At 44.3% G+C, this 70,448-nt stretch overlaps 5 protein-coding genes across 27 annotated transcripts in view; 1 reads left to right on the top strand and 4 right to left on the bottom strand.

Moving 5' to 3' along the window:
- The window catches only part of LOC109868415 (enolase-phosphatase E1), a 14,302-nt gene extending 12,212 nt beyond the window's left edge, over positions 1–2,090 (top strand). Inside the window, exon 6 of one of the 2 annotated variants that reach the window (XM_020457964.2) lies at positions 757–2,090. In XM_020457964.2, coding sequence (XP_020313553.1) covers positions 757–896 — 140 coding nt within the window. In that variant the 3' untranslated portion in view covers positions 897–2,090. The other variant, XM_020457963.2, reaches the window with a different exon arrangement.
- The window catches only part of LOC109868416 (transmembrane protein 150C), a 24,697-nt gene extending 18,819 nt beyond the window's left edge, over positions 1–5,878 (bottom strand). For 3 of the 10 annotated variants that reach the window (XR_004205033.1, XM_031803098.1, XM_031803097.1), the window contains exons 1-7: positions 3,669–5,868; positions 3,503–3,556; positions 3,385–3,417; positions 3,209–3,276; positions 2,767–2,894; positions 2,339–2,516; positions 1,862–2,090 (exon numbers count right to left, since the gene is read on the bottom strand). Coding sequence is in view for 9 of the 10 variants with exons in the window: in XM_031803098.1 (XP_031658958.1) it covers positions 1,882–2,090; positions 2,339–2,516; positions 2,767–2,894; positions 3,209–3,276; positions 3,385–3,417; positions 3,503–3,556; positions 3,669–3,742 (744 nt within the window). In the remaining variant the exon portion in view is untranslated. Of the gene's footprint in view, positions 2,091–2,338; positions 2,517–2,766; positions 2,895–3,208; positions 3,277–3,384; positions 3,418–3,502; positions 3,557–3,668 lie in introns of all 10 variants that reach the window. The other 7 variants (XM_031803101.1, XM_031803102.1, XM_031803099.1 and 4 more) reach the window with 7 other exon arrangements.
- Positions 5,879–12,995: 7,117 nt separating this feature from the next.
- LOC109868414 (stearoyl-CoA desaturase 5) lies at positions 12,996–22,648 on the bottom strand. The gene is made up of 5 exons (XM_020457961.2): positions 22,104–22,648; positions 20,589–20,719; positions 18,506–18,711; positions 18,016–18,248; positions 12,996–17,785 (listed from the first exon to the last, which is right to left on the bottom strand). The coding sequence occupies exons 1-5, from the start codon at positions 22,348–22,350 to the stop codon at positions 17,562–17,564; spliced, it is 1,041 nt and encodes a 346-aa protein (XP_020313550.1). The 5' UTR covers positions 22,351–22,648; the 3' UTR covers positions 12,996–17,561.
- A 246-nt stretch (positions 22,649–22,894) lies between these two features.
- Positions 22,895–49,084, bottom strand: LOC109868413 (protein transport protein Sec31A). Of its 12 annotated transcripts, none has more exons than XM_020457956.2 (30): positions 48,762–49,084; positions 47,993–48,072; positions 46,738–46,861; positions 45,859–46,057; positions 45,485–45,580; positions 45,151–45,291; positions 43,580–43,722; positions 43,117–43,216; positions 42,829–42,990; positions 42,447–42,599; positions 41,980–42,210; positions 41,615–41,689; positions 41,471–41,512; positions 40,430–40,900; positions 39,779–40,330; positions 39,219–39,297; positions 38,924–39,102; positions 38,520–38,646; positions 37,927–38,072; positions 37,670–37,843; positions 37,334–37,552; positions 34,012–34,113; positions 32,106–32,211; positions 31,072–31,371; positions 30,278–30,319; positions 29,250–29,308; positions 24,950–25,171; positions 24,631–24,750; positions 24,382–24,453; positions 22,895–24,270 (listed from the first exon to the last, which is right to left on the bottom strand). In XM_020457956.2, the coding sequence occupies exons 2-30, from the start codon at positions 48,069–48,071 to the stop codon at positions 24,091–24,093; spliced, it is 4,695 nt and encodes a 1,564-aa protein (XP_020313545.1). In that variant the 5' UTR covers position 48,072; positions 48,762–49,084; the 3' UTR covers positions 22,895–24,090. The 12 variants fall into 12 exon arrangements, with proteins under 12 accessions (XP_020313545.1, XP_031659048.1, XP_031659053.1 ...); XM_031803188.1 differs by lacking the exon at positions 48,762–49,084 and adding an exon at positions 48,371–48,754; XM_031803193.1 differs by lacking the exon at positions 48,762–49,084 and adding an exon at positions 48,371–48,754 and having other exon boundaries at positions 40,835–40,900.
- A 401-nt stretch (positions 49,085–49,485) lies between these two features.
- On the bottom strand, positions 49,486–66,235 carry lin54 (lin-54 DREAM MuvB core complex component). 2 transcript variants are annotated; one of them, XM_031803199.1, is made up of 17 exons: positions 66,001–66,235; positions 62,997–63,779; positions 62,211–62,322; positions 61,875–61,987; positions 61,616–61,744; positions 60,738–60,930; positions 60,519–60,592; positions 60,000–60,188; positions 59,824–59,915; positions 59,060–59,131; positions 58,805–58,907; positions 58,457–58,594; positions 56,739–56,941; positions 50,788–54,635; positions 50,470–50,522; positions 50,032–50,213; positions 49,486–49,634 (listed from the first exon to the last, which is right to left on the bottom strand). In XM_031803199.1, exons 2-14 carry the CDS (start codon positions 63,744–63,746, stop codon positions 54,440–54,442), a joined length of 2,364 nt encoding a protein of 787 aa, XP_031659059.1. In that variant the 5' UTR covers positions 63,747–63,779; positions 66,001–66,235; the 3' UTR covers positions 49,486–49,634; positions 50,032–50,213; positions 50,470–50,522; positions 50,788–54,439. The 2 variants fall into 2 exon arrangements, with proteins under 2 accessions (XP_031659059.1, XP_031659060.1); XM_031803200.1 differs by lacking the exon at positions 66,001–66,235 and adding an exon at positions 64,705–65,022.
- Positions 66,236–70,448: the final 4,213 nt, after the last annotated feature.

The following is a 70,448-nucleotide window of genomic DNA, read 5'->3' as shown; positions in this document are numbered from 1 at the left end:
GAATATCACACGGTTGAATTATTCTATATATTCTATATAACCAAATATAATAGCATAATGTTACTGTTACTAATTTCTTGAGATTTTAAAAATGGTTAGCTGAATAGTACATTTATAAAAAATCAAATGCAATCAGAACTCCACAGCGTGCGCCACGAGGCAGAATGGGATTTTGATTGGAGAGAAAAAAAAAATAAGGCTATATAGTTTAACACCATATTTTCTCACAAAACAGTAATTCAAGAAGATCTAAATGAATATTCCAATGAAACCGATTTGAGATCAAATGATTGGCATGCAGTTTGGACATTTCACCATAAAACGTGAAGAATTGTCCATATTAGGTAGCCTGACTTGGTGTTTTGAGGGTATTACAAATACTAATTTCATAGGCAGATGTTGCAGTTGGAGGACGCATTTTCTATAAAGATATTCAATGGGCTACATTAGTGGAGGGGTGCGAATGTCCCTCAAACTCATTGATTTGGATATTTTTAAATGTGGTCACCCTACCCTGAGGGGAAGCGGATGCCATTGCATGGAGAGCCACACGGCTGCCTCAGGCTGGCCCCACAATCACCTTTAATGTTCTACCTTCCTTTGTTGTGTAGGTTGTTAGCTTAGCGTACAACCAAGGGTTAGTGCCTCTGTTACACCGACACTGGGACTTGGGTGAGCCTGCTGTCCTGGGATCCTAGTGTGACTCAGTGAGCATGATCGAGAGAAGGATATTTGTGTTTTTGTTCTTCCCTGCAGAGGCCAAGGCAGCGGAGGATGCGGGTGTGAACGTGGCGGTGGTGGTGCGGCCGGGGAACATGGAGCTGACGGAGGAGGAGAGGTCACACTATAACCTCATTACAACTTTCAGCCAACTGGAAGTGACAGGCGGCGTTTAACACTGGAGGGGAGAGATGCTGCCGTTCGAATTCTGCCCTTTTCCTCCTCAGTGTGCACTCATTGACTCCCCCCTTGTGGATGTAAAGGTACTGGATAAGTGTACGCATGGGAGGTTTCGCCAAATATATCTAACACCTTTTTGTTTCTAAATACATGAAGGGGAGTAATGAGTGTACACTTGGGAGAGAATCGGAACACAGCTAGAGAGAGGGAGACCACTTACTCACTAGCCCCGTTCAATCATGTTCCCTATCCTCTTCCCCTAGCACCTACTGCCCCTTGGATCTTATCAAAGGACTGGAATGGTAAAAGCAAAGTGATTGATGCTCCTTTTTTAAGCCTATTGGAGAGCCAGGTGGAGCTATTGCTTTCCCCTATCTGGTCCTTACAGACTCTGAAGGGGAGTGGGCTATGAGAAGAAGCTACTAACTGAAATTGAACCAGGCCACTCTCATAAGAACTGTTTGTCCAAGGGGAGGGGAGGCCATTGATCCAAGGATTTTGGGAGTGCACTAAAAGAGGAGCCTGGGTGCCAGTCTGTTTCTGCTCTAGCCAACATGTCGTTGTCTTAGCCAGGTAACTGTGTAGCGTTGTTGAACACAGAAACAGTCGGGTATCTAGGCTACACCCAGGGTACCAAGAGTCGTACCAGTCTGCAGACTGCACATTTTAAGGGACCTCCCAGGGTTTCTTTCACCTTTTATTTTTTAAAGCATTTTAAATAAAAAACATATTTAAGTTGATCACTATTTGTATTTAACTAATGTGAGTTCTCCAACAACTCACAGCTACATGATAAACATCCATGTTCATGTCTTCAATGAAATTGTTAGTGTAGTGGTTGACTAACTCTTCAGTAACTGACACCCACTGGAGCCCTTGACCTCCTAAAGACTTCATGTTCATTTGTACACCCCCCCCCCCCCCCCCCCCCCCCCCGACACAACCACAGGCGCAACTTAACTGTTTTGTAGCACTCCAAAGCTATAGTTGATCCGACTGGTACTCGGACACCTCTAAGAAAGTTGCTGACAGGCTGAGAGGCGGGTTGCGGTTGTCGGTGCAGACTATCTCAAAGTGGCAGTGTCTGAACTCGATGGCGAAGGTTGCGAGGAAGCTCAGAAAGAACATGACCAGCGCCCACTGCGCTCGCGCCGCATGCATGTGAAGACGCTGCGCAATCAGGGCAAAGTCTGAACCGGGGGAGTTAAGGATCAAACGAACACTATACAAAACATAAAATGCCTAATTCCTTGCTTCCTTCGAGGTAAACACTGATCGAACTGTTGAATAAGTGAAAGCAAGGTTTCCACCTCTACAGCTGTATCCAGCCCACATACCCATAATATTACACTAACTGTGTCTTAATTCACTTTGTAAAAGCGTCTGCTAAGTGACGAGGGTGAGTCCCTGGTGCAAGCCAAAGCCAGAGGAAGGATACAGAAAAGCATGCAGGCGGTGAGGGCCCCAGACAGCACGAAGCGAGGGATGCCTGCCCTCCGACCCTCGTTCCTAAGGTTGACTTTCAGGGTGATGACAGATTGAACCCAGCAGAACAACGTTCCCAGGCCAAACGTCATGTACGTCCCAATGTTGTGGAGCTCCTTGTCATTTGACAACTAGACCAGACACAAAGACAAAACAGACATGGCTCTTATCTGTTTCATGTTTACTGTGACCCTACAACCTCTGGCAAACATCTGATTATCACTGCAAACCAGGTTGAGGTTTTTGGCTATTTTATCAGTGGTTCATAAATGTCTTGGGTCTGGGCAGTAGGGGCTAGGAGTTGTCAGACTCCTATGAAGTAGGCCAGTGACAGTCTAGGAGTTAAGGGGAAGTGTCTAGGACAGGGTCAGTAACTCCTACCTGGAAGTTTCCTACCAGTGTCATGCCGAAGCAGGCCAGGGATAGGGACGCCAGACTGCTGATGTTAAGCCAGGGTTTGTGGACCTGGGGCTTCAGCTGCAGGTATCTGAGGAGACCAATGATGAACCCTGAAAGGAAAAACCCAATAAGGGGGGGTTCATTCCTGGGCCTGGGGACCCACAGGATGTGCAGGCTTTTGTTCCAACTCAATACTAACATCCTCAACAACTGTTTTGTAATGAGCACTACATTGTCTGCCATTGGAACTACTAACTAAATGCATGCCAAGCAATAGACAGCACTTCCCCATTTTATAATGTGCATCCCCTTGTTTCTATTAGTGTGTCTAATCCTGCCATTTGTTTTGTGGTTCAGTGGTCAATGTTGACTACGTTTCCATGTTCATACAGGAGATAAACAGAAGAACATGCGTCAGTCTTACCTACGAAGGCAGCCAGGTTCATGACCTGGCTAAATACACAGCTGGCCGGGGGAGCATTGCCTGCAAAGCTGAGAGAGAGGGGGAAGATAGATATAATTGTATTGACAGGAATCACCAAACCTAGGTAAAGATTAGTAACCAGTAAGGTTGGTACTAGTATAGGGTGTGTACTGTACCTTATATATGGAGGGGATTTAGAGCCAGATCGGCTGTGAAAAATTACATGTAATATTTAGAAACTGGTGCGTGGTCATAACTGGAATAACATATTGCTACGTTATAAACTATCCTTACTTGTATTCTGAACTCAGGGGTGTTATCTTCTCATCTTCAACGGCTATGAAATACCTGCAACCAATGAGAACCATTTTGTTAATGTCACATACACACACACACAGCTGTAAAGCCAAATGGTGTGTGAGATAGCAAAAACATCGTGTTTAAATTTTTTTTTACTTACACAACCCAGAGTCCAGCAGCTGTGAAGAGAGAGTACATGGCAGGGAGAAACGTCCAGGGACTGCACTTCCTCATGGCGTCTCCTGTATACAAAGACCGTTTCAAACATCTCCACTGTCTGTCAACAGTAAGATAGGAAATTAAGGAGGTAGAACTGTTTTAGATCCAACTGAGGCAAAACGGGTAGATCCTATCCCTGAGTTGTTTGGTGTGTGTTTGAGGGAATTACTGTAACTCAAAATAGAAGCACAGGAATGCTGTTCAGATGCCACACTTCCGAATAGTGAGACCAAGACAAAGTCAGATATACAAAAGAAAAACACAATGATGCGTTGTTCCCTGAATTTTACAATGTAAAAGACTGCAGTCACCTCTTCCGGAGTAATGTTAGGTTTCCATTGAAGAGGACTGAACTGCTAGGGCTAGTAGCCTACTCCAATAGCCTGCTAGCTGCTGCAATAATTAGTTCTCGTAAGGCAGTCATACATAATTGCACTTATAATAACCTTGAATTAACTGACATAAAGACAGGTGCATGTATATTTAGAGGCAGAGATAAAAGGTGAATGTTTTTGTCTCCGGCATAGCCTTGAATAAAAACGACGTAGCTAACATGCAACGCTTTCCATTCTAGTGCTGGGAATTGGAATTGAACACCCTGTCAATATGCTATTATGTCATGTCTGACATGATGCTTCCACAACAGAGACAACTTCACATGTAGGTGGGTGACAACAGTTCAATTTCCCAGACAAGTGTTTTCTTTTGTGGTTCCCCACAATTTATAAAATGGAGGATACCTTCACTAACTGGCCTCACCAATCCCAATATGATTGGGGTCTCTGTTTAATCAGCCACAAACATGAAATACCTCGTTGTCAGCCAGCGCCTGTTGGATTTATATGATGTCTTCTCATTTCATATTTGACTGAAACACGCAGTTTTTGTTATCAGTCATAGTCCCCAGTGAGAGAAATTACGTTGAAAAGACGTCTTTTGGAAGTATTTTCCAGATGTAAAAATAAGGTTCATTGTTGGTTCTGAATGAAAGTTGAAAAGAGGTCTACCTTATTTGGATGCACTGACTGTAAGTCGCTGTGGATAAGAGCGTCTGCTGAATGTCCAACATGTAAATGTTCAAACAAATACTTACAAAGCATGCTGGGTATTATTCCAATGAGCTCCGCACCCAAACAAGTACACATTTGGCCAGACCAGACTAAATCTGAACGAATTATAGATATCTAGGCTAAATTTCACAATTTATAACAGCACGCTACAGTTCGACACGGTTCAGTAGAGCTTAGAGTACGGTAAAGTTTAATTCAGTAGAATACAGTACAGTTTAGTAGAGCAGAGTACATTAGGGTAAAATACAGTACATTATACTGTACTCTACTGAACTATACTTTTATTCTACTGTATGTACTATACTCTACTTTTCATAACTATAATGTCCTGTACTGTGATGTCCAAACTTGTGAAATGTTTTTCACAAGTTTGGACATCACAGTACAGGACATTATAGTTGATGATTGGACCAAATCTGAATCTATGTCAACTGGTTATGCTCCCAGCAGGCTTTGTGGTGCCAATGGAAAAATATGAGCGTCAACCAACTGACTCTTCTGTCAATACATTGCAGTCAATGAGAAAAGATAAGCATCAACATTGTGACACTCATGTCAATACATTACAGTCAATAGGAAAATATGTCTCTCAACTAATTGATGCTTATGTTAATCACAGGAGGCTGCTGAGGGGAGAATGGCTCATAACAATGTCCGGAACAAAGCAAATGGAATGGCATCAAACAACCGGAAATCATGCGTTTGACGTATTTGATACCATTCCACTGATTCTGCTCCAGCCATTACCACAATCCCGTCCTCCCCAATTAAATTGCCACAAACATCCTGTGATGTCAATACATTTCATTCAATGGGAAAAGATGTGTGTCACAGGATAGACGTTTATGTCAATACATTTACAGTAGTACTGAGCGATTTAGTGCTTTTTGATTTTGGTTCGATTAATTAAATAATAAACAAATGCATTATGTGGGTTGAATGCTGTAACACAGAATAAAACAATTAATAAAAATCCCATGATGGCAGTGACTGCCCATTACCGCTTATCACTTATTAACCATAATTTATTTACATTACTTTAAAATATTTCAGTTGTTGTGCAAGTCATCTCATCTCTATAGAGCTGCTGCGTATGCTGTCTGACAAAATCACTATTTTAGTAGTTCTTCAAAGTAAATCATGTATTCTTTTATGACTGCTGAACACCAACTATCAATCACTTAGCTCATGTATTTTCAGGTAGAGATACTTCCCGAAGCAACTGCTCTCTATCCCTCTCGATCGTGCGTCTTCTGTCTCTTCTCTCCCTTTCCGGTGTGCCGCACACAGACCGTCGCCTAATGGATTATGGTCATTATAGTTAATTACCATGTTTTCTGCACTAAACTATGTATAAATTTGGCCTGTAGGAAAATACAACTCCTACTACATCGCACAGTTCGCACTTGATCTGATTTATCTCTAGAAAAAACTGAGCTGGTCACTGGGGAAAAAATGAACAACATGGAATTAAAATAATTGAACCGATGTCGGTCAATTAGTTGTTTAAAAACTGAAAAAATAACCTACATTTTGGTTAATTGCTCAGCAATAATTTGCAGTCAATGGGAAAAAATTTGTGTCAATCTATTGACACACTAGATGAATGCTTTGCATTCATCTATTGACACACTAGATGAATGCTTTGCATTCAATGGGAAAATAAGAGTGTCACAAAGTTGATGCTTATCTCAGTACATTTCATTAGATGGGAAAATAAGAGTGTCACAAGGTTGATGCTTATCTCAGTACATTGCATTCAATGGGAAAATAAGAGTTGTTGTGGAAATTTCCTCTATTTACCAAATCATGAGAGCAAACCACACACAAGTCAGAGTTAGTTATCACAAAGTCAATTTTTAATTATATGAGCTCTATCACAACCCTGTGACTCTCAGATCAATTCAGTGTCTATCAATTAATTCTCTGAGAGTCCCTTACACATTTCAACTGAGATCCTTTATAGCAAAGACACACATAGTGAGACAGCATAGGCATAATTTATCATTCAGCTTTGTCTCCTAAACTATGTTCTTTTCTCAAACTCAGAACCATAAACAAATCCTCCATATCAACAGCCATATATCAAATCCATCCTATCTTGACAAGATCACAGAGACACACTGACTGGCACACAGACATTGTGGAGCCAAGAGATACACGCTTGACCTCTCCTCTCTCTCCGGCCCAAGCAACTTAGTCTTGACATAGAACAGATACTGCAACCCCGCCACAGTATTATACAAAAATAACATTCTGATGAGAAGTAACTTACAAACATATGATGAATATAAAACATCTTACCTATGTTACCAACTAATTCTGATTATTCCCCAACAGTGTCACAAGGTTGACGCTTATCTCAGTACATTTCATTAGATGGGAAAATAAGTGTCACAAGGTTGACGCTTATCTCAGTATAGTGCATTCAATGGGAAAATAACAGTGTCACAAGGTTGACGCTTATCTCAGTACATTGCATTCAATGGGAAAATAAGAGTGTCACAAGGTTGACGCTTATCTCAGTACATTGCATTCAATGGGAAAATAAGTGTCACAAGGTTGACGCTTATCCCAGTACATTGCATTCAATGGGAAAATAAGAGTGTCACAAGGTTGACGCTTATCTCAGTACATTGCATTCAATGGGAAAATAAGAGTGTCACAAGGCCGACGCTTATCTCAGTACATTGCATTCAATGGGAAAATAAGAGTATCACAAGGTTGACGCTTATCTCAGTACATTGCATTCAATGGGAAAAGATGAGCGTCAACCAATTGATGGTTATGTCAATACACACACCCCTACATACACTCGATCCATCTCCTTCTCTTTGCCTCCCTCCATCTCTTTCTCTCTACCTCCTCTTTATCCCCCCTCCTCTTCTCTCTCTTCCCCTTCTTCCACCCTCTCCCCCTTTCTCTCTCTCGCCCTCCTCTTCTCTCTCTTTCTCCCTTCTTTCTCCTACCTCCCTCTCTCTCTCTCCCCTCCCTTCCTCTCATCTCTCTCCCTCCCCTCTCCCACCTCTGTCTGACTCTCTCCCCTCCCTTCTTTCTCTTCCCCCCTCCCTCCATCACCCTCTCCCTTTCTCCCCCTTCTCTCTCTCCCTACTCCCCCCTCCATTCTCTCTCCTTCTTTCCCTCCCTCCCCATCTTCTCATCTCTCTTTCCCTCTCCCACCTCCACAGACAGGATATTTGACACATAAATATGCATCAAGGGTATTTGCGCACAAGTCAATACATTGCATTCCAGTCAAAAAAGTTGGGTGATGCAGCTGCAATGGATAAATTGGTGAAAAACAGGCAGGCAGACAGAAGACAGGCAGATGCAGGTAGGCAGACAGACAGACAGATCAACCGACCAACAGGCAGACAAAGACAAACAGACACCGACAGATAGACAGGCAGACAGTTTTCAGGGATGTAGTATGTTCAACCAAGCTTCCTTTTCCCCTATATTCAACCTCGCTTAGGCATTTATTTAACGCCTGCTACTTTAGTTTACATCAACCCTAACCCTAGCTTCATATCTACTACTTGCTCAATCAAACCTTATGCTTCAACCCTAACCCTAAACGTTTGCTTCATCTCTACATTTTGTCTCAACCCGAGCCATAACCCTAACTTCTTGTCCACTAACCCTACACATAACCGGAAAAACAGGAAATAGCTTATTTCATCCTCAACATGGTGCTTTAAACTCTCCCTGAAGTTTCACAAAAACACTGTCTTCTATGTAGCCCGTTCCTGCAGTCAATGACCAAAAGCGCCCTCTTTGGCTTCATGGGTGGAATGTATAAAGGCTGATGAAAGTCCAGTGGTTTTATGTTGAACGGTTTTGTTATATTTCGGTCTTCTGTGATGTGCAATATTGGGATGAACACTCATAATTGAATACATTTCAACTCTATATCTGACATGGTACCGTTGTTTTCTTTTTTTAAGCCCATAACCATGAGTGTGAGATGTATATTTTTGCAAGCCGGACCATGTGAAAGGAACTCTTCAACAGGAGAACAAGGCCTTTCTTCCATAGAAGAAAGCATTTCCTACAGCCCTCATATAACCATGACTCACCCGTGGTCTGCAATTGCGCAAGCTAACCGTCCTTCCGCACAACCCATTGCGACTTTATAGGGATGCCCTGTGTCGAGGCGCAGCTTACCGTGGCAACAGGAAATAGCTTAATTCAACCTCAACATGGTGCCTTAAACTCTCCCTGAAGTTTCACAAAAACACTGTCTTCTATCCTCTGTAGGATAGTCAATTCTTAACATAAAGACTTGAAGCGGTTGAATCTTTTCAAATTTGACATATTTGTGACTAGGGGACCGTCATGACCTGGCATATGAAATTTGAAGTCAATCAACCCAATAGCATTTTTGACCTCCATTGGACACAATGGTCTTGCAGTTCTAGAAGTTAAGAGACTTCTTAGAATGAATTCTGAAGAGGATATTGTTCACATTAGTTTAGATTGACTCGAAACTTGAAACTGTCTGTCTTTCGGTCTGCCTATGTCTGTCTGCCTGCATTTCTATCTATCTGTCTGTCTTGTGTGTCTGTCAGCCTTTGCCTGCCTACCGATTTGTCTGCCTGTCGGTCTCTGTCTGTCTGAGTTTTTCACCAATTTATCAAGCTGTATCACCATCCTTGTTGCTTTAATTGCAATGTATTGACTTATGCATCAATGTCCTGTCTGTGGAGGTGGGAGAGAGAGGAGGGAGATGGAGAGAGAGATGAGAAGAGATGCAGCGATGGAATGAAGGCGGGAGATATAATGGAAGGGGGGAGAGTGAGGGGGGAGAAATAGAGAGGGTGAAGGCGGGAGGGGAGGGAGGGGAGCGAGAGAGTCAACGGAGAGTAGGGAGAGCGAGAGATGAGAGGAGGGAGAGGGAAGATGGAGAGGGTCAAGGAGGGATTGGGGAGAGGAGTGAGGGGAAAAAGAGAGATGGAAGAGAGAGACAAAGGGAGAAAGAAAGAAAAAGGGAAAGATAGGTGGTACAAGAAGGGGGAGTGAGGTAAAGAGGAGCTAGAGAGAAAGAGACAGAGGGAATCAATGAGGAGAGAGAGGTAGAGGGGGATTAGAGAGAGAGAGACATGTATATGTCTGTCTGTGAGTCTCATCTTTTCATATTTTCCCATTGACTGGAATTTGACATACGCATCAAACCTGTGACAACACCTTTTCCAATTGAACGAAATACATTGACATAAGCGTCAACTGGTTGACACTCATCTATTCCCATTGACTGGAATGGATTGACATAAGCATCATCCTTGTGACAATCATCCCACTGAATGCAATGTATTGACCTGTCAACCCCGTGACACGTCTTTTCCCATTGAATGCAATATATTGAACTGTCAACCCTGTGACACATCTTTTCCCATTGAATGCTATGTATTGACCTGTCAACCCTGTGACACATCTTTTCCCATTGAATGCAATGTATTCAAATCAAATGTATTTGTCACATACACATGGTTAGCAGATGTTAATGCGAGTGTAGCGAAATGCTTGTGCTTCTAGTTCCGACAATGCAGTAATAACCAATGAGTAATCTAACCTAACAATTCCAAAACTACTACCTTATACACACAAGTATAAAGGGATAAAGAATATGTACATACAGATATATGAATGAGTGATGGTACAGAACGGCAGACAAGATGCAGCAAGATGCAGTAGATGGTATCGAGTATATACATATGAGATGAGTAATGTAGGGTATGTAAACAAAGTGGCATAGTTTAATGTGGCTAGTGATACATGTATTACATAAATATGCAGTAGATGATATAGGGTACAGTATATACATATGAGATGAGTAATGTAGGGTATGTAAACATTATATTAAGTAGCATTGTTTAAAGTGGCTAGTGATATATTTTACATCAATTTTCATCATTTCCCATTATTAAAGTGGTTGGAGTTGAGTCTGAGTGGCTGCTGCCAACACACTATGTTAGTGGTGTCCTGGAGGGCAGGTAGTTTGCCCCCGGTGATGCGTTGTGCAGACCTCACTACCCTCTGGAGAGCCTTACGGTTGTGGGCGGAGCAGTTGCCGTACCAGGCGGTGATACAGCCCGGCAGGAGGCTCTCGATTGTGCATCTGTAGAAGCTTTTGGTGACAAGCCGAATTTCTTCAGCCTCCTGAGGTTGAAGAGGTGCGGCTGCGCCTTCTTCACAATTCTGTCTGTGTGGGTGGACCAATTCAGTTTGTCCGTGATGTGTACGCCGAGGAACTTAACTTACTACACTCTCCAATACTGTCCCATCGATGTGGATAGGGGGGTGCTCCCTCTGTTGTTTCCTGAAATCCACAATCATCTCCTTTGTTTTGTTGACGTTGAGTGTGAGGTTATTTTCCTGACACCACACTCCGAGGGCCCTCACCTCCTCCCTGTAGGCCGTCTTGTCGTTGTTGGTAATCAAGCCTACCACTGTAGTGTCGTCCGCAAACTTGTTGACCTGTCAATCCCGTGTCACAAGTATTGACCTGTCAACCCCGTGTCACAAGTATTGACCTGTCAACCCTGTGTCACATCTTTTCCATGCTCCGTAGGAAAGAGTAATAAAAGTACGCCTCTTGTTTTCAGCACGCAAGCTGTCCTTTCCTACACTAGAGCCTGTGTGACGTGAGAGCAGGCCACTTAGAGCTGCTCTGCTGTGGTGCGTCTCCCAAGTATGTGGGTTTCTGCTGTATTCAATTATGCTAATGCATACTATGCTATTATAATGGAATCGTGTTATGTTGGCATGTTGCCAATGGCTATAGAGTAAAACCATAATAGATCTTCTCTACTTGAAATGAAAAAGAAAATGCACACAAACGTTCCTCCATCCTCAGAGGACTTGGGAGGGACATCAGCTGCTTTTCCAGACAATAAACATAAAAACGGGGGAGATTTGCGTTAAAGTTCTCGAAAACCATACACAAAATGTATCATTGGACCCAATGTTCTAGGAAGAGGTAATCGTTTCAAGTCTGAAGGAAGTAACCAAATGGAAAAAGTGGTGAGCAAGTTTGGTCCAAAAAACACATTTTCATTAGGTCAAATTAATTTATTGTGTTAGAGGTTTAATTATGCTTGTATCTAAAGCAAAGTAGATAATTTTAAGATTGTTCTATACATCAGTTAGGCTCTCTTTAAGCTTCAATATGAGGTCCTAAACCAGCATGAAAAGGTTTGCCTTGGAGTAAGTTGAGCTAATGGCTATGGGGTAAGTTGAGCCAATTGAAATGTTTTGTTCCCAGGCTTAACGCAAGACATTATCACTGGGATATGGCCTATGTTAAAAGTGTTGTTTTTTAAAGTACAAAGTCTTCGTTAAGTGTTAAGCCTGTGTTAAAATCTGCTTAAAATTATTAAAAGACAATGGTTTTAAAAAGGTAGTGGTCATATTTCATTCAGTACAGAAGTTTGTAGACGGCTTAATTTATCCTGTCCCGCGGCTCAACTTACCTCATACCCAGGGTAAGTTGTGTCAAGATAGCACTTTTTTTGGACAACTTTGCTTTGAAAACTAATGTTGAAAATTAATTCAGATTTTTCCAAAGATACACAATATCCTTACCCCCACTTTTGCCCTCAGAACAGCCTCAATTTGTTAGGGCATGGACTCTACAAGCTGTCAAAAACGTTCCACAGGGATGCTGGCCCATGTTGACTCCAGTGCTTCCCCCAGTTGTGTCAAGTTGGCTTGATGTCGTTTGGGTGGTGGACCATTTTTGATACACACGGGGAAATGTTGAGTGTGAAAAACCCAGCAGTGTTACAGTTCTTGACACAAACCAGTGCGCCTGGCACCTACCTAAACCCTGTTCAAAGGCACTTACATTTTTCTGAATGGCACACATACATAATCCATGTCTCAAATGTCTCAAGGCTTAAAAATACTTATTTAAACTTTCTCCTCCCCTTCATTTACACTGATTGAAGTGGATTTAACAAGTGACATAGTTTTCACCTGGATACACCTGGCCAGTCTATGTCATGGAAAGAGCAGGCGTTCTTAATGTTTTGTATACTCAGTGGTATCTTTGTTAGAAACAATACTATATTTCCCTTGATGGAGTGATGCTGAATGTCAAAAATGGCTCAACTTACCCCACTCTCCCCTATATGAGTTGATTATTGAAAAAGCCCTCTCTAACGCATGGCACAAAGTCAACAAACACACACATAAAGCATCTGTATTAAATCATTTCTCTTAGCTATAATAATGGCACGATGATACACTATAGACATTCAGATACCCACACGTCAGTTTAATCATATGTATCCTCTCAGCCCGATCCAGTCATTTACAAAGGAAACTCCACCATCTGGACGTGTTCACTTATCTGGTCCCCACAAGAATAGTAAACAAATGAACATTTGACCAACTGGCGATATTTTGTTGGTCCCCACAAGGTCAAATGCTATTTCTAGGGGGTTTAGGGTTAAGTTTAGAATTAGGGTTAGGAGCTAGGTTTTGTGATTAGGGTAAAGTTAGGGGTTTAGGGAAAATATGATTTTGAATGGGACTGAATTGTGTGTTGCCACAAGGTTAGTTATACAAGACTGTGTGTGTGTGTGTATGAGTTAAAAACTGACCAACTGGGGACATTTTGTTAGTCCCCATAAGGAAAAAGGCTATTTCTAGGGGTTTAGGGTTAAGGTTAGAATTAGGGTTAGGGGTTAAAGGTTAGGGTTAGGAGTTGGGTTTTCGGGTAAGGGTTAGATTTAGGGTTCCGTTTAGAATAAGGAGTTAGAGAAAATAGGATTTTGAATGGGAATCAATTGTGTGTCCCCACAAGGTTAGCTAAACACAACTGTATGTGTGTATGTGTGTGTCCAATTAGAACTAAACCAGAAGTATATTGGCTATTGATATCAACACAGTATAAAACCCACACAAGACAGGTACAGAATACAAACAAATACAGCCAATTCCACCACTGGGGGAGGAAAACACAGACATACAACAGACAAGCTCATCTCTCAACAATACTATACAGTACAGTAGAGCAGTAATACAAGTCCTATGGTAATGTTATCGCTCCTTACACATGATAATAGAGTGAAATCAAAGGGATAGATCAAAGTTCAGGAACATGCTCTCGTAACCTCACGTCTTTTTCTCATGTTCTGTCTTATATTGAATTCAAATCTGAATCGCTCCCACTACGAAGTACATTATGACCGAGAGACTTCTGTTTTATACCTGAGAGTAGTGGTGTGGTGTGGTGTGGTGTAAATGTGGAGACTGAACTTTCAGCATAGTGAGTAGATAACGCTGAAATGTTCCTGCGAGCGTTTTTTAAACAACTAATTTGTCGCCATGGAAACTGCAGTACGGCCTTGCTTTGACTGATATATTGAATATCTACCCGCCACTTCTTCCACGGTCCGTTAGATTCTCTGAAAGCATAGACGTGAACTGTGATCATTAGAGACTGAATCAGTCAGAGACCAGTAATACTCATCCACTCAGTCTGACTCCTCCAGTCATCTATCTGACTCCTCCGTCATCTATCTGACTTCGTCAGTCCTCTATCTGACTTCGTCAGTCATCTATCTGACCTCCTCAGTCCTCTATCTGACCTCCTCAGTCCTCTATCTGACCTCCTCAGTCCTCTATCTGACCTCCTCAGTCCTCTATCTGACCTCCTCAGTCCTCTATCTGACCTCCTCAGTCCTCTATCTGACCTCCTCAGTCCTCTATCTGACCTCCTCAGTCCTCTATCTGACCTCCTCAGTCCTCTATCTGACCTCCTCAGTCATCTATCTGACCTCCTCAGTCATCTATCTGACCTCCTCAGTCCTCTATCTGACCTCCTCAGTCATCTATCTGACCTCCTCAGTCCTCTATCTGACCTCCTCAGTCATCTATCTGACCTCCTCAGTCATCTATCTGACCTCCTCAGTCATCTATCTGACCTCCTCAGTCATCTATCTGACCTCCTCAGTCATCTATCTGCTTCTCAGACGTCTACTTAGACGTTTCTTTATTCCACATGTCTGTGTCTCGCAGACAAGCTGAACGTGGAGGGAAACAGACAAGTTATACATCACAGGCGAGATACATTCTGATTGATGGTAAGGCAAGGGAATAAAATAAATGTTCCCCGCAACCAGTGGCCCTATTTCACATCGCCTAAGGACATCTCAATGTGATGAAGGATTGAAGGGGGGTGGGGACTTGGTACAGGTGACGTGAGTTTCCACGCTAGAGGGAACACACCAGGGACCCTTCCTCTCTCCCTTACGTCACGTTCTGGTAAACATGTCGAAACATATTAAAGTTAACCCCCATACACCATTACCTCTGCATGTGACTGACATTTACCGTCCACGTTTCGGTCGGTGACCTTTTTCAAGACACGACAATCAAAACGTTGACAATAAACAGCATGTGTATCCTGAATGCAGGGGTCATCTTTTATAATGCCTCCCCACCAGTCACCCTGCACTAGAAACCCTTCTCCACATAGTAACGTACTGCAGAGCCTGGCTTGTGGAAGCTCATGCAACAGGTAAGTAACAATGCTAGGATTTCATTTTCTGATTTCAAAAGGTGTCTGGTTGTCTTGGTTTCCAGACTAAACCTTCGATTAACTAACCATTGAGTCAAAAACGACACCTTTGTGTCAGAACATAATGTAAAATTCGGGGATCCAAAGACCAAAGTACAAAATATAGCAGACGAAACATGAGTTTCAGAAGGCTATTAAGTCTATGTCTGGTAACAGTAATGTTAATTAATTACCGTCATGTGTTTTGAAGGACTCTGTTGCTGTATATGACAAAACTGAAATGCTGAATTGTTTCAATGAGCACTTTTATCATCTGGTAGGCTGTTTGATTCAGTGATTCTCTGTCTCTGTACAACCCTGGGTGGATGAACCAGCGAGAGCTGGTCAAACCTTTAGCTTTTTGCTATTCTCAGTGCAGGTGGCACATAAAGCCCTGAAATCCTTAGATCAGAGAAAGCCTGCAGGTCCTGATCTTCTGGATCCCTGCTTTTTAAATCTGGCAGCTGATTTCATAGCTGAACCACTTACATATCTGTTCAATCTAACCCTGGAATGTAATGAAATTCCGAAAATCTGGAAATCAGCATTTGTCCTACCACTTTTAAAAGGGGGAGATCCAACTCTTTTAAATAATTATAGGCCAATCTCAAAGCTGTCTCCCCTGGTGAAAATACTTTAAACCCTTGTGAGTGAACAGCTAAAATAGTTTTTATTTACTAACTCTATTTTATCAATGTACCAATCTGGCTTCAGGAAGAAGCATAGCACAATTACAGCAGCCATTAAGGTTTTAAATGATATCACTTAAGCCCTTGACAAAAAACAGCACTGTGTCTCACTTTTTATTGATCTCTCTAAGGCTTTTGGTACAGTTGATCATGCTATACTAAGGCAGAGATTGTCGAGTGTAGGTCTTTCAGAGAATGCAGTTGCATGGCTTGCCAACTATCTGTCTGATAGAACTCAGTGCACTCAATTTGATGGGCTTATGTCTGTTAAATTGTCTGTCTTTAATGGTGTGCCCCAAGGCTATGTACTTGGTCCTCTCTTATTCACTATTTATATAAATGATTTAGACAAAAATGTCCAAAATGCGCAACTTCATTTTTATGCTGATGATACTGTTATTTACTGTTGTGCCTCGTCTCTTACAAAAGCTTTTCAGAACATGCTAACTGCTTTTTATACTGTTCAACATACCTTGTGTCAATTGAAGCTTATCCTCAATACTGACAAAACTAAACTAATGGTGTTTTCTAAAGCAAGAAATAGAGAATATTACTACCTATCAGGGCAATGAGATTGAGGTTGTAACCTCATATAAATATCTTGGAATTTTAATTGATGACGGCCTCTCTTTTAAATTGCAAGATGTTGCATCTTACAAAAAATGTATGCTGAAATTGTGATTTTATTTTATGAATAATGCCTGTTTTTCTTTTGAAGCCAGAAGGAGGCTAGTATCAGCTACATTTATGCCTTTACTAGACTATGGGGATATTTTATATATGAATGCTTCCGCTCAGTGTTTGAGATCAATTGACACCCATGGCACTTTGAGATTTATTTTAAACTGCAAAACCCTTATGCACTACTGCACTTTGTATACCAGGGTTGGCTGGCCTTCTCTAGTCACTCGTAGGCTCAGTCACTGGTATACTTTTATTTATAAAGCCATTTTGGGTTTACTACCTTTTTATTTGGGCATTTTTATTGTTCAGAAATGTGGTGGGTACTCTACTCTCTTCATTCGCTGGACTTTATCCTGCTAACTGTTCCATGTGTCCGAACTGAATTTGGTAAAAGGGCTTTTATGAACTCTGCGCCATCGTCTTGGAACGCCTTACAAAATACTTTTAAACTGGAAGAACATGTCCCGATTGGTATTTTTAAATTACTGATGAATGATCTTGAGACTGATTCCCTGACCTGTCTATGTTTTTAATTAGCTGTTTTTTATTTTGTTATACTCTTGTGAATTCTATGGTTTTTACTAGATTACTTGTAGTTTTTCATGTTGTTTGTCTGTAATTTTTGTAATGACTTGGCGCTGCCTATCTTGGCCAGGACGCTCTTGAAAATGAGATTTTAAATCTCAATGAGCCCTTTCTGGTTAAATAAAAATAAATCAATAAATCAAATGAGAAATCATAATGCAGTGGCTGGCGGTCTAAGAATATATTGACGTCTCACCGTGGACTTCTCAACCACGACTTGGTTCAGTGAGAACCACCACTCATGCTTCTTTATCTTGTGTGCTGTTGACCGCTCCGTAGCTCCCATCCCCTGTCCTTAGTTTCCTGGACTGTATTGTTTCCACGGAGGCTTTCTTGCGGTTGCTGGCCAGGCCCATCCAGCACATGAGATCGATAAAACAGGTGGTGGGGTTGAAGCGCAGGCCGAACTCACTGGTAGAGTAGTCAAAGGGGAATGTGTGGTGGAAGTTATGGAAACCCTCACCTAGGAGTATGTGTATAGGGGATAGGTGGGGAGTGGAAGTACAAATGTTATATGCATTATTTTGCATACAGTTCCAGTCATTTCAGTCCATTCATCTGAATCATACGATATCAGACAAGTCAAAGCAGTAATGAAGAGTGACCCTAGATACAGCAACGTTATCAGTCACTACAGTATAAGACATTGTTTAGGAGTTATAACATGTTATAACAGGTCATAGCCAGACTCACCGATGGCTCCGAAGGTGACCCAGCGGTTCTCGCGGGGGCTGATGTTCTGGTCGTACGGCCGGTTCCCGTACATGTGGGCGGCGCTGTTCACCAGCCAGGTGACGTTGAGCGAGACCGTGTAACGCAAGATGGATGCCAGGAAGTAAGAGTTCCACAGTGTCTCACCCCAAAAGTACCAGGGAACCACAGTGGGAACCAGGAAGCACATGATCAGGACTGAGGTCTTATAATACCTGGGATGAAATAGTAGAAAGGGAGAGGAGGTGAGGGGGAAGAGAGGAAAGGAGGAGAGTAGAGAGGGAGGAGAGGAGAGGTGACGAGAGGAGAAGAGTAGAGGACAGTATATCTTAGCTCTTATTCAGAGTAACTTGTGATATCTGTATTCAACTTACAGTAAAACAAGCGCAGAGTTAGGGTGTCGTGTTCTGGTCAATAAAACGGGGCTAGAGCTAGGGCTAAGGGTCCATGTGAAATGGGGCAGTGGACCCACCTTCTCTGGAACTGGACCACGGGGTCAGCCAAGAGATCAGTGACGTCCAGCTTTCTTCCCTTCTCGATGACATCGCTGTGTTTACGCACAAACAGCCAGCCAATGTGAGCGAAGAAAAAGCCTCGTGTTGCATTGTGGGGGTCTGCATCTGTCTCTGAGTACTTGTGGTGCACACGGTGGTCTCTTGCCCACTCATAGATATCATTCTGGGGAAGAGAGGAGGAAAACGATGTGTGAAAATGTGCGAAATGAACATTTTGAATCCTGCATTCAGGCAAGTTTTACATAAAGAGGATATTCAGTTTCTGGTGGACATTCATGATTTATTTGTGGAAGAGAGACATGACATCATCTACAGTTTGCTATTCTAGAAAAGTCTCTTAGTGCACCTGGGTAATCATGACGACACCACTATTCTTTCTGTCCAGGAGACTTCCCACAGCAGCCATTGTTTCCCTGCTTTAGAAACCAGTGCTGTAATATACACTGCTCAAAAAAATAAAGGGAACACTTAAACAACACAATGCAACTCCAAGTCAATCACACTTCTGTGAAATCATACTGTCCAAATAGGAAGCAACACTGATTGACAATAAATGTCACATGCTGTTGTGCAAATGGAATAGACAACAGGTGGAAATTATAGGCAATTAGCAAGACACCCCCAATAAAGGAGTGGTTTTGCAGGTGGTGACCACAGACCACTTCTCAGTTCCTATGCTTTCTGGCTGATGTTTTGGTCACTTTTGAATGCTGGCGGTGCTTTCACTCTAGTGGTAGCATGAGACGGAGTCTACAACCCACACAAGTGGCTCAGGTAGTGCAGCTCATCCAGGATGGCACATCAATGCGAGCTGTGGCAAGGAGGTCTGCTGTGTCTGTCAGCGTAGTGTCCAGAGCATGGAGGCGCTACCAGGAGACAGGCCAGTACATCAGGAGATGTGGAGGAGCCCGTAGGAGGGCAACAACCCAGCAGCAGGACCGCTACCTCCGCCTTTGTGCAAGGAGGAGCAGGAGGAGCACTGCCAGAGCCCTGCAAAATGACCTCCAGCAGGCCACAAATGTGCATGTGTCTGCTCAAACGGTCAGAAACAGACTCCATGAGGGTGGTATGAGGGCCCGACGTCCACAGGTGGGGGTTGTGCTTATACAGCCCAACACCGTGCATTGAGAACATCTGGGACATCATGTCTCGCTCCATCCACCAACGCCACGTTGCACCACAGACTGTCCACAAGTTGGCGGATGCTTTAGTCCAGGTCTGGGAGGAGATCCCTCAGGAGACCATCCGCCACCTCATCAGGAGCATACCCAGGCGTTGTAGGGAGGTCATACAGGCACGTGAAGGCCACACACACTACTGAGCCTCATTTTGACTTGTTTTAAGGACATTACATCAAAGTGTGGTTTTCCACTTTAATTTTGAGTGTGACTCCAAATCCAGACCTCCATGGGTTGATAAATTTGATTTCCATTGATAATATTTGTGTGATTTTGTTGTCAGCACATTCAACTATGTAAAGAAAAAAGTATTTCATAAGAATATTTCATTCATTCAGATCTAGGATGTGTTATTTTACTGTTCCCTTAATTTTTTTGAGCAGTGTATTTAAGGTGCTGGGAGACAGAGCACAACGGTCAGCCACTTAATTAGATTCATTAAGCTGAAACTCAGATCAAATGGGGTCATGGGTTCCAGAGGGATGAAACTCAGCTCAGGTTTATAGCTGCCAGTTTGTCTGTTGGGTTGTGTTTTGGTCCTTTCCTCAGAGGTAATGCTGACATGACGCAGCAGAGCCTCAGAGAGACTTCGGAAGAAATAGCTTTTGATTTGTACAAGTAGATATTAAACAATTAATATCTACCTGTTTTAGAAATGTATTTCAAAAACTCTGACGTCTTTTATGTGTCTGAAAGGGCATAAAGACCAGCAATACGATACTCCATTGAAGTTGTATATTATCCCCTGTGCTTTATGAAGGTTCTCTAATGAGTGACTCCCACCTGAACTAATTAACAAATATCTTCAGGGGATGTCAACAGTTCGGAGGGAGAGAGAGAAGAATGGAGGACATGAACTAACCTGGAAGGCCATGGAGTTGGCAGCTGCGAGGAAGACTCTGAGAGGAAGCTTGGCCCTGTAGGAGCGGTGGCTCCACAGCCGATGGGCCCCTGCTGTCACCCCCAGGGCTGTCACGATGAAACACACGTAGGCTGCAACAACACACCAGAAGAGACGACAGTCATTTTTTTTTTAAATGAATAAACATATAGGTGAATACCCTCCTGTTACACACCTGAGCACACAACAGTTTCATCTTTAAAAAACACATTCCTCTCTTTTATTTGACATTCATCTATCTGGGTTATTCTCAGTGAGATGAAATCTCTTTTGCAAGAGAGGCCTGGTCTAGGATAGCAGCAGGTTAGTAACTATTACAGGTGGATACCAGGCTGAGAGTTTATTCTCATCCAAATCTCCCTGTTTGGCACCCAGTTCACAAAAAAAAGGTGCTTTTGAATAATGAGGGCTCATAGACCGGAGGCTGTGCAGCTATAAATAGTGTCCCCCCCCCCCCCCCTTGTTCAAACGATTAATTACTAGACTAATGAAAAGGGTTCCACTTGGGAGAGCTGTGGTGTCTGACATCTCTGTGGAATTGATTCCAGGAACAGTGGATCACTCTGATGACTGACTGGGGCATGGTAAACACCCACCCAGAGTGGCACAGACACTGTCCATACAGGGCTGGACACACTGTGACTGGATGTGGTTCAGCTTCAAAGTTTTCCAAGAAAATAAACAAATGACAGATTATGGTTATCCCTCAATTCATATCTTAATAGCTCAAAATGACGTAGCTAATAATTATAACATGGTCATTTGGTAGATGACAACACTTGATTTTAAATGATTATTTTTAATTTGTTTCGGATATTACCTACCATATATTCATGTTTTAGGTCATCAATACACTTTCTCACTTAACCTTTAAACAGGTTTAATTTAGAAACCCTTATAAAACACGAAGCCTGCTGTTTCTGACATGGTGCGTACTTGACGCAACTACATTTTGAAGGAACAATCTGTTCAAGATGTTCAATGGTCATCTCAATTATCTCACTGAATGCTCTCACAGCAAAAAAATATGTACTCTAAAAAAATCTACATATTAGCTGGCGTGAATTAAACGTCTAATAAGACAATACCTTTCCAGTTATGAAATCAGAGGAATTACGGTCTCTAAAATAGTTGGTTACAGAGTAAGAAGACAGGTTACTCTGCTCTATAATACTGAAAAAACACAATGCCTTTTTTTTTTTAGGTCAAATTAAATTCACAGAAGCATTAAGGAGTAATTCAATTCACACGCGCAATACTAATCATTATTTATAGTGCTGGCATCTCCTTTGTTTACGCATAAATGTGTTAACAATAGCATACACTTTGGGAGTCGGGTAGGCTACATATAACATCACGTATTCAGTGGCATCTGCTGGCACCGACCGACTGCAATGGTAATTTCCAGAAGTTGCACAAGCACGCTATGAGTGGTAGCCTCCACACGGCAAGTTATCTCCGGCCGATAAGACTTACACCAGACCCAGGTAAGGGGCTTCGCTCTGGGGATAACAAGGATGGAATACACCGCCCCGATGTGCAGAAGGGCCATGAGGATAACGTTTCTCCATACGATTCCCAGAGACCGCCACCGGTCAGCCTTCTCATCTCCAGCCCGACACAGAGCTTCCATCGCCATCTCGCTGCAGTCCTCAGGTCCCATTTGCTCCTTGACTACAGTCTCCCCATCGTGAAGAACAACTGCGTCCGGAACACTCACCATCTCCACTGCGCAATGTGGGAATATGGTCTATGATCAGTCCGACTAGGCTAAAACGAATTTACCCCAATGGAAAATATAAAGTCACAAACTATGTAGCAAAAACGCATACATTTCCAGGTAAAAGCTCTCACACTGAATCTCTCGCCTTCCTCTGCTCTGACCTCAATGCCAGTGAGGATGAGGTGGGCTGGTTGAGAGCGTTGAAAGCCCTACTGTGGCGCGCACGGGAGCTGCCAATAGCGGGCGCAGCCAATGGCGTGCCGCAGCTGAGGTGGTCCTGATGTCAGAATACTTAGAATCAGGACCAGCTGAGTGCAAGGATGAGGATCTAGGAAAATAACTTATCTTGTACAGTTGAGCTTTTTACCGAAAGGTTTTCAAGCAACAGGACTGTCTGTAGAAGAGCATATTTGCCACAAGATGATCAAAGTAGGTGTTGTGTGAAAATATGTGAGTGAAAGTCCATCTCTACAGCTCAATAGCTTACAGTAGCCTAATGTATCATGATAGAATATTGGAGAGCTGAGGAAAAATAGACTACACATGATTTGTGAAAGCATTTATTATTATTTTTACAAGTTACATAGTTAAATCTAATGTACATACATATTAGGCCTAGTACATATGAGGGAGGGCAGGCAGAGATTGTTATAAAAGCTAATAGGGGCTCTATTTTGTAAATACATAACATTACAAATTCAAGATACTAAAAACTCCAAGGTCAAGACTGAAGATGGAGCTAGACAGTCAAGACACATACGTTTCATTCTCCGTTCCAACACACTCGCATTGCATTCAGACACTGCATCCAGTATCAGATTAGTTAAATGTCCAGTACCAACTAATTGGCCAGTATTTGTAAACGGAAAGACAATTAGTCTATTAAAACATGACATCCAAGCTGTTTATGACAAACATTAATTAGTAACATCTGAAAGCAACTGATATTAAAACAATGAAGCAGCAGGTTTTAAATAAATACTATTTATTGAAAATATTGCATGTTGTCAATTTTAAAAATTTTCCCATTTGCAACATAAGTGTTTCTGATCTTACCAGGATGAAGAGACAAATAGACTGTTTAATCAAAAGCCTAAATCATACTGAAGACAAGAACTGAGGGAAAGAAAATGGACGCTGTCGCGTGAAATTCATGGCATGACGGACCATTATAAAAAGCTAGTTCCCTCGTTATTAAACCTGACAATAATACCCAATTAAAACAGTCTGATGATGATCCCTGGCATATTATCTTAGCATGGATTCCTCCTGTGTTTTAAAGTACAGTCTCTGGTTAAAAGGGGAGTAACCCCCATTGCACTCTGCTCTGTCTGAAAATCATGATTACACTAAAAATGAACAAGAAAACAAAATATGATCCTCAAAACTGGGTTGTTTGGCTTTTTAACATATTATCCCAGTGACAACGATAAGACTGGCAATATCAATACATCTTGGTCCTATGTCCCGCATGTGTATACTGTAGTGATACTGGTGGCATGGCTTGTGTTTGAGTTGTAAAAGAGAAGGGGGAGGGGTCTGATGAAGTTGATCGGACAGTTATGTCATAAAATCTCATGATTCTACAGGAAGTATAATATCTGCACTGGGAGCCACATGGAATTCCCACTGATTAAAACACCTGGCTCCCTACGTCTACTTCCTGGCCTCTTATGACATCTCTGACCAATCCTTCTCCATCTCACCTCAGACTGAGGAGTGGGGGAGGGTCTCTCCTGCTCAGACCCCCAGTTTGTTGGCTTGTGTCAGCACCACCTTGAGCACAGGCATGAAGGCAGACGTCTCGCTGAAGTTGCTGCTGCTCACTATATGTGTGTGGATGTTGAGGCTCTCCACGTAGGATCGAGACTCGATGCACTGCACCATGTTGTGCAGGCCCCCTATGATGGCTGGGGAGAGCTAGAAGGAAACAGAGAGAGACGAGAGAGAAAGTGTGAGAAAGAGAAATCGAGAGGGATGTGCGGTGTAAGCGCAACATTAACACGGAATTTTTGAATTGTTCCAACTCACGGTCTGCTCTCGTAGCTTGTCGTAGAGGGCCTCAAGGCGTTTGTTGGCGTCATCCAGCTTCCTCTTGGTTTGCTGTGGGGAGAGAGAAATATGATGAGACACGCATATCAACAGCTCTAAGCTGAGGGAGTGTTTGAAGAGGAAGTGCGAACAATTTTACACTAATGATATAACTTAAGGAAAAGTAGTGGTACGTGACGATTTATGAACTCCAGAGATAATCTGACTCGATAGACACGCCGCACTCACAGGATCGGTGGCAGCAGCCAAGCACTTGTGGATGAGGCCCTCAAAGGTGTTTTTCAGGACCAGGTGCTCATCGGGGATGGGCTTCATGGTTATCTTCTCAGCAGGGATGGACTGCAGCGGCTGGAAGGTTACCAGAAACACAGCACATGGGTTTTAGACTAACTCTTAGGAATTGTTGTGGAGCTTTCTAAATTGCAAATTGTACCACGTTAAGAGCTTTGAGGCCATATTGCACTACCAGTAATGTAATCCACTAGCAATATGTTTCTCATAATTTCAATGAGGAATACACCAAATGTATGTAGGACTAGACCAGCACCTGTATGGTATCTCCAGTCGGGGCTCCGGGCGCTCCCTCCACACTTCCTCCACGCGTCTTGAGCATGCCAGGGTTCATGGGTGGGGGGGCCATCTGCTGCTGCATGCCCTGGTAGGGGGCCTGGTGTGGAGGCATGTAGGGGGGCTGCTGGGGGTCCCCAGCACCGAGGGGAGAAAAGATGGGGGCCATGATGGGGGAAGGAGGCGTGTAGTTCTCTGGAACCTGCAACAGTGGAAAGTGTGTAAAGTACACTGAACTAAAATATAAACATGTAAAGTTTTGGTCCTGTTTCATGAGCTGAAATCAAAAGATAGCAGAAATGTTCCATACGCACAAAATGCTTCTCATGTTGTGTGCACACATTTGTTTACATCCGTGTTAGAGAGGAATTTCTCCTTTGCCAAGATAAGGCAGAGCCCCACCTGTTTGAGCCCCACATTTAATTTTTTTGTGGGTTTGATTAAAGGCTGTAATAAAAATATATACAGTGGGGCAAAAAAGTATTTAGTCAGCTACCAATTGTGCAAGTTCTCACACTTAAAAAGATGAGGCCTGTAACTTTCATCATAGGTACACTTCAACTATGACAGACAAAATAAGGGGAAAAAAATCCAGAAAATCACATTGTAGGATTTTTTATTAATTTATTTGCAAATTATGGTGGAAAATAAATATTTAGTCACCTACAAACAAGCAAGATTTCTAGCTCTCACAGACCTGTAACTTATTCTTTAAGAGGCTCCTCTGTCCTCCACTCGATACCTGTATTAATGGCACCTGTTTGAACTTGTTATCAGTATAAAAGACACCTGTCCACAACCTCAAACAGTCACACTCCAAACTCCACTATGGCCAAGACCAAAGAGCTGTCAAAGGACACCAGAAACAAAATTGTAGGCCTGCACCAGGCTGGGAATACTGAATCTGCAATAGGCAAGCAGCTTGGTTGGAAGAAATCAACTGTGGGAGCAATTATTAGGAAATGGAATACATACAAGACCACTGATAATCTCCCTCGATCTGGGGCTCCACGCAAGATCTCATCCCGTGGGGTCAAAATGATCACAAGAACGGTGAGCAAAAATCCCAGAACCACACGGGGGGACCTAGTGAATGACCTGCAGAGAGCTGGGACCAAAGTAACAAAGCCTACCATCAGTAACACACTACGCCGCCAGGGACTCAAATCCCGCAGTGCCAGACGTGTCCCCCTGCTTAAGCCAGTACATGTCCAGGCCCGTCTGAAGTTTGCTAGAGAGCATTTGGATGATCCAGAAGAAGATTGGGAGAATGCCATATGGTCAGATGAAACCAAAATATAACTTTTTGGTAAAAACTCAACTCATCGTGTTTGGAGGACAAAGAATGCTGAGTTGCATCCAAAGAACACCATACCTACTGTGAAGCATGGGGTGGAAACATCATGCTTTGGGGCAGTTTTTCTGCAAAGGGACCAGGACGACTGATCCGTGTAAAGGAAAGAATGAATGGGGCCATGTATCGTGAGATTTTGAGTGAAAACCTCCTTCCATCAGCAAGGGCAAAGATGAAACGTGGCTGGGTCTTTCAGCATGACAATGATGCCAAACACACCGCCTGGGCAACGAAGGAGTGGCTTCGTAAGAAGCATTTCAAGGTCCTGGAGTGGCCTAGCCAGTCTCCAGATCTCAACCCCATAGAAAATCTTTGGAGGGAGTTGAAAGTCCGTGTTGCCCAGCAACAGCCCCAAAACGTCACTGCTCTAGAGGAGATCTGCGCCAAAATACCAGCAACAGTGTGTGAAAACCTTGTGAAGACTTACAGAAAACATTTGACCTCTGTTATATACCCTTTGTTGGCAATGACAAAGTATTGAGATAAACTTTTGTTATTGACCAAATACTTATTTTCCACCATAATTTGCAAATAAATTCATTAAAAATCCTACAATTTGATTTCAGGATTTTTTTTCTCTCATTTTGTCTGTCATAGTTGAAGTGTACCTATGATGAAAATTACAGGCCTCATCTTTTTAAGTGGAAGAACTTGCACAATTGGTGGCTGACTAAATAGTTTTATATACATTGGGGCAAAAAAGTACTTTTTCATGTTATTTTGTCATTAATACGTGTCACATCAGTTTGCAAACTATGTAAATAAAAATGTATATCATTGAATTAATAAAGATGCATACAAACAGTCTCTTTGTTTTCTTGAGTAAGGCAGCTCCAAAATGCAGCCTAGCTAAGTGCTTTCTGTGGTGGTGTGTACTACTCCCTTCACAGAACAGCGCAAACTGGCACTAACCAGAATAGAAAGAGGTGGTAGACCCCGGTGCACAACTGAGCAAGAGGACAAGTACATTAGAGTGTCTAGTTTGAGAAACAGACACCTCACAAGTCCTCAACTGGCAGCTTCATTAAATAGTACCCGCAAAACACCAGTCTCAACGTCAACAGTGAGGAGGCGACTCCGGGATCTTCAGTTTCTTGGCAATTTCTCCCATGGAATAGCCTTAATTTCTCAGAACAAGAATAGACTGACGATTTTCGGAAGAACGTTCTTTGTTTCTGGCCATTTTGAGCCTGTAATCGAACCCACAAATGCTGATGCCCCAGATACTCAAGTCTAGAGAAGGCCAGTTTTATTGCTTCTTTAAATCAGAACAGTTTTCAGCTGTGCAAATATAATTGCAAAAGGGTTTTCTAATGATCAATTAGCCTTTTAAAATGATAAACTTGGATTAGTTAACACAACATGCCATTGGAACACTGGATTGATGGTTGCTGATAATTGGCGTCTGTACGCCTATGTAGATATTCCATTAAAATTATTATTATAATATACACTGCTCAAAAAAAATAAACACTTAAACAACACAATGTAACTCCAAGTCAATCACACTTCTGTGAAATCAAACTGTCCACTTAGGAAGCAACACTGATTGACAATAAATTTCACATGCTGTTGCGCAAATGGAATAGACAACAGGTGGAAATTATAGGCAATTAGCAAAGACACCCCCAATAAAAGAGTGGTTCTGCAGGTGGTGACAACAGACCACTTCTCAGTTCCTATGCTTCCTGGCTGATGTTTTGGTCACTTTTGAATGCTGGCAAGCCACAAATGTGCATGTGTCTGCTCAAACGGTCAGAAACAGACTCCATGAGGGTGGTATGAGGGCCCGACGTCCACAGGTGGGGGTTGTGCTTACAGCCCAACACCGTGCAGGACGTTTGGCATTTGCCAGAGAACGGCAAGATTGGCAAATTCTCCACTGGCGCCCTGTGCTCTTCCCAGATGAAAGCAGGTTCACACTGAGCACATGTGACAGACGTGACAGTCTAGAGACGCCGTGGAGAACGTTCTGCTGCCTGCAACATCCTCCAGCATGACCGGTTTGGTGGTGGGTCAGTCATGGTGTGGGGTGGCATTTCTTTGGGGGGGCCGCACAACCCTCCATGTGCTCGCCAGAGGTAGCCTGACCCATTAGGTACCGAGATGAGATCCTCAGACCCCTTGTGAGACCATGCTGGTGCAGTTGGCCCTGGGTTCCTCCTAATGCAAGACAATGCTAGACCTCATGTGGCTGGAGTGTGTCAGCAGTTCCTGCAAGAGGAAGGCATTGATGTGATGGACTGGCCTGCATGTCACCAGACCTGAATCCAATTGAGCACATCTGGGACATCATGTCTCGCTCCATCCACCAACGCCACGTTGCACCAGACTGTCCAGGAGTTGGCGGATGCTTTAGTTCAGGTCTGGGAGGAGATCCCTCAGGAGACCATCCGCCACCTCATCAGGAGCATGCCCAGGCGTTGTAGGGAGGTCATACAGGCACGTGGAGGCCACACACACTACTGAGCCTCATTTTGACTTGTTTTAAGGACATTACATTAAAGTTGGATCAGCCTGTAGTGTGGTTTTCCACTTTAATTTTTAGTGTCACTCCAAATCCAGACCTCCATGGGTTGATAAATATGATTTCCATTGATAATATGTGTGATTTTGTTGTCAGCACATTCAACTATGTAATGAAAAAAGTATTTAATAAAAATATTTCATTCATTCAGATCTAGGATGTGTTATTTTAGTGTTCCCTTTATTTTTGAGCAGTGTATTATTATATTTTTTAAATCAGACATTTCCAGCTACAATAGTCATTTACAACATTAACAATGTCTACACTATTTCTGATCAATTTGATGTTATTTAAATGGACAATTTTTTTTTTTTTAATCATGTGGAGAGCTATAGAGCAAGGTTCAGTGACCACAGCATGACAATGTATAAGTGTAATTGATTGTGTGATAGGTCTCACCTTCTTCTTCTTTGGCACTCTGCTCAGGGTAGGCGGGTCGTTCCAGCCATTCTGTGGGCCTGTTGACAAGCAGAGAGAAACCCATTCACACACACACACACACCTGTCTCTTCACTACAGTCTGGGTGCCACGGTCCCTGCACTCACACGTGCTACATTGTTAGCTAGCCTTGCTAACGCTAGTTGGGCAAGAAACAACCACAGTTCGACTGGCACCTAGGCTACTCACAGCACAACACTACATATTTCATACTGCATCAGCAAGACAATGGGCAAAGAATGTTTTATTTTGTCATTTAGCAGACCATCTTATCCAGAGGTACTTACAGGGGCAATTAGGGCACATCAATATATTTTTCACCTAGTCGGCCTGGTGATTCGAACCAGCAACCTTTCGGTTCCTGGCCCAACGCTCTTAACCGCTAGGCTACCTGCCACAGTTGGATACATTTCTTGCCATTTAAGCAAATTACCAAAAACAGCTCTTTCAGGCTAAATGTATTGGTATTTGAGTGCAGCGTAGCCTGGGCTGACCCCTAAATATAATCACCATGATCCCCCCCCCTGCCTGTCATTTTCATCAGGATATTGCCTGCCCTAGAAAGCCAAGCAAAGCTCCGAATCAGACCAATCTGACTAACTTACCAACCCAATCATTCTCGCTTTACGCTCCTGCCCAGAGCACCACACATCTGGGTCAACCAACTGACACTCATATCCATGTTTACCTTTCTATCAACAGCAACGATGACGAGTATGTCCTTGGTACTTCAGGTCTATGAAAAAGTTAATTATGTGATAGCGGCCATTAAAAATTAGCTGGTTAAAAAAAAATTGCTACAGATTCCTTGATTGAACATTCACCAGAAAACAGAATTGGCAGCGCAACAGAAGCGGCAACGCATCACATTGTTGATCATCTGGGATATTGGCGAGCGCTTTTGATTAAATTGATTGGTATAATCTGGTCAGGCCGGTTATTTACAGGCAGTAATTGCATAAGGTAGCAGAGCGGTCTTTCAATTCACCTTCACCTTCCATGAAACAGGTAGTGTCTGGATTATATCCCTCTGTGGACGAAGAAAAAAAAACACTCTAGAACAGTTCACCGAGCCAACAGAGCAGAGGTGAGAGATGCTAATGGAGTTGATAGCTAGGGAACTAATAGCATACTCTAAATGTGTCGTTAGCGAGTGTTACTGTACCTGTAAATGTTTACAACTAATAAAGTCCCATTTCATTTAACAATGCGCTAATGCTAACAACATTAACACCCCTCACACAATTCGGACGTGACCCTGTTAATAAGTGTCTCAGTTGAGAATTGTTACCTCCGCTTTCCCCACCCAGGGGGGGGAGAGAGAGAGAGCGAGAGAGAGAGAGGTGCGAGAAATAGGCACGGAACAGCAGCAGCCGTTGACAAATCTGAAGGCCGTCTGTGCTCGGCTGCACTGTGCTCACTAAGCAGATAGCTAGCACACACACACACACACACACACACACACACACTCCTGGCTCCGCTATGCCCTTACAGTTGGACACCGTCTAAACAGCTGCTTTCGGTCACTTACTCCATTCAGATTAGTTTAATATCTGCCATTAGCTTCCTATGCTGGTCTCTGACCCGACACTTGACATTCCCTGTCCACATTTGGCCCGGCCATTCAAACAGAACTATGGCTATGTTCCAACACCCACACTAGCATACCACTTTAGAATACAGGTCCAATACACTGCTTCTTTCTGAGGGGTATTGTAGTGTGGATCCTTCGAACAGATCCAGTCACACCTGTTCTCCCAGAGGCCGGATCAGGCTGTGTACCTGAGGATCCGGTTGGTGGGAGCGGCGGCATGTACGAGGCAGGCGAACCCGGTCCGCCATGTTGGAAAGACGCTCCAGATGACAGCGGAGGAGGAGAGAAAGGAGGAGCGGAGGACACAGGCTGGCCCATGGAAGGAGGTGGGTAGAGGGGCTGTTGGGTGTATTGGGGCATGAAGCCTGGGGCTGGGGCTTGGGGTGAGGAGGAAGAGAAGGAGGGAGGAGGAGGAGCAGAGTACTGGAGAGGTGAATAGATAGCTGGGCCACCAGTGCCAAGGTTGTACTGGCTGGCCGGAGGGTAGGCTGGGGGTTCACAGGAAAGAGAACAACATGCATTAGTTACGTTAAAGACTAACTGGAACAGTGCTCTCTGGGGTCCTTTAGCAGTAGTAACATGCATTCTATTTCTTAGCAGTTCAGGAAATGTGAAACGGAAGCATTTCCTCTTAATAATTACAATCTGGTAACATTACAGAAAAATGCTTCAACTTTGTTAGAACTTCATTCAAAAGTATGTAGACGTTTATAGATAGACTATCAGGCATGAAAGATTTGTTATTCAGAACAGGACATCATGCAGAGAGCGAGAGAGTTAACAGCCAAACATTCTCATTCTCAATTAGAAAACATGGCCATAGAAGGCTCAAGGCCGAGCTAATTAGCAAAGAACTTTCGAAAGAGAACACACTGGGCAAACATTCTCCGCCAGAAAATGCTTGGTTTAAATTGAGAAAAACGGGGCATCGAAGTCAGACTATCTGTATGTAGAATACCCAAGGCTAGCACCTGTACCTGATTCAGAGGGGTTGGGTTAAATGCGGAAGACACATTTCAGTGGTACAACTGACTAGGTATCCCCCTTTCCCATCTGTATGTGCGAAGCCACGATTAGCTCTTGGCGCTACGCAGTGTATCCTCCAAACCGGTTGGTGGCGGCAGACACACACACTTCTAGGTGTTCAGGCTGCCATTTCCCTCCTACACGAAGAAGAGAGTACCTATAACCAGAAAGTGGTAGTGATGTTCGAGACACTTACGCTGGTACTGATGTGAGTACATGGGGGGGTATGCAGCAGACGAGGAGGCTGGGGGAGCAGCTGACCCAGAGGGAGGCATCCCATACATGGGGGGTGTCGGCTGAACCTGCAATGATCGACAGGACAGACACAAAAGATGACATCACAGACTCAAGGGCTGCCTTCCAAATGGCAGCCTAATCCCTATATATTGCACTACTCTTTAACAGAGCCTTATTCCCTCGCCTATAAAGTGCATTATATAAGGAATAAGCTTCCATTTGGGAAGCAGCCAGGATCATAACCACAACTAGGGCTGGGTTTCATTCCAGAGAGAATCTCCCTCATCAGGTCTTGTTCACTCCCCTTCACAGATCTTAAAATTAACTGCCCAGTAATAATCTCACTTTTAAACAGAATATGAACTTTAACTCATATCCAAATACTGTTCTTGTATTTATACTTGTGTGGCCAAAGCATAAATTGGAGAAAAAAAAAAAGGCACAAACACTTAAAAACCCCACCTCAGAACGTTCCAGAAATGCTTGCCATTTCCTCATAGAACATGTCATCTCCCCAAGGGGGATGAACTGGCCAATCATTGGTCTAGAGCAGAATTATCTGGCCAATCAGCAGTCTACTAGCACAAATATTTTTTGGGTGACCGATATATGCCCACACCTTCCAAACAAAGAAAAGCTGCATTTTAACATAATTAGTCGGGGAAAAAATATTTCACTCATATTGTAAGTAATATTTCATAGAAAAATCGGGAAACACTGGGCAGTTATATTCAAGACAACTAGATAGATGTGTTAAACTATTTTGTGCAAGAGCAGTGAGTGAATCAGAAACAAGAGAAACGGGACACAGACTGGAGAAAGATACATTTTTAGAGCAGTGCCTTGTCCTGGGGACACAAAAGGGATGCACTCCATTGTTTTGGCAATACACACCTAATTTAAAAATAATTAAAGCTTGACGATGGGCTGATCATTTGAATTAGCTGCTAGGGCAAAACACAAAGCCCTTTGGGTCTCCAGGACCAGAGTTAAGAAACACGGTTGGATCAGGTGCTCCACACTGACGTGCATGACAAACCACACATGGATCCAGGGTGGGTTGGGGTATGAACAGGGTGTCATGCATTACTACAGCATCCGCAGTAAGGGGCCAGCTGGTGTGGGGACCATGGGAACAGGGTGGAGATTTGTCTTCCAACAGACGGGAGTCATGATGCGACGCGTGTTGCAAGGAGCGGCGCAGAAAGACGCCGCACTGTCTGGAGTACGACAACGGGGGTTGGAGCTGTGTGTGGGGGTCAGGTAGAGAGAGACTAGGGTCATGCAGTTATGGGGGGGGGGATCAGTGGCCCTGAGGTGAGAGGTCAGGGGGTACATGGCTGTGACCTTGTGCTTGGTATACATGCCAGGTCTACGTCGTAGACGTAGCAAGAGCAGCGCTTGCAACAGAAGAGAGTAGCAACGTATTGACCCATAGTAGAACCACAGCATGTCCCCCCCCCCCCCCCCCAAAAAAACCTTAGTAACGAGACCATTGGAAAATCAATTAATTGGTTTAAATCTCATTTGAATCAATGTAATTAAATCAATTCATTGTCAATCAAAATGGGACGACAGTCAGAGGAAAGATCAAAGCGATAAAAGACGTATAAAAACATCCAGGGAAGAGTTAGGAAAGAGAGCCACTGGTACTAACTACAGCAGGTAGTGACTGGCAAAGAAAGCAGGGGAAATAGTTCACAACATTGTTAGGTAGTGGTCTGTGTGTTTATTTAGCTGCTACAATTAGATTTCAGAGTTAGTCAAGATTGAGGAATATTGAACATAAGCCCAAAAAGCTGAAGCACAGTTGCTGGTGTGGTACACGTGTGTGTGTGTGTGTGTGTGTGTGTGTGTGTGTGTACCTGGGGCTCTGTGGTGGCAGGGCCTAGATGAGGAGGAGGGACACTGGGGAGAGCTGTGGGAGTTTGGTTACTCCAGGAGGTAACTGTAGAGGCAGACCTCACCTGGAGAACACACACATACACACAGTCCGCATGGTACACACACACCAATGATGAACACACAATGGAGGAGCCCCGACAAAAACAACCCCAGCTCAACACTAGAGGTCGACCGATTAATCGGAATGGCCGATTAATTTTCATAATCGCTAATCGGCATTTTTGGACACAGATTGTGGCCGATAAATGTTTTTTTTAAAGGTTTTACCTTTATTTAACTAGGCAAGTCAGTTAAGAACACATTCTTATTTTCAATGACGGCCTAGGAAAGGTGGGTTAACTGCCTTGTTCAGGGGCAGAACGACAGATTTTTACAGTGTCAGCTCAGGGATTCGATCTTGCAACCTTCTGGTTACCACCTGCCTTACATTGCACTCCACGAGGAGCCTGCGTGGCAGGCTGACCACCTGTTACACGAGTGCAGCAAGGAGCCAAGTTAAGTTTCTAGCTAGCATTAAAGTTCTTATAAAAAACAATCAATCTTAACATAATCACTAGTTAACTACACATGGTTGATGATATTACTAGTTTATCTAGCTTGTCCTGCATTGCATATAATCGATGCGGTGCCTGTTAATTTATCATTGAATCATAGCCTACTTCGCCAAATGGGTGATTTAACAAGCGTGTTCGCGAAAAAAGCGCTGTCGTTGCACCAATGTGTACCAAACCACAAACATCAAAGCCTTTCTTTAAAATCAATACAAGTATATATTTTTTAACCTGCATATTTAGTTAATATTGCCTGCTAACATTACTTTCTTATAACTATGGAAATTGTGTCACTTCTCTTGCGTTCAGTGCAAGCAGCAAATGCAGCAGTTTGGGCCACCTGGCTCGTTGCGAACTGTGTGAAGACTATTTCTTCCTAACAAAGACAGTAATTACCTGCCATTAATACAGGTAACGAGTGGAGGACAGAGGAGCCTCTTAAAGAATATGATTTGAGATTTGACAGAGCAGACTGACTGAGCGGTGGTAGGCAGCAGCAGGCTCGTAAGGATTCATTCAAACAGCACCTTCCTGCGTTTGCCAGCAGCTCTTCGCTGTGCTTCAAGCATTGAGCGGTTTATGGCTTCAAGCATATCAACTCCCGAGATTAGGCTGGTGTAACCAATGAGAAATGGCTAGCTAGTTAGCGGGGTGCGCGCTAATAGCGTTTCAATCGGTTATGTCCCTCGCTCTGAGACCTTGAAGTAGTTGTTCCCCTTGCTCTGCAAGGGCCGTGGCTTTTGTGGAGCGATGTTTTTTTTTTTTTTTTACCTTTATTTAACCAGGTAGGCAAGTTGAGAACAAGTTCTCATTTACAATTGCGACCTGGCCAAGATAAAGCAAAGCAGTTCGACAGATAAAACGACACAGAGTTACACATGGAGTAAAAACAAACATACAGTCAATAATGCAGTATAAACAAGTCTATATACAATGTGAGCAAATGAGGTGAGAAGGGAGGTAAAGGCAAAAAAGGCCATGATGGCAAAGTAAATACAATATAGCAAGTAAAATACTGGAATGGTAGTTTTGCAATGGAAGAATGTGCAAAGTAGAAATAAAAAAATAATGGGGTGCAAAGGAGCAAAATAAATAAATAAATAAAAATTAAATACAGTTGGGAAAGAGGTAGTTGTTTGGGCTAAATTATAGGTGGGCTATGTACAGGTGCAGTAATCTGTGAGCTGCTCTGACAGTTGGTGCTTAAAGCTAGTGAGGGAGATAAGTGTTTCCAGTTTCAGAGATTTTTGTAGTTCGTTCCAGTCATTGGCAGCAGAGAACTGGAAGGAGAGGCGGCCAAAGAAAGAATTGGTTTTGGGGGTGACTAGAGAGATATACCTGCTGGAGCGTGTGCTACAGGTGGGAGATGCTATGGTGGCCAGCGAGCTGAGATAAGGGGGGACTTTACCTAGCAGGGTCTTGTAGATGACATGGAGCCAGTGGGTTTGGCGACGAGTATGAAGCGAGGGCCAGCCAACGAGAGCGTACAGGTCGCAATGGTGGGTAGTATATGGGGCTTTGGTGATAAAACGGATTGCACTGTGATAGACTGCATCCAATTTGTTGAGTAGGGTATTGGAGGCTATTTTGTAAATGACATCGCCAAAGTCGAGGATTGGTAGGATGGTCAGTTTTACAAGGGTATGTTTGGCAGCATGAGTGAAGGATGCTTTGTTGCGAAATAGGAAGCCAATTCTAGATTTAACTTTGGATTGGAGATGTTTGATATGGGTCTGGAAGGAGAGTTTACAGTCTAACCAGACACCTAAGTATTTGTAGTTGTCCACGTATTCTAAGTCAGAGCCGTCCAGAGTAGTGATGTTGGACAGGCGGGTAGGTGCAGGTAGCGATCGGTTGAAGAGCATGCATTTAGTTTTACTTGTATTTAAGAGCAATTGGAGGCCACGGAAGGAGAGTTGTATGGCATTGAAGCTTGCCTGGAGGGTTGTTAACACAGTGTCCAAAGAAGGGCCGGAAGTATACAGAATGGTGTCGTCTGCGTAGAGGTGGATCAGGGACTCACCAGCAGCAAGAGCGACCTCATTGATGTATACAGAGAAGAGAGTCGGTCCAAGAATTGAACCCTGTGGCACCCCCATAGAGACTGCCAGAGGTCCGGACAGCAGACCCTCCGATTTGACACACTGAACTCTATCAGAGAAGTAGTTGGTGAACCAGGCGAGGCAATCATTTGAGAAACCAAGGCGGTAGGGGCGTGGAGAGGGACGGAAGCTATACTGTTACACTGGCAATACTAAAGTGCCTATAAGAACATCCAATAGTCAAAGTTTCATGTTAAAAGGAACCAACAGCTTTCCTATGTTCTCATGTTCTGAGCACTTTTACTTTATTCTCCAACACTTTGTTTTAGCATTATTTAAACCATTATTTGAGGTTAAATTGATTTTATGGATTTATTATATTAAGTTAAAATAAGTGTTCATTCAGTATTGTTGTAATTGTCATTATTACAAATAAATATTTGAAAGAATATATATAAATTTGACCGATTAATCGGTATCGGCCTTTTTTTTGGCCCTTCAATAATCGGTATCGGCGTTAAAATCATAAATCGGTCGACCTCTACTCAACACCATCAGAGTCAGCGGCCGTCGGCCACACAACATGTGGGAACAAGACCAAAAGGGCACCCAGACAGCATCAGAATCAAGAGAGGATCATCAACCACTTATGGGCTAATGAGGAGGCTGTGTGAGTGACTGTCACTTACCGGCTGGTAATACTGTTGCGGTGCGGTGGCAGCGGCAGCGGCAGGCACAGGGGCTGGAGCGTGCTGCTGGGACACCATAGAAGGCTGGGCATGGGTGAAGAGCTGCCTGGGCTGGGCAGCTGTGGGCTGAGGGGATGGGTGTTGGGCTACTGGGGCTGCAGCAGGAGCCTGTTGACCCAGAGCTCTGCTGAGACGGTCACGCAGCTGCTGCACCGCAACCTGGAGGTGGAAAAAAATACCGCCGAATTAGAAGCAGTAGAATGGACATCACGTTCCGGTTCTGAACGAGTAACCCGAGGCAGATTGTGGGGCAAATGTATCGTGCGTATCATTCACCTGCTCTGTGTTCTGGGGCAGGTATGCAATGGCGTTGGTGAGGCTGCCCTGGGAGGCCAGCAGGCTGGCATACTGACTCATCATCTCCCCCAGTAGAAGCCCCACAGCAGAGGGATCAGACTCCTGGTTCTGCTCTACCGCCTTGCGGAGAACCACCACCTTCTCGACCAGATCCTGCCGCAATACAAACATTACATAGAGTTAGATCCACACACACACAAACCAGACGTACACACTCCACACACACACCCGCGTACCTGCAGAGAGAGAGGGCAGTGCCTGTCCTGTGCTCTGGTCCAGCAGGTCACCAGTTTCTCCACGTTGCCAGCGCAGATGTAACACAGACAAGCCTGAGCCTGCAGCGTGCAGTCCTCCACAGTCTCCAGTCTGCAGCCCAGCAGGTCTACAGAGACAGCAGCACAGTTGGGTTCAAAATTCACAACTGGTTCACACGGCAGCAAACGCGACAGAAATGGAAAGAAACTTTGAAAGGGAAGGCCAGTGAGGGAGAGTGTGAAAGGCTAAGAGAGACCGTAAAAGGCCCCGCATGGTCAATCCGTCGTCTGCATTGATCATGCAGCATTTACTGTGATACGGCCTCTGCAGAAGTCAGGGCATTCATACTTCTTGCGCGTCGCTGAGGAGAGCAATTGTGAAGGAAGTGAGCTTGTGTTTATACAGGACCTCCCGCCCCAACCAATCAAGTACAGCGCGAAGCTATACAGAGCTCTTCGCATTGTTACAAATGTACAAAATCTGGGAGGCGCACGGCGATGCAGGAGCAAGCATAAATTGGCTTTAAGGGAGTGTGTGTGAAAGAGGGAGAGAGAGAGAAAGTGTCTGTTCCTACCACACAGAGAGGAGAACTCCTCGGGCTGAGCGTAGGTCATGACTGCAGCCAGAGCTTCCTTCCAGTTCTGCAGCTCACAGGTCTGCAGCACGTCACGCCAGTCCCTCATCACCACCGCACTGATCAGCTGTTAATCAAAAAAAAAATCTAAATCGTCAATACCGTAGACCTCCCTCTGATCAGCTGCGAGACCCAATAATGGCCATAATCAATATTGTTCACGTCCCTCTGCCAGTTCCTCAACCCCACCAATCAGCTGCAGGAGACACTGAAAGTAAATCAGTAGCAGAACAGTAGCAAATACCACGGATCAACTACCTGATCACATGACCATGACACTGACTGACATCATGGTCACGGTGCTCGTCACCTTGGTGATCTTGCAGTGACCAGTGCTGGGTTACCTTGGTGATCTTGCTGTGAGTCTTGGTGAAGTACTTCCTCTGTGTTTTCTCCAGAAGCTCCGCCCCTCCGGCAATGGCCAGGATGATGCTGTCAGCCATGCGGTTGTCATGGAGACAGAGTTCCACTGCGCCCTGGAAGTCCCCCGTCAGTAGGGCCTGGGTGATCAGGCCATCCACGCCTGACGGGACAAACCAACAACGGTTTGCTTTTTAAAACTTCGACAAAAAACAGCAGCACGCAGTCAACCTAAAACCTACAAATAAGAGATTCAGATTGATATTAACAGATCGTTACCTTGACTGACGCGGAGTTTAATGCCTTCTGGGACTGGAGCCTCCCCTGGCAGGCTGGCCTCTGCTGGTGGAGCCGCCTCCTGACAGACCAGAGGGGGAGTTGATCAAATGTTATTTGACCGAGAGCAGTACCGTCCCTGGAGTGTCAGTACAATTCCAACTACTGCGTAAATCTGTTGATGTCAACGGGAGATTTACTCGGAAGCATAACGACGCAAAACAAGTGTTAATCCGTACCGCCATACCATCTACCCAGAGCTTTACATATAACCATAAAACAGCAAAGGGAAACTAAATGAACAGGTGTGAGTCTACCCCAGAGAGAAAGTTGAAGTTGAAGGAAAATAGGGGGGTAAAAGTAATTGGGCGAGTTACTTATAGTTAGAGATGAGACACTATGTGAAAGCAATGTCACAACATAACCGGAGCAATATAATGACATAGCAGCACCAATGTAATAGGTTTACAGTTTTAGCGATGAACAACGATAACGACAAAGCAATAACAGTACGATGGGCCACTCTCTCTCTGGGATGGACTGACGGGATGAGAAGAAGGTACCTCCTCCAGAGGAATCTCTTCATTTACTGGCATCTCTTCCTGGGCGATGGGCTTAGCTCCAAGGGCTTCTGTCAGGTCTACTTCTGCTGCCAATGGTTCCAGACGTCCTGTCACTTCCACTTCTGCTGCTGGCTGGAGGTTTGTAGCAGCGATGAGGTCAAATGGATCTTCCGTTTCTGGTTCCGGAGCAGGTGTGAGTTCCACTTCTGCTGCTGGCTGGAGGTTTGTAGCAGCGATGAGGTCAAATGGATCTTCCGTTTCTGGTTCCGGAGCAGGTGTGAGTTCCACTTCTGCTGCTGGCTGGAGGTTTGTAGCAGCGATGAGGTCAAATGGATCTTCCGCTTCTGGTTCTGGAGCAGGTGAGAGTTCCACTTCCGCTGCTGGCTGGAGGTTTGCAGCAGCGATGAGGTCAAATGCGTCTTCAGGCGGGAGTCCAGGGTCTGCTAGAGGCTGCAAGGTGGAGACAGGAGGAGCCAGGTCCAGCTGGACTGCCGACTGCAGACTGGGCAATGTTGATGTCGGGTCGAAGCCGGATACAGCCTGTAAGTCCACCTGGTTGAACGCAGAAACAGGCTGTAAGTCGACTTGGTTGAACTGAAATACAGGCTGCAAGGGCACCGGGTCAAATTCTAAGACATGCTGCAAAGCTACCTGGTCAAATTCAGATATAGGCAGTGAGTTCACTTGGTTGAACTCTGTTGGAGGCTGGAGGGTAAAGGGGGCAGTGGGTGCTTGCTGCAGGTCAGCTGGGGGGGCCAGAGCTGGGGGGGCCAGAGGAGGGTCAGACTCTGGCAGGAGAGCAACGGGAGCAACAGGGGCAAGAAGCTGGGGTTCTGCGCTGAGGTCAAGAGTAAGAACAGGCTCCGATTGGAGGACAGGCATAGGATCAGAAGCTGAAAGGTCACCGCTGGGCGGGGGGGCAAGCTCTGGCTGGGGTCCAGGCTGGAGGGTGGGCTCAAGCGGCGGTTCGGGGGTGGGCTCAACAGTAGCAGCCTCAGGCACGGGAGGAAGGACCTCAGGCTCAGTATTGAGCTGGGGAGCGGGAAAGGGAACTACCTCTGGTTCTGGTCCAGGATCAGCCTCAGGTTCAGGCACAGAGGTGGGGGCAGGAGCAGTGGCGGGCTGCATACATTCATACAGCAGGAGGGGAAAGGAGTAGGAGAGGAGAGCCAGATTCACAGAGTTCAGCAGAGCCATTCAATTGAGAGTTGTAGATAAATTATTAACAGAATCACTGACATGTTGGAAACATGAAGCAGTACAATAGCATTAAGAATCAGATGAGAAAATAGCATTGTCTTGCAGATAAAAAAATATAGATATATAAAAAGGTAGAATTGAAATATGTGAGGTGAAGTTCTCCAAATCATATTCAATGATGATCTATGGCAAAATTCAGGAAAGCAATTCAACGATGTTCAGCGCATGAATAAGAAACGCATCCTTTTCTTACTTCACAGAAACTGTATTGTGAAACCTAGAGTTAGTGAAGTTGGACACTTTCCCAATGCCCCTACCACTTCCCTGTTTGAGCAATGAGACCAAAGCTACAGAGAGTGAATGAGCAGATATGTTTGCTCTGCATTACCATCAACTTTACCGCATACTGAACCGTATTCCATGTTGTTCATCGAATTGTCACAACTAAGGAATTATACATGTTTCTTCCACACACACACACAAAGTCCTTACCTCCTCGGGCTGAATAGGTTCTCCCTCTAATGCTGCTGCAATCTGTGAACAAAGGAACAACCCCAGAGGAATTAAACCAGGCTGACAGACAACAGACTGACATGGCCTGAGGGCATTCAGTGACAGTTCATTTCAAAACCTCACCTTTGCTGCTAGCTCCTCCTTCTTGTATCCCAAAAGCTCCAGGTATTTTCCACGAGCATCATTCTCAAAGTTCACCTGAAAAAAACATTTCACTTTGGTAGTTAATTATTTATTTTTTTTACCTTTATTTAACCAGGCAAGTCAGTTATGAACAAATTCTTATTTTCAATGACGGCCTCGGAACAGTGAGTTAACTGCCTGTTCAGGGGCAGAACGACAGATTTGTACCTTGTCAGCTCGGGGGTTTTGAACTTGCAACCTTCCGGTTACTAGTCCAACGCTCTAACCACTAGGCTACCCTGCCTAGTAAAAGACATGCAACAAAAACAACTTCCGTTTTAACAACACAAGTCCCCCATCCTTACCTTCAGGAAGGACCAGACGGTCTTCTCAAACTCGTTCTGGGCCGAGTCCATCTTCTCCTGGCAGAAGTCAACGAAGCTGCCAGCAGCCAGTGTGGCCTGCAGCTGGGCAGAGCGCTCCAGGAAGGTCGTTTCCGTAATCACCTGACTAATGTGAACCACATGAGCCGTGGGCTGCTGAGGCTGTTGGGGATTGGGCTTGATGTTCTCCAACGACACCAGCTTACCACCAAACTGGATTTTTTTTTTTTTGTGTTGGGGGGGGGGGGGGGGGGGGGCAGGAAGTGAACTTATTAGCACCATTTCAACATATCGATAGAATGTCTTTAGTGAGAGAGACAGGAACCAGCAGCAAAGAGTTGCCAGGAGGAGAGATGTACAGTGTGTCACTCGGCAGTATCATCATACATCCATGATTACAACTTGACAAAGATAGCAAAGAATTGAAGGCAGAGAAGGTAGTGACTCACAGCGAAGGAGGCCCCCACGGGCCTGCGGATCCACTTGGGGGGCTTTTTGAGGGGGGTGATTGTGGTGGAGGCGGGCGGGGCCTGGGAAAGCTGCAGGGGGGGCAGGGTCTGACCCATCCCAAATGGATCCATATTGCCAAATGATGTGCTGATCTAGAACATAGACATGCCACAGAAAGTAAAATATATATTTTTTCTCCTCTTTTTTTAAACAGGTTATGTATTCATTCACATCAAGTGTCTCCAATTATGGGCTAAAATTGAAGCGAGTTTCCACTCCAAATCTCAGAATTCGTTGGAACCGCGTATGTAACCCGAAATGACCAACATGGAGGCTAGTTTCCAACCTCAACAGTGTTCATATGTGAAACTGTTTACCCACCGTGTCTGCCTGTGTCTGGCTGAAAGCCTGGCTGCTGCCCCCCATGATGGAGTAGATGCTGATGTGTCCGTCGAAGGCTGCGGCCGACAGCACCGCCGGGTTCCTGGGACACCACTGGATGTCAAAGCACCACTGGGTACTGGTAGGCAGCTCATACAGCACCTGGAGATGAAACAGCAGACAGGAATGCCTTTCTGGTTACATGTCTCCGTAATGATAATTATTAGCAGTGTGCTGTAGTTTGTAGTTAGGGACCATGCTAAGAATAGCGAGACCACACACACTCACCTCGGCGGTGTTGGGGTTCCAGCAGAGGATTCGGTTGTCTTTCCCGCAGCTCAGTAGCAGCTCAGGGTCCGCCAGGCTCCAGGCGATGGCCAGGACACCCCTGACGAACACCCCCCCCCCGCAGATTTAATTAGCATAATGTAATCCGATCACATTCAATCTAATGAACACTTGCAATTAGTTCTGACATGTCTTGGGTGTGCCCTTCTTTGTTAACAGACACACCAGATTAGCGTGTTCTGATCACTCCTTAAATAGCAGTCATCCCCATCTCCCAGAGACCTCTAGTAACCAGAACAGATTCATACCGCAGCCACTTTCCTACGTGGTTTTCTCACAGAGTTCAGCCTCAACGGCTGAACATGATTCCATCCAATACAAAAGTTTGGACCGTGACAGTCAGTGGTTTTGACATGACTTTCTCCAAGACTGGATACCAGATTCATTTGAAGTCATAATTTACCGTGTGTGGTTCTCCAGGACTTTGAGAGGGGAGGTGGCAAATCGCAGGTCCCAGATCTGGATCACTGGCATCCTGTCATCCTCCGAGGCCAGCACCAGCTGAGTAGCTACCTCGGGGTTCCATTCTAGCCCAGAGCAGTGCATCTGAACACACACAAGTTATTAATTTACTTATTATAATGAATGTGTGGTTCTCTTTCTGCCCATCTGTCACGTGGTGTTAATACTATGTTTGTACCAAGGGTTGAAATCAGTTCAGGGAACAGAACCAAAAACAATTTTATGATTTGAGGAACAGAACCCAAACCGAAAGTGATCTATACTGTTCCGGAACAGAACCGTTAATTTAAAAGCAACGTTCTGGGCATTTTTTTTTCAGTTGCACAAAAATCACAACAAAGTGCCTATGCAAAGCCCTCACTCTGTCACTCAAATGTATTCCAGTGCCCGCCAGCTGAAAATCTTTGCCAGTGTCTGCACGTGTAGGCCACCTGCCCTCTGAAGCATAAGTTACTGTAGCCTACTGACGACATTGCAAGCGTAATTCAGAAATTAGGGAGAGGTGTTTAATTAGAGAAGAAAGGATTTACTTTTTCAACGCTAGTTAAGGATACTACAGTTATCACGTTTCACACGGCATTTATTAACTACAAAAAAGGCAAGGCGTGTTTTTAAATTCCAGTGCTGCTCTGCACACACAAGCTAGTTAACTAACGTTTGCTCTGGTCCAACGTTAAACCAACGCCGAGGTTGAAAGATATTCAAAGTTCCTCCATAGAAGCCGCTCCTCCGTAGGTGTAGCTCTTTGGGCCTGATTCAATAAGATGCCCAGCGCTTCAAGGCAAGCTTCCTCCATCCTTTCTCCTCAAAATGTATTTAGCATCTCACGCCCTACACGTTGACTGGCACAGTGTGTGTGTGTGTGTCTTTCATTATTATTAAACCATGCGGTTATGGCAAAATACAATTAGCTCTTAACGACTTTCCTATAGAGATTAAAAATGGCTTACCCGCTCCACAGCAAGCTTCTCTATCCACACTGATTGGTGAAGTAATTTAAATGTTGAGGTATATGGAAAAATAAATGTATATATTTCAGAGGTTTTAAAAAAAGGAACAATGTCAATCGGAACCAGTTTATCATAACTTTATTTTGCCGGTCGGAAACAGTGGCACGAAACGAGAAAAAAACCACTTCTGGAAAATAATCTTGGTTCCAACCCCTGGTTTGTACTAATGTCAGAAGCCTCAGACCATTTCGGTTGCCAATCCTGTGTCTGTCCCAAAATAAGTGGCAAGCTTTTAACTGAAGGCGCTAGGAATACTTCCCACCCCCAAAGTTTACAGAAAGCTGCAGGCCAGGGAGAGGACTTTTAAACTGGAGATGAAAGTGGCAGACTGAGCCTTTAACAGCAGACAGACATGCATATCATCTGTTATGGTCACAAATTACAGACTGAGGCTTTAACAGCACAGACAGACACGGACAAACGTGTCTTTCTGGGTACCTTGTTGCTTGGTACAATGTGGCAGACTGAGCCCTAAACAGCAGACGTGCTTTCCGGTACGTACCCTGTTGCTGTGGTCGCTGACTTTGATGATTAGGTCGTTCTTGCGGAGGTCCCAGATGGAGGCGCGGCCGCTGGGGCTGGCTGAGGCCAGGATGTGTTGGACCTGCCTGTTCCACGCCACACAGCTGATGTCCTCTAGAGGCTGAAATAAACAAAAAAGCCTGCTCACTCAAATGTTCCTCTACTCTCAAATTACCTGGGTGCCGGATCCTCGTAGACAAGATAACATATGAACATTTTTAAGGAAAGCACTCCAAAAAAAAGGTAAAATGTGACTACTTACGGTTTCCTTAATTAACCACGCAGAGACACGTTCTGGTGCCATTGGGTCTTACCTGAGTTTTAGGGCCTGGTGTCATCGGGGAGCCAAAGTTGTTTAGGTCCCAGATGTAGATCTCTGATTCATTACCTCCTGAAGCCACCAGGTTGTCCTGGGGAAGGGGAGACGGAAGTAATGCTTTATCATCACTAGCTAACATGGGGGGGGGACAATGTAAAGTACAGTATCGAACACAACGAGATACACTTGACAGAGTTGGCGGAACAGCCAACAAAGGTCAGTAGACCAAAACGTTAGTATTCCAATAAAACAAAAGCAAGACGTTCTCAAGTGAGTTGAGCAATATCTCAACGTGCATATTATGCACAGAAAAGTATCATGCCAAAGCGGTTAGTGAGAGCATAGTTACAGTTAGTTCGGTGTACCTACCTGGAAGGAGTTGACATCAAGGGCTCTAACTGGCCCGCTGTGTTTGTTACTCTGAGCGATGACAACGTCACCGTGTCCAGCAATGATCTTGGCCGGGTCGTAAAGGATGACGTCGCCGTTCTCTCCCCCTGCGATGAGCACTCCAGACGGGAGACCCTGTGCATCCATGCCGTGGGGACCCCACGCCAGCTTGTGGTATCTGATTGAGTGTGATAAGAGCAGTCTGAGCTTTGACGTATGTTTTCTAAACCTACCCAAGAGTTGACTTGCTCTGATGCTTGTTGTACCCTTGTCGGAAGCATTCACCAATCGTTGTTGATTGAATATACTTGTTGTTTGTTCCAGTAACCTGAGCTTTAACCACTACAGTTTTCACAACTACTATTCCCTACCCGGGTTTACTATACTACCTGAGATACCTGAAGAAATATAATTTACTAAGAATCCTGTTGAAAGAATGGGGGCTCCCGAGTGTCACTGCGGTCTAAGGCACTGCATCTTTTGGGGCAGCAGGTAGCCTAGTGGTTAGAGCGTTGGACTTGTAACCGAAAGGTTGCAAGAACGAATCCCCGAGCTGACAAGATTAAAAAATAAATAAAAAATTGAAAATAAGAATTTGTTCTTAACTGACTTACCTAGTTAAATAAAAGGTCAAATAAAAATCTAAGTGCTAGAGGTGTCACTACAGACCCTGGTTCGATTTCAGGCTGTATCACAACCAGCCGTGATTGGGAGTCCCATGGGGTGGCGCACAATTGGCCCAGCGTTGTCCGGGTTAGGCCGTCATTGTAAATAAGAATTTGTCCTTAACTGACTTGCCTAGTTAAATAAAAAATAAAAACTGGGTTTGGGTTACAGCTAGTGCTAAGGTTTCACTACCTGTGAGAGGAGGAGTATGCTCCACGGAGCTTCATGTCCAGAGAAGGCTCGGCCAGGTCCAGCTCAAAGATCTCCAGAGAGGCGGAGGTACTGAAGGAGGCATCCAGCTGCTGGGCTGACGTACCTGGACACAGAGACAGACGTGTGAGCGGTCAGCAATACCTGACCAGGTAGACGCACTAACAGGACAGCTGTTCAGACAACAAATATTCAACGAGTCAGTTTTCAAGGATATTCAAAAACGTGTGTGGCTCATGACGAGACTATGACTCCAACATAGAGAGGAGAATAGCTGCTACTGCATCTCAACTCTTTCTGAAACTTCATCTGGGAAATTGATGCATCACCCCTGTCAGTGCAACATGTACAGTTGGGGGTCTTGAATTATGGGATCACTTGATGATAAGCAAAAAAGAATGTATAAAATAAATAACACAAATACTGAGCTATATTGTATGCAAAGACATTCTGGGAAATTATATTTAATACCAAAAAATTGCTCAGAGAAATAGATTGTGTAACATAATAATGGGGGGGTTAAAAATGATTGGATCCCGTTTTCAATATTCCAGCACCCTCCCCTTACGAGGATAACGACACTGAGCCTTTTTTATCAAATGTTTAATGAGATTGGAGAACACAGTGGGAGGGATCTTAGACCATTCCTCAATACGGAATCTTTCCAGATCTTTGATATCCTTTGTCTGTGCTTATGGACTGGCCTCTTCAATTCAAACCACAGGTTTTCAGTCGAGTTTAAGCCTGGAGACTGAGATGGCCATTGAAAAATGTTGATTTAGTTGTGTGCTTAGGGTATTGTCTTGCTGGAAGATTCACGTGAGGCCAAGTTCCAGCCTTCTGGCAGAGGCACGCAAGGTGTTTGGCTATAATGTTCTGGTACTTGGTCAAGTTCATGATGCCATTGACCTTAACAGGGGCACCAGGACCAGTGGAAGCAAAATAGCCCCATAACATCAAAGATCCATCACCATATTTTACAGTTGTGATGAGGTATTTTCTGCATTGCTCTTTCAAAAGTCAAACACCACTGGAGTGCTTGGCCAAATACCAATCCAAGTGCCAATGCCGTTGAGCAAACTCCAGGCAGTGCTATGGTCAGATGGCATGAAAATAGAGCTCTTTGGCCACGCACACGAACGGCCGGGTTGGCCTTCAAAAGAACGCATATGCAGAAAATACCTACTTCCGGTCGTCAAATATGTCCGAGATTCTCAGTAAAGTGTACAAAACATACCTGCTGCCAGGTACACAGGATGGTGCTGTGCTGGGCTCCAGCTCTGGATGGCCGTGCGGTTGATCTCTTTGAGCTTCATTCTGATGGGGAGAAAACCCAAACAAGAATTAATCAAGCTTCTAGCGCACAGAATTAACGGATCACAATAGATAATGAAATGGTCCTGAAAATGGTTACCCCTCTTCATCTACAGCCACAATAAAAAAAAAAAAGCAGATGTGTAGGCTAGCGCCTAATCAACGTGCACAAATACAGAATAAGGGAACTGGATATGGTGTATCCGAACTGGGTATAGACTTATATGGCTGTAAATAGGGTAGGTAGGGCAAAGGTGCATTCAAATGAAACAGACATTTTGAATGGATTTCGTGTAGTTACCGTTCCATTTTAACTGAATAGATAGCCAAGTCACACAAAAGGAACTTTCCATTCAAATTAGATGACACAGACAAGTTGTTTGTGCAGCAAAGTAACCTCGATTTTTCGCTGGTACGCTAGCTAAAATAAGAAGCCACGCAGCTAATGCTAAAAATGCGTAGGTACCTTTCAGTGAGACTATGGTTCTGATAGTAGCACTTGATTCGTAAGAAAAGAAAACCGACAGCTGCAAATAAATGGTTTCTGTCCTAACACAATGAACTCAGTAGCTAGCTAACCAGTACAGTTATAGCGCAATCAGTGAGTTAGAAACCAGCAACATGGCCAGAAGACCTAAGCGAAATACTGTCCAACAGGGTCACACATCTAGCTAATCCCAAAAAGTACTTACCTTCTCAGGTCTGTTCACTCTTATAACACATACACAGTCGATATGCGTCAAAAAAAACGTTGATCACTCGTGCAAGGTCCTTTTTCTTATTGTGCAAGACTTAACAAACCGACAGCTCTCCGCTGCAGAATGCACATTCAATGAAATTCCACGTCCGCACTGGTCTTCGGCTCCATCAACGTGGCACAATAATCTCCTCCTCCTCCAGGCACTTCCGGTGAACGTCGGCTTTGAACATTGTGCTGAACGTAGGCCGTTATGTACATACATGTACTTAATTCATTGCAGCCCTACTGTACATGTCATTTGTAGCGAACACAAATAGGCTGCATACTTCATTAGGGAGTGCACGCTCTGCCGCAAGTGTCATCATTATAGGATATACATTGACACTTGAAAACCCATTCCATCTTGTTGCATCAGGCAAAATGTCCAACTGCTGAATAAAGTGAGTAAATCCCCCAGTATCGTTGTAAGGGAATCTTAATTTCCTCTCATTGCACAGTATTGGGCATGCAAGCTTAGGTCCTGACCACAACTTGATGCTACCATGGTTTAGCTATTCTAGTAAAACAACCAGGTGAATCCATTTCCCTACATGCATTTCAATCGAGTTTGTGTAACCTTCACCTTCAAATGTCATTCCAAAGTTATATTTCCAAGACAGGGCTACGTGAGACATTACACACATTTCTGAAATGGTCATTCAAATTAACATACTTTGTAGCGTTTTTCCCCAAAACATTTATTGGAATTGGACAAGGGATTGTAAATGCTTATATCAATTTGTGCTGCAATTTCACAAGGTGCCATCTTTGTAGTCAATTTCGCCATGAAAAACACGACTGTCCAGGGCACTCTTCTTGCTGAAGCCTGGGGGAAAAAAACAAACTCATGGTTAGTGTGAATAGGGAGGTCCTTTGACAGACATTTTAAAACATGCCTGCATACTAAATAACAATTACAACCTGGCCATATAACTGAAACATCGAAAACACTACTCTCATTCAAGTTCAATAATAACATCTCCCAGGTTTGGAAGACTAGGTCAGATTGGTAGTAATAATTAAAACAGCCTGCAGGCATATCCAGATAAAAATCTACCCTATAGGATTACCCGCATCATACTTATGCAATAAATGCACGAGGGGGTGTGGTATATGGCCAATATACCACATGCCTGGACACAGCCCTTAGCCGTACCACGAGGTGCATTTTTGCTATTATAAACTGGTTACCAGCGTAATGAGCAGTAAAAATATTGGTATACCTTCTGATATACCACAGCTGTCAGCCAATACCCACAGAGTGAGTTGTTGCACAGCACTGAAGAAATCAAGAGCCTCTCCACGGTTGCTATGACCTACAAAGGCCTCCATGTTGTATCAGGGAAAAGTACTGAACAGGAGGTCACCTGGTCCAAGTCACATCCTTTCCACCACCCACAGTATTCTGTTGGATCAGCACCAAAATATAAGCTTAAAATACAGCACAATCAAAGCTGGTCAAAATACAAATTATAGGCCAATGCACGTCCTCATATTAATGTAATAATAATCACTTTGGTTCATGATGTGAACAGCAGATACAGATTTGAATCATAGGACAAGGAAATGGTCTGTTGGACTCCATGAATTCTTCAAGCAATTTCAAATTACTGTTCAGAATTATAGGTTGTTTGACAAGACTAGCCTATTTGATATCTTACCATGTGTCCTGTATCGGTTTGTCATCCATCCTGCAACATTGCATCGGAAGACTCTAGAAAAGGCAACATATTGATACATTGTTACAACATTCGAGTCAGGCATAGGTCAGACCACGTGCAGACTAGACTTAAAATAATTTAAAGCTAGTTACGAGTCCTCATAGTTGTTAAAAAAAGATTTAATCACAGAGGTTCATGATGTGAACAGCAAATATTTAAAATCATCGGACAAGGAATAAGAATCTCTGACAAGCTACTAACTATCAGCATGTGGTAGCAGTAGCTAGCTATGCTATTAGAGGACTGAAGACAACTTACTGCCAGATCTGCATCAAATACCCAGTCACTGCCAGGTCTGCATCAAATACCCAGTCATCATCTCGCCAACAAATGACGAAGTCATTTTTTAATCAAAACATTCTTCAAGATTATTTTTTTTTGCATCGATGTCACACGATTTGCTAGATTTTCGCTGTACTATTAATCAAATGAAATGAACAGACCTCGTGGTAATTTGCGCATGCCTTTTATGTACACCGCAAAGCAATGTGGGAAAAACCAGAGAAAGGCAGGACTTCAGTAAGATGTCTGCTGGCAACTTCTAAAATAAATACATGTTTCAAATATGGACATCTGTAATAGCGTTACAATTACAAACGTGTTAATGTATAGGAGGTTTAAATCAACATAATTTCACTGTAAAAAATAAATAAAAAAAACTGATCTGAAATCAGAAATAGGCATATATCAGAGATCTGACAATATCCAACAGGCTTATGCATTTGTAAAATATTAATGCAATTTAGTTTACCAATTGAGAAAGAAATTCATACTTAAATGTATAAATTTAATTTGCTTCGTACTTCGCTTACATTACAGTCAACATCTTACATACTCTTTACTGAATATAAATCTGAAAATTAAAAAAGTACTTTAATTCTGTGTTATAATCATGAGGATAACGTGAGATAAATAATTCTTGACAGAAAGATGTTTACAAGAATGGTGAAAAAAATAAGTTTTTAAAAAAGAACTTGATTTCACCTAGAAAGTAATACAGGCAATGGTCACGTAACATATACAATCAACCAACCGGAATACAGAGGAGTACTACAGAGCCATTGCACATGGTCTTTGAAACATGGAGGTGCAGATTTACACAGATCAGTTCAATATAGTCTCGAAAAAGACTAAGTTCAGTACAGACAGTAAAAAAAAGCCTGTTATTGCAAACATTTTGAGAAGGTCCATTGTTTTGTTTAGTGTACATTTATTAGTACCAAGTTTCATGGGTTAGGTTAAGTATCTCCTGAAATATCTAGATTTGTTAAAACTTTTCTGTTCTCCAACAGAGCACAATTTAGCAGTTTAGCTTGATTGCTATTGATTGATTAATTCTGTTAAATGTCTCACTTCGTGAGAAGACAATCTAAAAAAAAAAAATTCCCTAACATTCACCATCAGATTGACGTAGTGAGTTTAGCACCATCACGGGGTTCTGGTTGTGCTCCTCTATTGGAAGCCCTTTGAAAATGTCCCACTTTGTGGGATGACAACGGATACAAAGGGTGTATTCAATGAGGTGAGACAAATGTTGCAGATAGACATGTAAAACAGAGCATACAATTCCAATCCTCTACCTAAAATACCATTGTATCCTTTCCACACGATCCATTTCTATCTGAACGTTCTGCAACATTGCACCCTCCTGAACAGGCTGCAGAGAAATGTTTATTTTCTAGTATGAATAAAGCTATTTGGGATGCATCATGTCATTCAAACACACAGACCAATTGTTGATGCTGCTGCACAGCAATTTTGCAACACTTCAGCATCTAGCAAGGTCACCCATGCAATAAACAACGTTTTCAGTGCATAGGGATGATTACAACTTTGAAAAGCATGCGTGATGGTGTATAACATGGTCTTACTCAATCTCTTATGGTGAAAAACTTGACACGCACAAAGGCCCTCTGTTTGGACGAGGGTCATTTGTCAAACGGCTGCTGGGAAATTATTTTCTCTTCCTCTTTTAATTATTTTTTTTTTTTAACACGCGTGTCTTCAGGAAAGAACAATAGACAGACAATGTAGTAAAAGTCCTTCGATGCCCTGAGCAGAGTGGAGAACGTAAGGCAAAGGTATCCTGGGGGGGGGGGGGGGGGGGGGGGGATAAGGCTACAATAACTAATAACAGTATTTGTTTTAAACACACGTTACCAATACACTCAATACATATAGAAAGGGATTGGCTTTGTGAGTAGGGAAATAACAGACCCAAAAGGGTCTTAAAAACATCACTTTCTTCAATCAAAACACTACCCAAATGCTGTTGAACACACACTTGATGGGTGTCATTACAGTGCGACACACAAGAGGCCAAATCATGTGTTGCCTGGTAATCCATGATGACTTAGTAAAGCACAAAGCTACCAAGGAACAGCTTACTGTAGCATAAAGGCACTCTGCAATGCTAAAATAGTTGCAGTGCTTCGGATATAGTGATACTATGACTAGATTAATTATCCAATCGAACAATCTACCGCTGGTTCTTGACGGTTATCCAACGTGCATGTGTGTGCGTGCTGTTCTCCATGTATTTGGAAAGAGGCAAACTGATATTCACAAAGTGGTAAAAAAATAATAATAGGGGCACCAAGCAATATTCATATATCTCTAATAAAGTGGACAACTTTCATACCCTGACAATGAATTTAGAGTACCATAAGCCATGAGCACTTAAGTAGCACAAAGAACTTGGATTTGATATTGTGAAATCTTACCCTACCTGAATGTGTCAGAAACAGTACACCCCCCCCAATTGAACAAGCCCCCCCACCCCATACCAAAATACATACTATTTAGTTGTTTAAAATTAAAAATGGAAAATGGAATCCTAATCTGTGATAAAAGTCAAGGTGGGAATATGTTAGTTGTTCCTAGATACTTTGCAAAGCTCTGAGCACAAGCTGAAACAGAGGTTGAAGAAAATAAAGTGGGTAACGTGAGCATATCTTGTTGGGTTACAGTAATACGCTAGTTACTGAAGAGAGATGGCCGTCATGATTAGAACCTGGGCTACTACCTGTAAGAAGGCAGTCAGAATGTGACCCTTCTTTCCTCGTCTGCATCCAGAACCCTCAGAAATGATTCAAACAGAGCGAGAGGGTGAGGGACATATGCAAACAGAGCCATAATAAGATGGAGAAAATAAATGTGATTTAAAAAATGATTTTTTGTAAAAATAAAAAATCCTATGATCTAAAACACCCCCCCCCCCCCCCCCCTTTCCCAAAACACAAACAAACTTTTGTCTGTGCCCTCTTGCACCTCTTTCTCTGGCGAGTCTCTCCCACAACAATCCTTATTTTTTTCAGGGAGGCTGGGGGCATGGGGACAGCCCCTTCCTTCAGCCAAGGCTATGCAAAGGCTATTCCCACTAACTGTGAAGGAGAAGCACCAGCTTCCAGAGAAATGCATGTCCTCCCAACACTAGATCTATGAGGGTGGGAAACGGTGAGCAGTGCTCAGTGCTCAGGACTGTCCATGCCTCCTGGTGCTGGCTGGGTCTAGCTAGCTAACAATTGATGGGACTGTGCACCACTCTCCACCCTATCCAATGCTAGCACTATGGGGATGGGAGAGAAAGCACATGGGCATGGTTAGCAGTAAGTGGAGCAGACAGACAGTCCACTCCTCTCCCAATGCTTTGCCCAGAGGGTGGGCGAGAGAGACGGCGCCCATGGCCGACTCCCCTCATCTCCCAGACCCACTGCTCATCTCTGAGACTGGGCGGCTAGCTAGCCAGCCCGGGAGGCAGAGAAACCAAGGACCACTACCACTCACCAGTCCTAATGTTTAGCTCTCAAGCTGGGGGAGAGAGGAGGCCACTATTCCCTTCTAGTCTCCCAGCACTAGTTTTCACTGGGCTGGGTGAGAGACATACAGACAGCGAACCCATGGACCTGGCCTAGCAGTTGATGGAGGGACAGTCCGTCTTGCCCGCTGAGCTGATGATCCTCATGAGGCAGCGTCCAAACTCCTCCAGGATCATCCTCTCTGCGGTGGCCTGGGGCTGCTGGATCAGCTCTGCCTGCTCAGCCTGCTCCAGCAGACACTCACACGTGGCCTCTGCCACCTCCTTCGTCACAAATGTAAAGGGCATCCTGGTGGAGAGAGGATGAGATCAGCCACTGTTCTACCTACAAGATACACAGCATAGAGGGGGGAGTACAAAGCAGGATAGGCTGAAGAAGTGAGAGGGGTTGAGGCTACAGAGAATCCATCTGGAGAGGATGGGTGGAGGAGAGGGGGTGAGAAGTAGGGTTGCAAAGCTAACAGTAATTTACCAAAGTTATCAGAATAGTCAGTCATTTGGGAAAGAGAAAATCTATAGCAACAACTTTGGTAATTTATACAGGAATATTATTTTCACACACACACACACACACACGTCAAAGGTTTGGACACACCTACTCCTTTCATGGGTTTTTCTTTATTTTTACTATTTTATACATTGTAGAATAAATGAAATAACACATATGGAATCATGTAGTGACCACAACCATGTTAAACATTTCAAAATACATTTTACATTTGAGATTCTTCCAAGTAGCCACCCTTTGCCTTGATGACAGCATTGCACACTTTTGGCATTCTCTCAACCAGCTTCACCTGGAATGCATTTACAACAGTCTTGAAGGAGTTCCCACATATGCTGAGTACTTGCTGGCTGCTTTTCCTTCACTCTGTGGTCCAACTCTTTCCAAACAATCTCAATTGGGTTGAGGTCGGTGATTGTGGAGGTCAAGTCATCTGATGCGGCACTCCATCACTCTCCTTGGTCAAATAGCCCTTACACAGCCTAGATTAGCCTAGGTGTGTTTTAGGTCCTGTTGAAAAACAAATGATAGTCCCACTAAGCACAACCAGATGGGATGGCATATCGCTGAACGCTGTGGTAGCCATGCTGGTTAAGTGTGCCTTGAAATTCTAAATAAATCACAGACCGTGTCACCAGCAAAGCACCCCCACACATCACACCACCTCCTCCATGCTTCACGGTGGGAACCACACATGCAGAGATCATCCGTTCACCTACTCTGCGTATCACAAAGACACAGTGGTTGGAAGCAAACATCTCAAATTTGGACTCATCAGACCAGAGGACAGATTTACACCGGTCTAATGTCCATTGCTCATGTTTTTTGGCCCAAGCAAGTCTCTTGTTATTATTGGTGTCCTTTAGTAGTGGTTTCTTTGCAGCAATTCGACCATGAAGGCCTGATTCACGCAGTCTCCTCTGAACAGTTGATGTTGAGATGTGTCTGTTACTTGAACTCCGTGAAGCATTTATTTGGGCTGCAATGTCTGATGCTGGTCTCTTTAATGAACTTATCAGCAGAGGTAACTCTGTGTCTTTCTTTCCTGTGGCGGTCCTCATGAGAGCCAGTTTCATCATAGCACTTGATGGTTTTTGCGACTGCGCTTGAAGAAGCGTTCAAAGTTCTTGACATTTTCCAGATTGACTGAGCTTCATGTCTTAAAGCAATGATGGACTGTTATTTCTCTTTGCTTATTTGAGCTGTTCTTGCCATAATATGGACTTGGTCTTTTACCAAATAGGGCCATCTTCTGTATACCACCCATACCTCGTCACAACACAACTGATTGGCTCAAATCCATTAAGGAGCAAATAAATTCCACAAATTAACAAGACACACCTGTTAAATGAAATGCATTCCAGGTGACAACCTCATGAAGCTGGTTGAGAGAATGCCAATAGTGTGCAAAGCGGTCATCAAGGCAAAGGGTGGCTACTTTGAAGAAACTCAAATATAAAATATTTTTTGATTTGTTTAACTTTTTTGGTTACCACATGATTCCATATGTGTTATTTCATAGTTTTAATGTCTTCACTATTATTATACAATGTAGAAAATAGTAAAAATAAAGAAAAAAAACATGGAATGAGTAGATGTGTCCAAAGTCCTAACTGGATCTGTACGTAATTATCTTATTTCATATATTTTACATTTGATAAAATTACACATAGGGTCAGAGACTATTACAGACTACGATAGTCTGAAGTTGCAAAAAGTGCCACTAGATGTTTTGATAGATTATATAAAAAAACTTGAAAGGAGACAAATCTGGTATTTTACTGGTAAACTTAGAAATTTTCCAGTAAAATACCCTTCCTTTGCAACCCAAGTGAGAAGCGAGAGGGTGAATCTCAGAAGGTGAGGCTGGAGAGAGTTAGTCTTTACCTCCCCCCTCCGCTGGTGATGGCCGGGGTGGTCCTTGTGAACAGGTCCGAGATCTGCGACGACAGCTTGGTCTTGGCTGCCGTCTGCTGTTGAACTCTCACCTCAGCTGCGTCGGCCAGGTGCATCAGAGTCTTCCTCTCAGGGCTCTCCTCAAAGTTCTTACAGCCAACACACTTACAGGTAGACGAGCACATGATCTTGGCCTGGCAGAGAGAGAAGAAGAAACAGCAAGGCTGAGTCTCAATGAGGTCAACCAGGGCTGGGGACGATGAGCTGAATTAGGTGTGTTACGGCTTGGCTGGAAAAAAGCCATGCGCCCACACCGACCCCTTACAGACAAGTAAGGTCTCCACTCGGGCTGTTATAGTGACCGTGTTATCGCCAGTCACGAGTCGTGACCACAGTTAAATTCCATGTGACCGTTGAGTCACGATAACCAGGCTTCTCCAAGGCGCACGGATGCAGTTGATGGTCATTAGTAGCCTACCAAACTTGCTAACGGCCAGTCGCTAATGGTCTGGTACTCAGCACTCCATTATCCAGGCTGAATAATATCCGGCAGTGATTGGGAGTCCCATAGGGCGGCGCACAATTGGCCCAGCGTCGTCCAGGTTTGGCCGGGGTAGGATGTCATTGTAAATAAGAATTTGTTCTTAACTGACTTGCCTAGTTCAATAAAGGTTCAATAAAAAAATCGAATCACTCTGACTTCAATGCAATTTTATTTTTTTACCTTTATTTAACTAGGCAAGTCAGTTAAGAACAAATTCTTATTTTCAATGACGGCCTAGGAACAGTAGGTTAACTGCCTGTTCAGGGGCAGAACGACAGATTTGTACCTTGTCAGCTCAGGGGTTTGAACTTGCAACCTTCCGGTTACGAGTCCAACGCTCTAACCACTAGGCTACCCCAAATGCAATCGAATATCAAACCAAACACTTCATGAGAGCCCTGGCATTCAGAGTTTGAGCGGAATAGGACCTCTGAAACAGGGTTGGAGAGCCCATAGCCTAGTGAAACATGTGATCTTATAAGCAGCCGTTGCGCACTCGTGTGTGAAAACAGAGTTTTGACTGGCCACTACTTAAAAGAGGAGAAGAGCTTTCTCGTGCTGCTATTTCTATTGCTCAACTCTTAAAATTAAGCACATAAATCCGCTTTACAACCACCTGGTATATTAAAAACGTAACCTCCATTTGCAGGCTACGAATTATGTTTTTTTTGTGGGCAATTCTAAATAAATAAAAAATAAGAATAGATTCAATTAAGAATAGTCTGATGGGTGTGAATATTATCAAGTGCTTGTCAAATTGTGAATGATGAAGTGTGTGCAGCTTGCGCAAGAAACAGAGCAGAGCGCATGCCTTTCATGCAACCCCCCCAAAAAAACATTACAACTTTTCTAAATGTATATGTTCTAAAGGTCAGCATTGGTGGCTTGTAAGCTATGCGTGAAAGCCTGGAGATGCTAAGTACATTTATGTTAATTAACGGTCAATTACTGTGAGACCGGCAGTTATTTGTATGACAGTTGAAGACTGACAAAATGTCATGACCGCCACAGTCCTAGTCTTCAAATCGTTTCCTACCTTTTGTCTAGTGATATCAAAAGATTGGACAAGTGAAAGTAAGATAGAATAGAACAGTATAGAATACCACTTTAACTTCCACCCGTAGAAGAACAGGTGCTGGTGAGAGAGAGAGAGATGGAGGCCCACCTCGTAACACTCGCAGTAGTTCTTCAGACATCCCGAGCGTTTACAGTTGCAGCCTTTGCTGTGTCTGCGGTCCGACTCGCCCTCTTTACCTTTACCGATCTTTGGCTTGAATGCCTCCGGGTTACGGTCCAGACACGCCTGGGGGAAATAACACACCCCTCTTAAAACAACTTTACACAAGTAGTCGGATACAACTAAATGGTTACTTTTACCACAAGACCAAATGATAACACTAATCAAGGAGTACATTAGCCACGCAAAGCTTTTCTCCACACAAAAACCAAGACAGACAAGCTGACAGAGTTGAGTCAAATCTGATTCGTCTTGTGGTGGCGGACCGTTCCTCACCTTGATGGCTTTAGCTCGCTCGGTCTCGTGTTCCAGGTTGTTGAAGCAGTTGGTACAGTTACAGCTCTGACAGAACTCCCCGTTGGCAAAGCAGTCACAGTACCTGCAGAGAGAGCAAAACCACATTGAGGTTATGCCCATCTCCATGACGTCTACACTCTAAATACAGGATTTTTCTTTTTTTTTTAAAGCGGGAATTCTGTTACACATGAACAGTTGAGTGGGTAGGAGCTCCCTGTAAGTTGTAGCACATACAGTTTGAGACACTGAGACTTGTTGCAGTTGCAGGGCTTCCGTGGTCTGGAGGCAGCGTCTGATGTTGATAAGCTGTGGGAGGAAGGAATACGCATACGATTAGTCAGCGCATTGAGTTTATTAACAACGTGGTCATAAAAATCTGTCGATGTGCCTTTGAGCAAGGCACTTTAAACCCAATTTGCTCCAAGGACGCCGTACTACTGTGGCTGACCCTGTAAAACAACATTTCATGGCACCTATCCAGCGTATGTGACAACAAAACCTGAAATACAGTGAGCTCCAAAAGTATTGGGACAGTGACAAATTTGTTGTTGTTTTGCCTCTGTACTCCAGCACTTCGGATTTGAAATGATACAATGACTAAATTCTAAGTAAGAATAGAATATGTTTCTAAACACTTCTACGTGAATGTGGATGCTACCATGATTACAGATAATCCTGAATAATGAAGAGTGAAAAAGTTACACACACAAATATCATACACCCCCCCACCCTAAAACAATATGCCAAACTCCCGTTATTGTAATGGTGAGAGGTTAGCATGTCTTGGGGGTATGATCATCATTATTCACGATTCATTCAGGATTATCTGCAATCATGGAAGCATCCACATTCATGTAGAAGTGTTTAGAAACATTATACTCTTATTTCCAATAAAAGTGACTCCAAAATGGCACAATACATTATTTACCATTCATTTCTATTGGGCAAAAAAATAATAAACAGCAAATGCACCCAACAAATGTGGGTGCTGTGCTCACCCATTGAGAGGCAGTCTGGCCTGAGTCTGGATGCCTGTAGGGGTGGGGAACCCAGAGCTGCTGGCCAAAGTCACATATGCAGACTGTTGGAGCTGAAAGGGAGCGAGAGAGACGTGAGAACACGGGGACACACACACGCGTTTAAAATGCCTCCAACACACAACCCAGCCCTATACCTGTGTGACATAATGTGCGGGCAGCACAGTATAGCCCATGTTCCCAGACCCAGGCGCCAGCATGGTGCCCGGGGGTAGGTTGGTGAGATTGGGCTGGATCTGGGGCAGCGGCGTGGCGGGCATGATCAACCTCTGCTGGGTCTGAGTTGTCAGCACCTGGCCCGACGACGTCAGGGGCTTGGGCACCACCTGAGAGAGGGGAAGAGGAATGAAGGTTAGTTGGGGCGGCAGGGTAGCCTAGTGATTAGAGCATTGGACTAGTAACCGAAAGGTTGCAATGTTCAAATCCCTGAGTTGACATGGTACAAATCTGTCGTTCTGCCCCTGAACAAGGGGCAGTCATTGGCGGTCATTGAGAATAAGAACTTGTTCTTAACTGACTTGCCTAGTTAAATAAAGGTAAAATAAAATAGTTAAATTACACTACATTAATTGAGAGTGCATGTCTGTAGCTGTTGTGGCCGAGTGAATCAATAAGGGAACAATTCCATCTGTAAGTAATGTGTGTGTGTGTTTCACCTGCTTCATGGTCTGTGCTGGGATGATGGGGACAGACATCCTGACTTGGGCTGTGTTGACCACCATAGGCTTGGCTGTGGAAGGAAGAGAAGTCATATGAAATACCAGCTCTATTATGGCTCTGTTTGGACCTAAAAAGACTACTCCTGCCAGTCTCTATGGATAATCAATCCATTGTAATTTTACATCAACAGATGTCTGTTGATGTCTGTCTCCTACCGGTCATGGATGAGTTGGTGCAGTGGCTGCCGGCCTGTCCCGTGCTGCTGCCCGTGGTGGCAGTGACCAGCCTGACGTAGTGGAAGCGGCTGCCGGGCACCTGGATCTGCTGCACGTTGGACGAGGTGGACAGGGGGAAGATGGTCTTAAACTGGGGGCCACCCACCGTCACAGTCTGCACCGGCTTCATGGGCTGTGAGGAGGGGGGGGGGGGTTGGTCAGGGTCAGCAGTAGCATGCATGATTCAAATTATCAAGGGCTTGGTGATTAACTTGGCGGCCTTGTGGTTAGAGTATTTATTTATTTTTATTTCACCTTTAATTAACCAGGTAGGCCAGTTGAGAACAAGTTCTCATTTACAACTGCGACCTGGCCAAGATAAAGCAAAGCAGTGCGACAAAAAACAACAACACAAGAGTTACCACATAGGATAAACAAAAAGTACAGTCAATAACACAATAGAAAAACCTATATACAGTGTGTGCAAACGGAGTAAGGAGGTAAGGCGATAAATAGGCCGTAGTACCGAGTATCCGCCGTGAGATTGGAAGGTTAGGAGTACGATCCCCGGACTGAGTCATACCAAAGTTAAGATAGGAAGCAATGCGTCTCCGCTTGGCACTCAGCATTAAGAAGATGGCCCTGCGATAGATTAGTGTCCTGTCCAGGGGGAGTAATGGACAGGACACTAGGCTCATGCTCCTATGAGCAGTTCCGGAAGGCTACTTTTTGGTGATTAGTTGGCTAGTTGAATCAGGTGATCCAGTGCTTGAATAGAACAAAAAAAAATGTGCAGTCCTGAGGCTGGGGTCCCAGAGGGCCAGAGAAACTGTTAGAGAGGTTAGTTTTACCTATGCAGTAGAATGGCTGGAGACTACCTTGGCTGGAGAGGTGGCTGTAGACTGTTGTACTAGTATCTGCTGTCCCAGGTGGGCCATGTTGAGCGGCAGAGACACTGACTTCTGAGGGGAGTTGGGTACCTGGGAGGCCACCGACACCATCGTCAACTGTTACACAAAAAGAAAACAGTATAGGTTTAGTCATGAAATCCAAACGGAAAATGGGGAAAACTGCAATGGGTCTCTCTCTCCCTCGCTCAAAGTGGGGTCAGAGGGATTGAGTGGCAGCATGTCTGACTTTGCTAGGTGACTTGAGGGGGGAGATGGCAATCTTGCTGTTGGAGCTGAGGGTCTCAGAGAGAGTGATGGTCCGCGGGGGGGTCACTGGGCTGCTCGTGGACAGGACTCGACCTGGGAAGTGGGGTTGGGGGAGGGTACAGAATCACAACGATGAGGTCAGAACCAGGGATCAAAGTCTACATAGTTTTCTATGGCTCAAAGCGGCTATGACACAGTTATAACTCAGGCTGTACGTTCAATGATTACACGGCTTATCCCTGAGCGTGTGGCACATTACAAACCAAGCATTAATTCTATGAAGGGGTTAATACGACAAACACGTGACGGTGATTACCTGTAATGACATTGGATACTGATGTCTGGGCGGTCAGACCTTTGTTGTTGACAGCTTTAGTGATGATGAACTTGATTGGTCCAGCTGACGACACCTGCGTTTTCTTTGCAATCTGTTGGCAAATACATTCATTGACCTTCACTGTACGAACTAGAGCAAAGAGACCTACACATGAAGCTGGCCAAATCACCAGCAAACCTTCAAAAAGGTAACCCGTGGCTAAATTCATCTCCTCAAAACAAAATGTGTACACAGCTGAGCACAGACAAACACGTCAACAAACAAGTAAACAGGTCAACAAACAAGTAAACAAATCAGGCCTCGGGTCTCTCGAGTGATGCAGCGGTCTAAGGCACTGCATCGCAATCTGTGTCACCACAGATCCTGGTTCGATCCCAGGCTGTTTCGCAGCCGGCCGCGACCCGGGAGACGGCGCACAATTGGCCCAGCGTTGTCCGGGTTAGGGGAGAGTTTGGCCGGCCGGGTTGTCCTTGTTCCATCGCGCTCTAGTAACTCCTGTGGCGGGCCAGGCGCAGTGCACGCTTGCCAGGTGTACGGTGTTTCCTCCGACACATTGGTGCGGCTGGCTTCCGGGATAAGAAAGCGTTGTGTCAAGAAGCAGAGCGGCTTGGCAGTGTCGTGTTTCGGAGGACGCACGGCTCTCAACCATCGCCTCTCCCGAGTCCGTACAGGAGTTGCTGCGATGGAACAAGACTAACTATCAATCGGATATCACGAAATTGGGGAGAAAAATGTAATAAAATTACAAAAATGATCAGGTCTCACCTGAACAGTCTTCAGCTGCTGGGCCTGCAGGGTGGATATCTGACTGGCTGAGCTGACCGCCTGCCCCACCATGACCGGCTTTAGGTCTGTCCTCCCCCCTATCGTCAGCACCTTGAAATGCTGCGGGTTGGCCTTGGCTTCCCCCTGCCCTGAGCCAGGCTTGGAGCCAGTGTGGGGCAGCTGCAGCACAATAGACTGGCCTGACTTGCCTATGGCCGTCACCATGAACTTCTGGCCCCCTGGAGTGATAGTGGTGGTGCCTGGGGACCTGGTGGTGTCTGCTCCCGGGGATGAGGCCACCTTATTGAGGATGATCTGGTGGTTGGCTGAGAGCTTCTGTAAGCCCCCCGAGGTGAGACTGACCCCACCCAGGCTGGTAGTGGTTTTGGGGGTGGTGGAGGTGAGGGTGGAGGCTGTGGCGGGTCGGAGGGTAAGGGGGGAGGATGAAGCTATGGATGGGGTGAGGAGGAGCTGAGTGGCGGAGGTGGTGCTACAGAGGGTGGAGTCTGTGGTGATGGAGGTGGTCAGGGCCTGAGTCCGCTGGGTCGGAGGGGCATCCGAACACAGGCTAACGATCTCTGGGACGGCGAGAACATCTGTTTCCATGGGGATTGGTGCATCGTCGCTGGGCTGTGATTGGCCAGACGCCGCAGGGGACTCGGCGGGTGGGTCGTCATCCATGACGATGGCCTCGGTGTCCATTATCTCGTCAGGGAGGAGGATGTTCAGCTCTGGCGACACCACGTCCATGTCTCCAGGTTTACACTCAGCTCAAAACAGTCGCTGCAGGAGACAAAACGGGGAACATTAGAATGTCAGTCCAATAAGAATGTCAGTCTAAATCATTTATTAGAAGCATCAAACACCCTTTCTGGTACTTTCCTTTCGTATCAAGGAAAGTACCAGTACACAAATAAACGACAGAAATAGCTGCAGCAACTTTTGGGATAGAGTCCAAACATGCAGTTCCAAACAGAGGTTTTTAGATCCTGCTTGGTGCCAATAAGCAATTGATAGGCAACCAAGAGTAATTGCAAAAGTATTTTATATCTGGAAAAAAAGTTAAATAAAGTGAGATGCCTAAAACTGAATTACCCTTTTCCAATTCCTGCATATGAACATGTGTTGATGTTTGCATACACTACTGCAACCACACGAGAAGGTGCAAACCCATCACTATTGATTTGAAGGATGTCATTGTCATATACAGCCCAAAACATGTACCGGTAGTGTGTGACATCAGTAAATATATTAAGATGCACAGATCTGCTATCAATAACGCAAGACTCAAGAGCAAATCCACCAACTAGTTTCAAAGACAGCGATGAATTTCATAAGAAATTAAAAAGTTGGTACACACATAGGCAATGGAACATCGAGTTACTGACGTTACAGAAATATAAAATAATAAAGTATCTATTTAAATAGCATTAGAAATGTTGGCTAGTTAAGTTAAATGCGGTAGTGTAGCCAGCCACCGAGAACAACACCACATTTGTGTTGTTTATGTAACGACATTATGACCCGAACTCTTTGATTGCAATACTACATTAAACGCTTACTTTTCAACAAAGCCCACCTGATTTCGAACGGTATAAATTAGAATTTAGCTCGCTAACTAACATGTCATCGATTGTGTGGCTAGCTAACGTAGCTAGCTTGGCTAGGCCGCTTCGGACATCCAGGAGAATAACAATCTTTGTCCTACCTCCGCCGTACTCCAAATAAGACAGATGGTACACTATACAAGTCGATAAACTACGGGGTATCGATGTTCCATCTTCTCAATTTTCTATAAGATATATGGTTGGGGGCCGATTCTTGTTTTCTCAACTAAGCAGCCTGTCAAAATCATCCATTGGTGACAGGAGCAGCACTATGAAAACGACCAGCTAGCTAGCTACGTTTCTATTTTCAGGCCGGGGTTGGATTTCGAAAGATCCGCCATTTTCACCTCGTCATCAGTTAACTAAAGAGACGAGAGGAAGATATAGCAATAGAGATGAACGCCCATGCCATGGATCTTGTTTACCAATGAAGTAATGGTGGTACCGTTTGCAATTGATCCTAACCGGGTAGTGCAACACAGTAATATTAAAAGAGTACTCCTGGTTGTCACCATAACGTTACAAACCATGTGATCTAGTAAATATTTACATGGTACTCTGTGTAGAACTACACAGTGAACAACGACACGAATGATACATCTACATTATTGTCCATTGGTAATCAACTGTGGTTTACTGTTATTTTGTGCTTTGGGGAAGAAAAACAATTCTAATGTAAAATAATCCAATGTCATTAGAACAACCTTTTTTACAGTCATTTGTCACAGAACAACACCCCAGAAACCTTGATATAAAAAAAAGGGGGATATGACCTTCCTTGGGGGGGTAAAGCAACCAAGCCCGAGGCCAGCATCAGACCATTTGACAGTCGAAGCCTCAGCTGCTTTCAAGCCATTTCCCCAAGCAGACAGTAGACAGACCAGGAGGGTATTTTTCCGGCTAGCCAAAATTGAATAGACAGGATAATTGCAATGGCAAGCCCCCCTGCAAGCTAAGCCCTAATGGCAAACTGGGCAAGCGAAATCATAAAATTAATCTCCATTTGTCAGGGTGCTGGAAGCAAGCTGCATTTTTAATGCATTTGATGTCATTAAATATGAAATCACACAAAGTTACAGTCTGAATAATCAATGTCATTCTCAAACATCAGCAAATGCAGCCATGTAACGTTGATAATAGTCACCTTTATTTGAATGAATGGTAAATAAATGTGTTATGTGCCTATGCATGTTTTCTAACTTCCTCTCGCATCTACAACAGCAATTCTATACTAAGTTATCTAGTTAGAATAAGGTATCTTCCTATGCAGCTAGCTAGCTGTCTGCTAACTGGACAAATGGACATAATCAGCTGTTAGCAAGCCTGGCCATCAGCTAACTCATTAGCATGTTGGCTAACATTATTTTGCCCCTTTCACACAGCGAATAGATTCTTACGTGGCTTGTTTTCCCCCTGGGTGCAACACTTTTGGTGACACGAAACGTGTTAACGCACACACTCCTTCGCCGTTCCAAACAGGCGGAGCAACATCTCGGTAAAACCCACAGAAACGTAGACGATTGTTCAAAATACCGCGCGTAGCACCATTTCACCCCTACCATCCCATAATAATGTCACGCCCTCCTTGACAACCACACCGCGCGTCATCGATAGCGCTACAACAAAGGAGTGCGTTCGTAAATTAACTCTGCCTATCTACTATTCCTGAGCACGCTTGTCAGAGTGTGCCAGAGCGCAGAGTAATTTATGAATTTACGAATGCGCAATACCCGTTGAATATGACGGGTTTCAGTAAAATTTGACAAAAAACGTAATTCACAGTCACCAATGTTATTTTTAATTTTTTTAATTTTACCTTTATTTAACTAGGCAAGTCTGTTAAGAACAAATTCTTATTTTCAATGACGGCCTAGGAACAGTGGGTTAACTGCCTGTTCAGGGGCGGAACGACAGATTTGTACCTTGTCAGCTCGGGGGTTTGAACTTGCAACCTTCCGGTTGCCGCCCCAGTGTAGGGTGTGTTCATAAATTCAATGTGGCGATCTACTCCGATTTCAGACAACTCGTCTGAGTGTGCCAGAGCGCAGAATAACATGCATTTATGAACGCTGAACACCCGTTGAATATAGCCGGTGTCGGTAAACGTCGGCAAAAAATGCTAATTGTTGCCAGCAGCACAGTTACGTCACCAGCGCTCTGGATAACATCAAAACAGCCTAACCAGCTCTGCTAGGGCTGGTAAGAAGTAGCTAGCAAGCTAGCCAACTTTGGACAGTTAGCTTGGGTGCTGGGATCACTCAGATCAACCCTACTCCTCTGCCAGAGAGTCCAGTGTGCAAAACGCTCTGAATTTATGAATGCCCAGACTGCACTCTGAGCGCACTCTGTCACTCTAAAGTGAATTTACGAACACACCCTCAGCAAGACTGCAAAGTGCACAAAAATAAAAGATTTTAGAATATAAAGGAACAATTACGTATTTGGTCACATTTTTCCGCTGATGTGACAACATGTAAATAGAGTAGTCTTAATGTAATCATTAAATCTCAAACACTGAATTCACTATACCCCCATATTTGACACTGCGGCTCTGGGACCTCTCTTCCCTGTTAGTCCTCCAGGCTCTTTGTACCACACTGCTCCTGTGACAGAGATAGAGAGATGGGCCCAGGGCCGGCCTACTCATAAGGCAGATTTAGGCGGCCGCCTATGGTCAGCAGATTGACGAGGATGGATTTTCTGAGCTAAGTTGACCAAACTAACTTGACATCCAACAACACATAAAACCTTACAATTCTGCCCCAAACCAATGAGAATTTCTTTCAACCAGTGGCATATGGGCTTTTTAGGTGAGCGCTGATGTCGTCCTGTGACATCATCAGGTTTCAAAGATGTTTCTAGAGACAATATCTCTCTATTCATCACTCAATATCTAGGTTTACCTCCACTGTGTTCACATCCTACCATACCTTTGTCTGTACATTATACCTTGAAGCTATTTTTTCACCCCAAGAAACCTCCTTTTACTCTCTGTTCCGGACGTTCTAAACTACCAATTCTCATAGCTTTTAGCCGTACCCTTATCTACTCCTCCTCTGTTCCTCTGGTGATATAGAGGTGAATCCAGGCCTTGCAGTGCCTAGCTCCACTCCTATTCCCAAGGCGCTCTCTTTTGATGACTTCTGTAACCGTAATAGCCTTGGTTTCATGCATGTTAACATTAGAAGCCTCCTCCCTAAGCTTGTTTTATTCACTGCTTTAGCACACTCTGCCAACCCGGATGTTCTAACCTTGTCTGAATCCTGGTTTAGGAAGACCACCAAAAATTCTGAAATCTCCATTCCGAACTACAACATTTTCAGACAAGATAGAACGGCCAAAGGGGGCAATGTTGCAATCTACTGCAGAGATAGCCTGCAGAGTTCTGTCCAGGTCTGTACCCAAACAATTTGAACTTCTACTTTTAAAAATCCACCTCTCTAAAAACAAGTCTCTCACTGTTGCCACCTGCTTATAGACCACCCTCTGCCCCCAGCTGTGCTCTGGACACCATATGTGAACTGATTGCCCCCCATCTATCTTCAGAGCTCATGCTGCTAGGCAACCTAAACTGGAACATGCTTAACACCCCAGCCATCCTACAATCTAAGCTTGATGCCCTCAATCTCACACAAATTATCAATGAACCTACCAGGTACCACCCCAAAGCCGTAAACACGGGCACCCTCATAGATATCATCCTAACCAACTTAATGTTGGGTCAGTGGTCAAACGACCTCCACTCATCACTGTCAAACGCTCCCTGAAACACTTCAGCGAGCAGGCCTTTCTAATCGACCTGGCCGGGGTATCCTGGAAGGAAATTGACCTCACCCCGTCAGTAGAGGATGCCTGGTTATTTTTTTCAAATGCCTTCCTCACCATCTTAAATAAGCATGCCCCATTCAAGAGATTTAGAACCAGGAACAGGTATAGCCCCTGGTTCTCTCCAGACCTGACTGCCCTTAACCAACACAAAAACATCCTATGGCGTTCTGCATTAGCATCAAACAGCCCCTGTGATATGCAACTTTTCAGGGAAGCTAGAAACCAATACACACAGGCAGTTAGAAAAGCCAAGGCTAGCTTTTTCAAGCAGACATTTGCTTCCTGCAACACAAACTCAAAAAAGTTCTGGGACACTGTAAAGTTCTTGGAGAATAAGAACACCTCCTCCCAGCTGCCCACTGCACTGAGGATAGGAAACACTGTCACTACCGATAAATCCACTATAATTGAGAATTTTAATAAGCATTTTTCTACGGCTGGCCATGCTTTCCACCTGGCTACCCCTACCCCGGTCAACAGCACTGCACCCCCCACAGCAACTCGCCCAAGCCTTCCCCATTTCTCTTTCTCCCAAATCCAGTCAGCTGATGTTCTGAAAGAGCTGTAAAATCTGGACCCCTACAAATCAGCCGGGCTAGACAATCTGGACCCTTTCTTTCTAAAATTATCTGCCTGAAATTGTTGCAACCCTTATTACCAGCCTGTTCAAACTCTCTTTCGTGTCATCTGAGATTCCCAAAGATTGGAAAGCAGCTGCGGTCATCCCCCTCTTCAAAGGGGGGGACACTTTTGAACCAAACTGCTACAGACCTATATCTATCCTACCCTGCCTTTCTAAGGTCTTCGAAAGCCAAGTCAACAAACAGATTACCGACCATTTCGAATCCCACCATACATTCTCCGCTATGCAATCTGGTTTCAGAGCTGGTCATGGGTGCGCCTCAGCCACGCTCAAGGTCGTAAACGATATCTTATAACGGCCATCGATAAGAAACAATACTGTGCAGCCGTATTCAGTTACCTGGCCAAGGCTTTCAACTCTGTCAATCACCACATCCTCATCGGCAGACTCGATAGCCTTGGTTTCTCAAATGATTGCTTCTCCTGGTTCACCAACTATTTCTCTAATAGAGTTCAGTGTGTCAAATCGGAGGGTCTGTTGTCCGGGCCTCTGGCAGTCTCTATGGGGGTGCCACAGGGTTCAATTCTTGGACCGACTCTCTTCTCTGTATACATCAATGATGTTGCTCTTGCTGCTGGTGAGTCTCTGATCCACCTCTACGCAGACGACACCATTCTGTATACTTCTGGCTCTTCTTTGGACTCTGTGTTAACAACCCTCCAGACGAGCTTCAATGCCATACAACTCTCCTTCCGTGGCCTCCAATTGCTCTTAAATACAAGTAAAACTAAATGCATGCTCTTCAACCGATCGCTGCCTACACCTGCCCGCCCATCCAACATCACTACTCTGGACGGTTCTGTCTTAGAATATGTGGACAACTACGAATACCTAGGTGTCTGGTTGGACTGTAAAACTCTCCTTCCAGACCCACATCAAACATCTCCAATCCAAAGTTAAATCTAGAATTGGCTTCCTATTTCGCAACAAAGCCTCCTTCACTCATGCTGCCAAACATACCCTTGTAAAACTGACCATCCTACCGATCCTCGACTTCGGCGACGTCATTTACAAAATAGCCTCCAATACCCTACTACAAATTGGATGCAGTCTATCACAGTGCCATCTGTTTTATCACCAAAGCCCCATATACTACCCACCACTGCGACCTGTACGCTCTCGTTGGCTGGCCCTCGCTTCATACTCGTCGCCAAACCCACTGGCTCCAGGTCATCTACAAGACCCTGCTAGGTAAAGTCCCCCCTTATCTCACCTCGCTGGTCACCATAGCAGCACCCACCTGTAGCACGCGCTCCAGCAGGTATATCTCTCTGGTCCCCCCCAAAACCAATTCTTACTTTGGCCGCCTCGCCTTCCAGTTCTCTGCTGCCAATGACTGGAACGAACTGCAACAATCTCTGAAACTGGAAACAC

This window comes from Oncorhynchus kisutch, linkage group LG23, assembly GCF_002021735.2.
Source record: "Oncorhynchus kisutch isolate 150728-3 linkage group LG23, Okis_V2, whole genome shotgun sequence".
NCBI classification, from domain to species: Eukaryota; Metazoa; Chordata; class Actinopteri; order Salmoniformes; family Salmonidae; genus Oncorhynchus; species Oncorhynchus kisutch.
This window is presented reverse-complemented; position numbering and strand designations above follow the sequence as displayed.

Coding starts and splice junctions, on each gene's coding strand:
- LOC109868414 (XM_020457961.2), bottom strand. CDS start 22,350: ATGGTGAGTGTTCCGGACGCAGTTGTTCTTCACGATGGGGAGACTGTA. Junction 18,712..20,588: donor CCAACTCCATGGCCTTCCAG/GTTAGTTCATGT, acceptor TCTCTTCCCCAG/AATGATATCTATGAGTGGGC. Junction 17,786..18,015: donor GGTCACCTTCGGAGCCATCG/GTGAGTCTGGCT, acceptor ACATACTCCTAG/GTGAGGGTTTCCATAACTTC.
- LOC109868413 (XM_031803188.1), bottom strand. Junction 42,991..43,116: donor GGAACCCCAACACCGCCGAG/GTGAGTGTGTGT, acceptor TTTCATCTCCAG/GTGCTGTATGAGCTGCCTAC. Junction 30,320..31,071: donor CCCACCAACCGGATCCTCAG/GTACACAGCCTG, acceptor CTTCGTCCACAG/AGGGATATAATCCAGACACT.
- lin54 (XM_031803199.1), bottom strand. CDS start 63,746: ATGGACGTGGTGTCGCCAGAGCTGAACATCCTCCTCCCTGACGAGATA. Junction 61,745..61,874: donor CCCTCAAGTCACCTAGCAAA/GTCAGACATGCT, acceptor TTTGTGTAACAG/TTGACGATGGTGTCGGTGGC. Junction 60,931..61,615: donor CAGCCACCTCTCCAGCCAAG/GTAGTCTCCAGC, acceptor CCCTCCTCACAG/CCCATGAAGCCGGTGCAGAC.